General features: G+C 36.5%; 2 protein-coding genes across 6 annotated transcripts in view; both read right to left on the reverse strand.

The window, feature by feature from the left end:
- Nucleotides 1–2739, reverse strand: part of ZNF609 (zinc finger protein 609) — a 190910-nt gene extending 188171 nt beyond the window's left edge. Inside the window, exon 1 of one of the 2 annotated variants that reach the window (XM_074294836.1) lies at nt 2642–2739. The gene's annotated coding sequence lies outside the window, so the exon portion shown is untranslated. Of the gene's footprint in view, nt 1–1501; nt 1588–2641 lie in introns of those variants that run through there. The other variant, XM_074294835.1, reaches the window with a different exon arrangement.
- A 4086-nt stretch (nt 2740–6825) lies between these two features.
- Nucleotides 6826–58180, reverse strand: TRIP4 (thyroid hormone receptor interactor 4). Of its 4 annotated transcripts, XM_074294838.1 has the most exons (14): nt 57648–58180; nt 56983–57030; nt 54261–54430; nt 52767–52900; nt 48329–48541; nt 46257–46335; nt 45402–45531; nt 43053–43268; nt 41983–42109; nt 38214–38401; nt 31855–31979; nt 25511–25602; nt 12921–13023; nt 6826–7132 (listed from the first exon to the last, which is right to left on the reverse strand). In XM_074294838.1, exons 1-14 carry the CDS (start codon nt 58163–58165, stop codon nt 7065–7067), a joined length of 2211 nt encoding a protein of 736 aa, XP_074150939.1. In that variant the 5' UTR covers nt 58166–58180; the 3' UTR covers nt 6826–7064. The 4 variants fall into 4 exon arrangements, with proteins under 4 accessions (XP_074150939.1, XP_074150940.1, XP_074150941.1 ...); XM_074294839.1 differs by lacking the exon at nt 56983–57030; XM_074294840.1 differs by lacking the exon at nt 56983–57030 and having other exon boundaries at nt 57658–57929.
- Nucleotides 58181–72089: the final 13909 nt, after the last annotated feature.

The raw sequence follows: 72089 nt of genomic DNA on the forward strand, positions 1-72089 counted from the left end.
GTCAGAAGAGCTGGGCTCTATGATTGGAAGGAGAGTGTACATCTTTTGGGGGAGCCAGTTTCCTCCGGGAGCCTCCCAGACATTACTCCTCCACCTCGGGGCGCGCTAGCTGACAAGGGAAGCACAACACTGGCACCCCCTATTCTTCAGAAAAATGTGTGCCAAAGAGCTCCGCATTGTTCCTCACTCAAAAAGAAGAGCCTCTCTGTCTGGCTTCCTCCAATGGCTGAGTCCCAGTCTAGTAAAAGGAAGAAAATGGCACGGAGGAGCCTGGGAGATGGAGCATATCCAAAGCTCTCAGACAAGACTTGAACCTGTGACCTTCACTGTGTACACAATAGGCGGGTGAGAGGGACCGGTTTATCTCCGAAGCAGCAGTTCTCAGCCCTAGGGTTGCACTCCTGATAAAATGACACGACTATTGTGTGTGGCAGCACAGCAGTCACCCCCTCACAACTGCCCAAACCAAAGCTCCCTCCCTGCAGACAAAGCAGCGCTGGGGTGAAATTAACTCGGGCTCCCGAGCAGGGCCTGAGAGGAGGAAGGCAGGCCTGCGGGGCTCGGCCCGGGAGCTCTGGGCACATGGCTGCAAAGAGCCAAGCCTTTCCCCCATCTTGGCAGTTCTCATTTGGTTAGAAAGCTGTCTCTTAGAGAATTTAATCATCTGTGATTTGTTCAGAGATATTCCCCTGAAGGGCTCTGATCTCTCCGCCCTGTGTGAGCCTAATTCCTAGAAGCTGAAATGACTGTTTGCTGCTGCCTGTTTCACAAACACACATTAATTGGTCAGATGTGTCTCCTCCTCCTCCTCCTCCTCAGCCCCAGAGGGAGGAAGGAGAATCTGAGCAAAGCACAGAAATGATCCAACCATAATTACACATAAAGGAAGAGAAGGGTATCATGGGTCTACAAGCAGGCCGGGGTCACAAGCCCTACCAGGGGACGCGGAGAGCTGTTAAGGGCCAGGCCCGGGCAAGGGCTCCCTCGGCCCGGGGAATCCCTCCATTTTGAAGAAAAGGACAGAAGTGGATGGGACCTGGGAGCTGGAAGAGGCACACACCCACAACCTGATGCCCACTCCCTGCCACTCTGCTCCCTTCCCACCAGCAGGCAGACCGTTCGCCAAAACCACTCTCTCAGCCCCACGCAACCTATCATCACCTGGGGTCCCAGATCCAAGCGGGGCTCCTCGCCAACTCCCTCCGACCCCGAGTGCCCGCCACCCCCTCCAACCCTCGATCCCCCTCCACTCGTGGAATTTCGCTCTGGACCGCCCCCCCTTTCCGAAGGTCCCCCTCCCCACGCAACGACCTCCCCTCCCGGCGCCCTCCCCGCGCCCGAGCCGCCCCCCCTCAGCCTCTAACCCCCACTTCCTCCTCCACCAGGCCCCGGGCCCCTCAGCGCCGCCCCCTCCCCACCCCCCCCACCCGGGCCCGGGCTTCCGCCGCCCCGACAGCCCGCCCCCTCCCCCCGCCAGCTCCACACAAAGCTCCGGACTCACCGCGCGGCCGGTCCCGGGAGCCGCCACCTCCGCCCACCCGGGGCCCCCGGCCGTGGAGCCGCCGCCGCCGCCGCCGCCGCCGCCGCCTCCGCCGCTACGGGCCCCAGGCCGCCATCCGTGCCTGAAGCCCCTCCCCCCACCCCACCCCGGCTCCGGCTCTCCTCCTCTTCCCGGTTCCGCTCGCCCCGCCCGGCCTGGCCGGTGCCGCTGAGTCCCGGGGACCGCGGGTCCCTCCTGCCGCCGTCGTCGCCGCCGCCGCGATCCGGGACCCGGGACAACCAGGGCCACCCAGAACACCCGGACACTGGATCACCGAGCCCGCGGATCCGGATTCGTGGCCGGCGCGGAGAAACCCGGAGGAAAGAGATCCTGAGTACGGAGCGGGAGAGTGCTGGGGGGCGGGGAATGGGGGGGTGGGAGAGGGAGGGAAACCCGGAACCCGGATGGAAGAGACAAATCCTGGTCCCGGAACGCACCGCCACGCGGACCCCGGATTGGAGAGCAGATTTCCTACGCGAGGAATCCAGGAAAACCCGGAGAACAGAATAGACACGGAGCGAGGAGTTCTAGGAAACCTGAAGTGAGGAACTCATCAAAGCAAACTGCCTGATCTGGGAAGGGAGCCTGAGGTTAGACTTGAGGGCGACATGCACAGGCCCCAGAGTGGTCTCTGCTGGTCCTCCCGAGAAGCGGGGACGCTCCCTTCTCCCCGGCCGGGGCCAGCGAGGGTCTCAGGCTCGCACGGAGCGGGGCTCCGCCAGAGTGGAATGTGTGACTACCGAGTGATTGATCCGCAGCCGCCCAGGAAGAGAAAAAAGCCCTGGGAGGGACAAAGCCCGACGCTCCAAATGCAGGCCGGCTGGGGGAGAGTCCGGCTCCGGCCTCCGCTTTCTAGTCTTTAAAAATGGGTATAACCCTTCCGACTGCTCTCTGCTTATCTGGAGAAATTGCAAATGTTCTCCCGTCCCGAACTGGACCCAGCCCTTTTGCAAATCAGAATAAGCAGCCGATCTGCTTCCCGTTCTCGGGCTTCCATTCTGGGCCTGAAAGTGTGGCTTTTCCAGACCTCCCATCTCCGGGCCTCTTCGTGACCTTCACCTAAGATTCCGTCCCCACCCTCCATATCAAATGGAAATTCACCTTTATCTCGAGGCTCCCTCCCCTTCACTACTTTAGCGGGCCGGCGTCTCCGCCGGGATTGCGGCCGACTTTCCTCCGCTCTCCAGACTTCGGGACCTCCCTTTCTTCTTTTATCTCTAGCACGATTCTGCGGTCTCTCACAGTCAGGACGGCACAGGACTTGGAAATCCAATCCAGGGCCTGGAATGCCCCCAGAACCGAACCGGGCCGGGAACTTTCATGACTCCCCTGGGCGGTTTCTGGACCAACTTGAGCCTTGTGCTTCTCTGAATGCGCCGAAGTTAGAAAAGTCGTAATAGTTGATGTTTATGGAACCCCTGAGTGCACAGAAGCCTTTCTTTACACTACCCCATTTAAACTAACGAACCCTGGAAGGTAGATGCGGATAAGAAACTTAGGTCGGATAAGTTAAATAACTTGCCCGTGGTCACATATTTGAAGTTACCTACATAAACATGGGTTCTTGAAGCAAATTCAGTGTTTTATCCATTATTCCACACAAGAAAGGGAGAAAGGGCCGGAGATCCACAAAAGTGGGATTTAACTTGGCCCAATTAGATTGGAGGCCTCTTAGCATTAAGGAAAAAACCTCATAATCAAATTTAGAGCGGGAAAGGATCTTAGAGGTCATGCAATTCAACCCTCATTTTGTAGACTCTGAATAACTGGCAAAGCAGCTATTTTTCTTTAAATTGTTCTTAGATCGGAAAATGGCACTGACATTCACCATTTGCAAAAAGCTATACTGATCTCTGGCGCTGAGAATGATGTTAGCATGAGATTGGGGTATGCTGTTACTAAGCAATAGCCCTACTAGAAAAATATTATTCAGTAATTCCAAAAATTAAACATAGTTTGATCCTATAGAGGACAAAGGTAAAAGATATAAACTTAACTGAGGAAGGAAAGAAAAGCGATGATCCCTACAATGAAAACTTCCAGCCTAAATAGATGAGTCACTTGGGGGTAAAACTAGTTGCCCCCAATTTTAAGGCACCGAGGTGTCATATATTACTCAAAATATTTCTAGGTTTTCATTTGCTGCACCTCCTCTAACTCTTATTCCCTTCCCCCACATTCCATGACACCTTTTGTTCCTTTCTTAGCCCAGGTCCCTTTTTTCTCCTTGCAGGCCTCAGCTCTTATTTAAAGAGTTCTATTTGCTTAATAAACCAGCCTTTTAATTTCCCTTTTCCAGGGAGCATTTCCTGCTAGGTCCCATCTTTCCAACCCCCCCAGATTTTCCTTTTATTTGGCCACACCACTCAGGTTGGTTCTACCCTTTTTGCTAAACTAACACACCCTTGTTTCCCCTCATCCCCTCATTTTCCTCAAAATCTGGCCAACCAACCTTTCTCTGCTTTCTTACCCACATTGAGAAAGTGACTGGGTTTCATACACACTAAAGTTTGCCCATTGAGTAATGGGGCATGCAAACACATTAATGTACACATACCCATACAACATCCTTTGTGAAGGTGAATAGCCCTACTATTGTGTTGTCTCGGCATTCTGGCCTCTAGAGGCTAAAAAGCTTTCCCACATGCTGGTAGCTTTCTTAACTTCTGGAACCTGTGAGTGTTATGTATAGATTCCATCACCACCAGCCCCTCCCCCCAGCACCCTTCAGATTATCAGAGGCTGAGAGCAGCAAATGTGCACTGGCCATTGAAATCCCAGGAAATATAAAAATTCTTTGGACTCCATTTTCTCCCCTACTTCTAAGATGTGGAAGTTTACAGATCTCCTGTAGGCTTCCTTTTTGTTGGCAGAACAGCCCCAAGCTACCTGCTGTATTTCTGACTCAGGAACTGACAAGGGCATTTTTAAAAAGTTTTAAATTAAATATAATCTGCATAAACAGGCATTAATAAAAGAGGACATTAAAGGTAAAGGGATTTTTGAGTATAAGTCATTTATAATGGCCTGAAAATATCTATCTTGGAACTCATACGTTTATTCCTGTTCTCCCTATTGACTTCCTGAAGTTTTCAACTGTTTCTGAGTTAAGACTGGGAGAAGTCTACATCCATCTCTTCAACTGGTTTTCCTTCGAGCAAATTTTCTCCCCCTTTAAAAAAAAGCTGAACTCTCTTGGGGCTATAGAGGTAACCTCTATTATCATGCATAACCAACCTTGGAGCATGAGAATAATTGTGGTGTAGGAACTGGAAGGAGAAGAATAACAGAAAGAAAACTAGACTACCCCTCCAGGTGCTAAAAATTATTAAAACTGGGCCAGTTATAGCCAAAAGGAGGCGCAATCACTTTGGCTGCAATTGAAAACCAGCTTGGGGATGTCTAAATTCTAGTCCAAATTGTCCTGGAGTTAGGTCAGTGTAAAATGTTATAAAGGACTGAAAGATTGGTCCAGGGTGAGCCCAGTACGCCATGTTTTAAAATTCTTTTATCATGTTAAGAGCCAAGTCATTTCTGTACCAAGTTTCTCTTCCCCTTCTTCCTTCTCCTTCCTAGTTTACAATCTACCCCCATCCCAAATCCTAAATGGAATAAAACTCTTTTATATAGAAAGACTGCCTTTACATATCATTCCATTCTGCAATTAGCATGTGGAAAGGCAGGATAACCAGACTTTTTTTCTTGAGGCTTAAATTGACATTCTGAGTAGAGTCATCAACCTGGTCCTTTCTGTACTCAAATAAAAAGGCAGAAAACCTTTAACTTCTCTGTGCATGCATTTTACTTGAGTAAAAAACTAGACAAAATCCAACACAATGCAGACCCCTGTGTGATAGAACTGTTAACTGCCTAGTGAACTCAGTGTAGTATCATTTGCTGATAGCACTGCTGTCTGCATGAGGGCAATAAGTAATTTTTTTTTAGAAGTTTTATCCTTCCAACTTTTCCCAGGCAGGTTAAACAACAAGAAATCAAGAACTATTCCATGTTCCCGTCATGTGCTAATATGTGGTTCGCTTTGCCTGGGAATCAGTAACACTCAGGCCATGTAGAACTGGTGCCTAGAGCTATGCAGCAAGCAGAGTTCACAGTTGAGTGAACATCAATGCATAATGAGTGTAGGCATTTCAATGCAAATAAACGCTGAATATGAAGGATTAAAGAAAGGGGAAATTAATCTTATTCATAACACAGAGTACTTTTTTCCCTTTTTTTTAAGTCATGCACACAACTCCTGGAGGGAATCCAACTTCTCCAGTGATGCCATAGCTTTATAAAAAGCAGAATGTACATATTTTAAGGCTGTGAGTTTCCTCAAGAAGCTAAGGAACTGAGATTCTAACAGCTCCCTAGAACTGCTTCAGAAATAAAACATTCCTCTAAGTGGGGCCAGATCCACTAATCATATTTTAGTTGTATCCCCTGGTTTTTAAAGCACCTACTAAGTGGCAGGTTTTTTACAAATCTCACTTGATTTTTACAACCTGTGAGATAGATCCTAAATATTATTCTCATGTTACATATTGAGATAAACAGAAGTTAAATGACTTGACCAGCATCACACAGCTAATAAGTATCGGAAGCCAAATCTTATTTCAGGTCTTCCTAATTCCTGACTCAGGGCTTTAATCACTGGGGTACCTAGCAAGCAGAGAATGATCTGAGGATTTAGTCTTAGTATTTGGAGGCATTTGGATGCATTGTTGAAGACTTTTTTTCTTTATCAGAAATGGAGTAAGCATGGTTGGGTTGTCAGTTCTACATAGTAGTCCTGCAGTAGCAATCAGCTCCACAGGGCTTTGGCAAGGGGGAGGAGAGAAAGAGAGAGAGAGAAGAAAAAAACAGAGAGCACGACCATAAGAGCCAAAGTCATCAATTCAAGCCAACAAACAGCTGACTCATTTTTTGGATTGATGAGTTTAAAAAAAGGAGACAGAATTGGTGGTAATGACTTGTTTTTGAGAAATCTTGTCCTATCCCAAGCCTGTTTCAGCCAGAGGCTCACTTGATCATTTTGAGATTTGCAAATTGTCCTTTTACTTTATTTCTGTAAACTCACAGACTAACACAGTGCCTGGCTTAAGAAATGCTTAAGAAATACTTTTTGATTGATTTAGAAGAAAAAAAGAATCTTTCCTATCTAAGAGTAATTGCTTTCATGAGAAAGAAAATCTCCCAAATGGAATGCAACTTAAAGCTAAGGGAAAAGTTTCTCACTTATGCCCTTCCAGTCCTTTCCTGGAAAAACAAAAACTGTCAAAGACTTGAGATTTTAAAATTATTTTTATAAACAGTACACAAGGCTTAGTCCACTGGATGAAGAAAGCATCTTCCCTCCATTGACTCCTCACACATTTCCAAGAACTTAAGACAGTTTGTTAAGAGTTTATATTCTGAGAGAGTCAATGCTTAAGTCCAGCCTGGGGATTTTTACTGCCTTCACTTCAAAGGAAGCATACAACTCTGGATTCTTCACTAGCAAAGTGTGGATTCCTTTTCTCAGTCAGACAGTGGCTTTCTGCTTCATTAACCCTTTCTTTGCTCCTTGATGGATCTTGGAATCCAGTTTCCCTGTAAAAAAGAATAAAGAAATCTCATTATTTTTAACCTATATTTGCAATGCAAATCCAGTGGAGACCCACACGTCTCCTAGTTACCCTGTTCCTGTCACATTCAATTATTTTGCTTCAGGAGTTAGACACTTACTTCCAAACTCCAGAATTCCATTATATTGGAATAAAGGAGCTAGAAGCATTGCATAGGAAACATACCAAAAAACAAATAAATAAATGAATAATCCAGTAGGTATATGCCAAAGGAGATAAGAGGTGAATACTCTGATTTCATAGATACTAAAAAAGAGCCTATCACTTCTTGAGGGTATCTTATATGAGCACAACACAGATAAATAATATTAAGGAAAGGCCCTTCACACAGTGGAACGACCATGGCTGGATCTGCTAACTGGCTAGGCGTGATGCATGAATGTCCCCCACAGGGAGAGGAGCAGTTCTTCTCACCCCCAGAGTAGCCTCTGAGCTCAATAGGGGGAGTGACCTCAAACAGTAGAGCAGAAACCGCATGAATGCTCTACTGACAAAGGGCCCCTATCACTGGCTAAGAAGGGCAGAGTTCACAGGCTCTGAGACTCTTTCTAAGTTTAAAATTCATTAAACAAACCACCTTCTTGTCCCAGGTAACCCTAATGAAAAATGAGTCATTGATATAGCTAACCTCTGTCTTCCCAACAAGTAACTTCCATGGGCAACAACTCTTAGGAAAAAACACAGGCTTTAACTCAGCATACAAAGTCTTAGAGATAAAGTCACATCCAGTTAAATGTAAATTTTAATTTAATAAACAGGTTTAAAAAAAAAAAGACTCAGTAGTATTGACTAAAGGAGAAATCAAAGGAACTTCTTTCCAAAAGCAAAGAGGTGTATTAAAATCCCAGAGGCACACATATATGTTCATTACTCAGTAAAACAGCAATCTGTGTTAGGGGCTAAAAAGTGCACTGGATTAAAATCAGAGTTAACTTTAATCCATCTAGTTCTACATCTGCCACTTAGTTATATGACTTCATTTAACTTTTATACAGTTTCATCATCTATTAAATAAGGATAATAATAAAGGCTCCACATACTTGAAATATTTGTTATGAGATATGTGTGAATGTGAATTTGCAAAACATACAGTACAAACTTGAGATATTAAGTTTGATAGAAAAGTTGAGATACTAAGTTCCTACATATAATAAACTTCCTTATTTTAACATCATTCTTCTAGATTCATATTTTTTTTCCCCATCATCTTTTCTAGGACAAAACTAGGGACTAAGGAATTATTATACCCCAGGATATCCAGGCCAAAATCCAAAACATTAAAAACAAACAAAAACAAACAAACAAACAAACAAAAAAAAAAACCCCAGAAACTTAGTGTGGAGGAGAAAAAATACCAGGCACAAAATTTGTAATTTTTTTTTAAAATCATATAAACAAGTAAAGAATAAGCAATTATCTTGATTGCTAAGCATGTTGTTTTCCTTAAGAGTCTGTCAAAAATTAAGTTTTCCTCAATTTGTAGATGGGGGGAAGAAAAAGCAAAAGAAGGTAGTATGTATGACCCAGCCAAAATTTGGAATTCAGTGGAGAGCTCTTCTGACAAAAATAACCAAAAAACCTGGAATGCCTCTTTTAACCTGCTGAAGCCTGGGAATTTCACCCCTAAGATATGGTTTCAGCTTAACCTCTTTTTTTTTACCATATCAACATGATTATATCATTTAACTGCTTTATAATGGGACTCCATATCTTAGTAGAAGGACTGTCCTTAAAGCTTAGCTGCCTTTAAGCACTTAACCCAAAAGGCTATTACAAAGTTCCAAATACTAATTTCAGTAAATTTCATACAGTTTATAAAAACCTAAAGTTGTGGGCTAGTTCATTCACAGTAGAATTAAAGCACCAAAGAGGTGAAAAATTAGCAATTGTCCATAAAATCATTAGATTTGGTGTTGGGTCATGAAAATGAAGCAAAGTTCTTAAAAGAGAAATTCTGGGGGCAGCTAAGTGGCACAGTGGATAGAGCACCAGCCCTGAAGTCAGGAGGACCTGAGTCCAAATCTGGTCTCAGACACTGAACACTTCCTAGCTATGTGACCCTGGGCAAGTCACTTAACTCCAATTGCCTCAGGGGAAAAACATTTAAAAAAAAAAAGAAATTCTTGGAAAAATTTGAGGATTGGTAAATCGTGGGGGGAGTGAAGGATATAAAGATGAATGAGGTTCCTTATTAAAAAATAAAACTATTATGAGTTCTCCTTTGTATTTGAAGATGACCAGTAGAAGACAAACAGATGAGATTTTTTTTCTAATACCAGAAACCTTGATTTGTTGAAGCGTCAGATATTGATTTTATACCGGCTCAACTAACCCTAACCCTGGATATTTTATGACAGGGGTTCTCACACTACAGTCCTTGGGCCAGATGCGGCCACTGAGGACGTTATGCGGCCTGCCGGGTTATGGCAAATGGCTGAGGGGCGGAGACAGAGTGTGAGCTTTTGTTTTTACTATAGTCCGGCCCTCCCACAGTCTGAGGGACAGTGAACTGGCCCCCTATTTTAAAAGTTTGAGGACCACTGCTTTATGATATAGTATTTCAGTATTGGGCATAACTTTAATAGCTAAATGTAGGACACCAAATGGGGCAGATGTCTTTACTATCAATGAAAAGCAGTACCACGTGCTCCCAACATGTGAACCACTAAGTAAATTAAATGTTTATAACTCAAAACATTTTCCTAGAGAAATAATGCTATAAAGAGGAGCTGCCTCTCACACCTATTAGATTGGCTAAGATGGCAGAAAAAAAAAATGATGATATGGGAAAACTGTTAGTACAGTTGTGAACTGATACAATCACACTGAAGAGTAATTTGGAACTTTGCCCAAAGGACTCTGAAACTATGTACACCCTTTGATCCAGCAATACCATTACTGGGTCTATATCCCAAAGAGATGATAAAAAAGGGAAAAGGATCCACATGTACAAAAATATTTATAGCAGTTCTTTTTGTGGTGGCAAGGAATTGGAAACTGAGGGGATGACTATCAGTTGGGGAATGATTGAACAAATTGTAATATGCTAATGTAATGAAATAAAGAAATTATGAGCAGGCAGATATCAGAAAAGCCTGGAAAGATGTAAACGAACTGATACTGAGTGAAGTGAGCAGAACTAGAAGAATATTGTACCCAATCACAGCAACACTGTGTGATAATCAACTATGATAGACTTATCTATTCTTAGTAATACAATGATCCAGACTTGTGACAGAAAATGTCATTCACATCTAGAGAAAGAACTATGGACACTGAATGCAGATAAAAGCATATTATTTTCACTTTTTTTGGTGGTTTTTTACTTTCACATAGTTTTTCCCTTTTGTTCTGATTCTTCTTTCACATGACTAATATGAGAATATGTTTAACATGATTGTATATAAATAACCTACACCAGACTACTTTGTTGGGGTAGGGGGAAGGAAGGAAGAGAAATATTTGGAACTGAAAATCTTACAAAAATAAATGTTTATTCAGACCAGTTCCAATGATCTTGTAATGAAGAGAGCCATCTACACTTAGAAAGAGGACTGTGGAGACTGAGTGTGGTTCACAACATAGCATTTTCACTCTTTTTGTTGTTTGCTTACATTTTATTTTCTTTCTCATTGTTTTCCTTCTTTGATCTGGCTTTACTTGTACAGCAAGAAAATTTTATAAATATGTATTATTTATACATATATTGGATTTGACATATATTTTTTACTATGTTTAACATATATTGGATTAACAAGATTTCTGTTTTTCTGCCCTGAAAATAGTGTTTTGCTTTATCTTATATAAAGTCACATCCAGTTAAATGGTAAATTTTAATTTAATAAACAGGTTAAAAAAAGACTCAGTAGTATTTGACTAAAGGGGAGTAGGGGCCCTTTGGGAGTAGGGAAGGGAAGGGGGGAAATTGGAATACAAGGCTTTGCAAGGGTCAATGTTGAAAAATTATCCATGCATATGTTTTGAAAATAAGAAGCTTTAACAGAAAAATAATTTTAAAATGAATGTTGAAAACTATCTTTATATGTAAATAGGGGAAAAAAAACTGCTATTAAGTGGGGAAAAAAGAAAAGGTAGTAACCAAACTGTGCTCAAAGGATTAGTGGTACTCAATGTAATGTCTATAAAGTTTCCTTAAAAAAATGTAAACACTAATAATATTTTCTCTTCTAGGTCACAATTTCCTCTATTTCTCCCCCCACATTAACCTATATCCATCTGCTGGCCATCCCAAATGCTTCAACCTTAAGGGATCACAAACAGGGGGATACTAATAATATTTTCTCTTCTAATGTATTTATCACATACAACATTTTTGAATAGGTCACAATTTCCTCTATTTCTTCTCCCCATTAACCTATATCCACCTGCTGGCCATCCCAGATGCTTCAACCTTAAGGGATCAACAACAGGGGGAAACAAGGAAGAAGCTGGTGGATAAAGTTTCCTTAATTGGCATTCTCCTTCCCCACCTCTCACCATGACCAGTCCTGCTGCTACATATTCAGAGGCTCATAAAAGGGAATGGCATTGAGTTCAGTGAGGTTAAGAAGTGGAAATGTTCTGGAAATGGGAAGTCTCAAAAACAATGAAGCCTTAAGCAAGGAAGAGAAAGTACAGGAAACAGTGTGGAGAAAAGCAGCATTTTTAGCCATCTCCTCCTTAGGTAGCTGTTTGGAAGGATAGTTCCCTTGTAAAAGTATATGAGTAGGAACTGTTTTCCTAAAGATCTTTGAGATACATGCCCTTTGAATGATGGTCTTTTAACCTGAATTCTATGAATTCACTATTAATTAGTTATATGAATTAATTCATTCATATACTCCATACAGCTTAGTTAATAAACTGGTGTAGCAGGAACCCCTGATTCATCAGAACTATTTTCTAACCAACTGAAAGCAGTAACATGGCAATGTTACTTGATGGCAACAATACCTGGAATTTATATAATACTTTAAGTTTCATAAAGTATTTTACATGTATCATCTCAATTGATCAATAAATTAGTGGGAAACCATCTGTTGTTCAGTGGTTCAGTCATGTCCAATTCTATAACCCCACATAGGGTTTTCTTGGCAAAGACACTTGAGGAATTTGCCATTTCCTTCTCAAGCAGAGTAAGGCTAATAGAGGTGGAGGGATTGCCCAGAAATGTATAGCTAATGAGGCCAGATTTGAAGTCAGGTCTTCCTGACTCCAGGTCTGGCACTCTATTTGCTGACTGACTAGTAAGTTGAACTAAGAAGATTGTTGGAGAAAATATAGGCTTATTGGTGAAATTTATGATGAAATGCAGAGGATGCTGAAGTGCTGAATCAAGAAGAAAAGGTTGAGAGCTGAAGAAGTTGAAGAAGTCAGCTGACTCTAGAAAGACCTGGAAAAATGAACTAATGCTGAGCAAAACAAGCAGAACCAAGAATATATTGTATATATATAACAAACACCAAGAATATGAAATGATCGACTATGAAAAACTTGGTTCTTCTCAATTGTTCAGTGATCTAAAACAATCCCAATAGACTTTGGATGGAAAAGGGCTTCTGCATCCAGAAAAAGAATGTAAATCAACACATGTTATATTCACTTCTTTTTTTTCTCTCTCTCTATTCTTTTTTATCTGTCCATTCCATTTCCATGTTGCTCTGATTTTTCTTTCCCAACATGATTCATAAAGCAATATATATTACAAATAAATAAATAAGTTTAAAGGGAAAAAAAAAAGAAAATATACTTACAGATTTTGTGTTTTCCTTTGATAGGAAACTTCAAGATCATTTCTTGGGGATTTGTGCAGATGAAAACAAATGGAGAATCAGATTCTTGACTGAGCTCTGGGTACTGAAAAATATAAAACATAAAAATCCAAGGAGTTGGGCTAGATGGGACAATATTTAAAGTGTTCTAACATTCTATTTAAGAAACTTAAAATATTCCACAGATCTTACCACACCAAATTCTGCTAATATGCTACAAGATAAGCAGGTGACAGGTAATAAATCATCTTTCCATTTCACAGATAGGCAAGCAGAGAAAAAGAAGAACATAAGCAAGACAAAAATGGTAATGGATCCTGAATCTCTGCCAAAGTAATGCTATCCTTAGAGAGAATAAAGCCTTTCATACTTGAATTCCCATCTATCACAAGGAAATGTACAAAAAAATTTCAACAAAAAGATATTTGGCCTTTTCCCAGAAGACAAATCAGAATTTACTCTTGTGAAAAAATAAGCAATCTAGAGTTGGGAATCTTTGTTGTTATTCAGTCATTTCAGTCATATTCCCATTTTGAGATAATGGAGTGCTTTGCTATTTCCTTCTCCAGCTCATTTTACAGATGAGAAAATAGAGGCAAACAGAATTAAATGACTTGTCCAGGGTCACATAATTAGTAAGGGGCTGAAACTGGATTAGGTCTTCCTGATTCCAGGTCCATTGCTCAATACACTGCACTACCTACCTGCTCTTGGGAATGGTTTCCAACTATGTACCTCAGAAATCTGAATACCTCCTACATTCATTCAGTAAACACAAAGCACTGGAAAGATTTTTAAAAATGAAAACATTTTAAGGAAATTTTGCTGGAAAAAGTAAACTTAATAGAAAGAAGATGATTCATTCTAAAAGGTATGAACATGTAAAAATTTGTCACTTTGGATACAATCAAGCCTTGGTAAAGGTGAAAAGGTAAGCTGAAAAATAAACAGTGAAAACTGCTTTACATCACCAATCAGAACTAGATCTGTGTGCGCAACCATGGTTCTTATTGTTTCTACTCTAGGAGTCACCAACACTAGAATAAAACTACAAGGATCACTCAATCACATTTCAAGGCAACAGCTGGAGTCGATGAAACATTTCTCATTTCATGATTGCCCATCTATCCACACATTCCTCTTGACAAACTCAACCAATAAAACTCCTAAGTATTTAGCAAGACTCCATGAGTAAGAAAGCCAATCCCTTAGTTGCCACCATCAGGTTTTCTAGTTCTATAAATTAAAATTTGGTCATTTGAAATAAAATTCTATTTTTATTCACCTGCCAGAATGTTTCCACAGAAATGTCACTGATAATTCATAGATAACAATATCTCACATTCATTTGTACTGCCTCATATTACTTCATTTATGCCTCATAGCAGCTTTGTAAGGTAGATATTTCAGAATATATTATTTTCATTTTTAAAGATAAGAAAACTAAGACTTAGAGATCAATAATTATACACATAGTACTAAAGGGAAGATCTGAATCCAAGTTTTTCTTGACTCCAAATTGCACACTTTATGTACTATACCAGAAGAATCAAACTCAAAGCCTACAAAACTCCAGAAAGCAAACAAGATTAAAATGTAGTTCAGAAGACATATTTAACAAAATAAATAAAAATATGTGTCATAGATAATGCTAATCTGTGGTTTTAAGTTAACAAGCAGTCCATAAGAATCTGTTTCATCTCCGATACCACTACACTACCTCCCATGCTGTCTCTCTAAAAGCAGCATAAACGGTGAAAGTCAGAATTTTACATCTTCTTTAGTTACTCTACTGTGTGTTATAGATAAGCAATGTGCTGTAGAAGGCAGGAGGTGCTTTTGGTTACAGTGGGTTCTGCCCACATATTATAGCTCTCAGCTCAGAATGCTGCAGATCTTGTTCTGATAAGACCACAGTTTTCATTTAGCACAGACATATTACTGGATGGATCAGATGTTAAGCCATGTGCAACTTGTTTATGTGCATGAAGCCCCTTTACCCTTACAGAGCTCAGGATGAAGTTCTACTATGAACTAAGAAAAAGTAAACTCTGCATGAGGCCTGCTCTGAGAACCACTCTCAGCTGATTTGGCAAAACCGTGAACAGAGGTTCTCACTGACATCTTTAGACTTAACACACCAGAAACTGAAGTCCCAGTGGCTTGCAGCTTCTCTCCTTCAATTATCCTGCCCCTTTCTCCTCTGTGGCTTGGAGAGTGTCAAGGCCAGGAACAGGACAGCCAGCATTTCACAGTTCTGCTGTTCCAAAACTCAGAGCCAGGCAGGACAAGAACTCAGGCTGAGTTAATAGGAAGCTATGTAAATTATGTTCAGTGTTTGCCAAGGGAAATGGCTAGCCGCAAGGCCATTTCCTTCAGCAGCTTATGAGAGCTGTGAATCCTCTTACCTACTGGGAAGGGTAAAACTGTCCTTCTAAATCCTTCGGATATGCAAAGGCACTTTTAATATTCTGAGTACTTCCAAACATGGCGGTGGCTTTACAATTACCTACATTAAAGCCTGCTCAATCAAACCTAACAACAGAATTCAACATGGCAAGCTGAAGCCCAAAGAGTACATACTGAGAATCAGAATCTTTTGAGGCAACATCCATGTATGAAAGAAGAGTCCATTCTACAGTATACTGCTTTCTTCAAAATAGATGTAAACCTTTGTCTCTTGAAAAGGTCAATATGAACCTATATTGGATGAGCTTAGAATATTGTCCCATTGTATACTAATAAGAAAGAGAATGACAAAATTTTAAAATTGAGACTCTGGTATGAGATAAGAAAAATGGCATGGTAAGAGATTTCCTAGGCACTTTTATGCCTTAAAGTGAAAATAAATATAGAACTCAACTTTCCCATTGCCCCTCTAAAGACAGACGTGTGTGTGTGTGTGTGTATGTGTGTGTGTGTGTGTGTGTATTTTTTGTTGGCCTGGCTCTACTGCATACCTCTATGGGGATTTAGAAGAGAAGAAATTAGGATGCAAAGTAATATTAGGGATAAAAAAAAATAGGATATATATGCTGACAAGGTTACATGGATTATTCTTCACCATGAAATGCATTGAAGGAAAGTTACCTGGTCAGAATTTTATTAGTCTTTCTAAAAGAATACATTTTGTCTAACTGGGATCTATAGACAGGAAAAAAAAAAAATCAACCATAACACCAGGGAATAGAAGCGCCAAACTTCATGTTAACCTGTCAAGAGGCGCATAAGAAGCTGCTCTTTGCTAGTGGAGTCATTAGATAAAAAAAAAGAAAGATGTTTAGAGAATAGACAGCAGCACCTGGTAGGAGGAATACAGAACACTAACCAGAACAGGTCCAGGAGCAACAGACTAAAGAAAGCAACGGGCTGCTTAAGTGAGAGAGGTTCAGGAATTAAGCAACAAAAAACAACAAATAAATTAAAGACACCCTAAAAAGTTGCTCTTGCTCTCGATGTGTTGTGACTCCTGTCACCTGGTTCCCAACCTGATAAGTGAGGAAAGGGGACCTCTTCTTCCTTCATGCCTCATAAGTTTCATAGATGTCTAACATAACAGGTAATTAAGTGCTAAACAGGCATTTTCTCCTCTTCTCCAGAGGAAGATTACTCACCAGTCAGCTAGAAAATATTTCTTTTGCTGTGTCCATAAGAAAGAAGAAATTCAGCAGTTTTGGCAACTGGTGCTGACTCATAGCCAAATTATTATTTATACCAATTCTGGAAGCCTTGGAATTAGGTTAAGCCTCCTTGTACCATAATAATCAATAATGCCAAGATACTACGTTGTGACCCATCAGAACTAATTCCCAAATGCTCTAGAAGTATTTTCATTTATCAATGGGATAAGAACATCTTAAAAAATTACTCAGAAGAAATGCCATACAAAGGAAATGCATTTACTGGGAGTTTTTTTGGCTTGAACTATGTGATTAATAATCATACTATGAAATCTAGTTCACTAAAAGCCAACTCCAATAAGACTAAGATGGTAAAAGTCAAAAAGAGAATGAAGTTATTTTAATAACCACAAGCACAACAAAACTAAAAAAGAATAGTCTCATCATGACTCTTTTGTATTTAATAATTCTCATTTACATTATTCTTCAAAGAGCTCAGGGCATTTGTGGCATACATAGTACAATCAGGATTCAATATCCTCCCTGGAGGGCAAAATTGTCTTTTCTCTACTTCAGAGTAGGACCCTTTTCTTTAGGACAAAATGACTGCCATGTTATGACTAAACTATCAAGAGACTTGGATGGATAAAGATAAACTAAAGATAAGCTGGAGCAGAGCCCAGCAGCAACCTGGGTAAATCTCTTGCCCAAGATTATTCATAAAAGCTGCCAGTTCAATGTGGCAACAAATATGTCACAAAGGAAAGCAATTTAGGAGCAAATAACCAATAGATATCTGCTGTTCATGGGCACAGTGGCCATTTTTGGAAGGAACAAAGGACTAAAGCAAACCATTCTGCTATATCTTCCCTTCCTCCCCACCTAACTAATCTCTGAGTCCTTAACCTGTCAAAAGAAGTCACATATTATAGGAAGCATCAAGTACAGAAAATACATCTTGGTAACTTCCACAGAGCAGAGTTTTATCCTATTTATCCTAGACAGTTATGGTGGGAACCTGGACAAGTCACTTACTCCTGCTGCCTTAGTTTCCTCAACTGTAAAATGGGAATAATCATAGCACCCAGCATCCAAAGTTGCTGAGATATTTGTAAAGTATTTACTTAGTACAGTGTATAATACAAAGCCGGAAGGAAATTGTTCTAATCAAGGACTCTATACTAAAATGTCCTTAATAATGGACATATGACCTCTCTGAAAATAAAAGTCCAAGGATTTTCCCATTTCTAGATTAAGAAACTTAAGACGGACAAGGCTCTTTTCAACAATAAGATAATCAGGCCAATTCTAGGTCTTGTGATAGAGTTATCTGCACCCAAAGAGAAGACTATGGGAAATGAGTGTAGATCACAACATAGTTATTTTCACTCTCTTTGCTGTTGTTTGCATTTTGTTTAATTTCTCATTTTTTTTATTTTTTGATCTGATTTTTCTTGTGCAGTATTATAATTGTGGAAATACAGAAGAATTGCACATGTTTATGATATATTGGATTACTTGCCATCTAGGAAAGGAGGTAGGGAGAAGGAAGGTAAAAAATTTGGAACACAAGGTTTTGCAAGGGTGAATTTTGAAAATTATCTATCCATATGTTTTGAAAATAAAAAGCTTTAATAAAAAGAATTAAAGACTATAACAACAACAAAAAAATATCAGAACCTAGTTCTTCTACCTCATGTAGCTGCAGATATAGAGCAGAGTTCAGAGAATTCATTAATCTCATTTTGTGTTTAAGTACAAGCAAATCTACACCACTGGTTCTTTATCATCAAGTAACATTTGTTAAGCACACTGGGGAGGCAAGGCACTGTGCAATTATCTACTTTCTTAGGAATCTTACAAAAATCTTGTGGACAGAACTGTTCATATAAAAACTACTAAAAGTCCTATCAATGGTAAGCAATAAATAAACACCACAGAAGATTTCTTTTCTGAACCTATTTCACATTCATATTGTGAAACCAAATCATGGCAGCAATTATGTATTATACCATTGGTTCTCCTATATCAAATAGTTCAATCCCTGGCTTAGTCTCTTCCTCTCCACTTCAACTCTTGCTCTCATAGTAGGCAATATGAACCCGAACTAAGGAAGCCTCCCAAACCAGTACCTTCAGCAAAACCTTACAACAAAGGATTTTGTGTCATCCTTTACAAAAAAATAGAGACTGTTCTCTATGAGTTCCTTCTTTCTACATCTCAAAACCTCTTGAAATCATCTACATTCTCCCCTCTATTACTCCAGTTTATGAAGAAGAGGTGGTCTTTCTCACTGAAAAGACTAATCCTTCTATGTGTATCCTTGATCCCATGCTTTCATATCCTCTGGCAAAATACCCTATAATCTTTCACTATCCTCTGATATTCAATTTCCCTTCCAGGGACTCCTTCCCTGCTGCCTACAAACATGGCTAGGTCTCCCCCATTCTTAAAATCTTTTACTTGACCATGACATGCCTTCAAGCTATCATCCTTTTTTTTTTTTTTTTTTTTTTAAACAGCTAAATTCTGAGAAAAAGCTAACTACTCTCATAGGCTCTGTTTCCTCTTTTCTTACTTACTCCTCAATCCTTTGCGATCAGACTTCTGACATCACTTTACTGAAACTTTTCCCTCCAGAGTTTCCAATTAAAACTAATTGTCAAATGCAATAGACTTCTTTCAATGCTCATCCTTCTGTAACCTCTCTGCATCTTTTGACACTAATGGCTACTTTCTCCTGCATATTCTTTTCCTCCTCCTTTCTTCTTAGTTTCTTTTGCTGGATCTCTTACATATTGACTGGTTAGTTAGTAGTTAACACCTAGAGTTAGTAGGTGTATCCCAAGGATTGTCCAGAGCTTTCTTTTCTCTTTCCACGGACTCTCTTGATGATCCTCATCAGCTCCATGGGTTCAATGATCATACCTATGAAGATGACTCCCACATCTATATATCCAGTCTGGTCTTTCTCCTGAACTCCAGTTCCATGTCACTGACAGCCAATTGGGATATCCTGAATTGTATGTATCCTAGCCATTTCAAATTTATATATCTAAAAGTAAATAATTATCTTCCTTCCTTCCCTCACCAACTCCTCTTTCTAATTTCAATTTTTTCTCCATCTTCAGTCATCTAGGCTCACAATCTTAGAATTATTCTCTTCGTTCTCCCTTTTCCCTACTGCAAATTATTTGCTACTATTCTACCTCCCCAATATTTGTCCTGCCTATACCGTGATTTCTATTCACTCAGCGATTCCCATAGTTCAGATCCTCAGCTCCTTTTACCTTGATCTTGTAATAGCCTCATAACTGCTCCCTCCCTGTCTCAAGTCTCTCCCCTTTTTGATCTATCCTCTGTACAGTGTCAAAGTTATATTCCTAAGGCAGTAGTCTGACCATGCTCACTAAACTCTAGTGGCTCCCTATTTCATCTAGAATCAAATGCAAATTTCTGTTTAGAATGTAAAGCCCCTATAAGCAGGCTCCACCCTACCATTTCACCCCATTAAATATAACTCCCTTTTATACCCTTTGTGGCTCAAGCCAATTAGTTTTCATTACACATAGCACTTTGTCTCTGCAGTATGCATCCTCTCTGTTGTAACTCTTAAAATTTCTAAGTTCCTTCAAAGCCTAGCTCAAACCTAGCCTATTGTACAAGGCCTGTCCTCTTACCCACAAACTTACGGAACTGCCCTCACCCACTTACTTACCCATTACCTTGTACTATTTTGTATAAATAGAAAAGTCATTTTTCCCTAACATAATGTGAACTCCTTGAAGGTAGGGACTTTTATTTTTATCTTTCTTGTTTCAGCACCCAGTAGTGCCTGGCACATAGCAGGTACTTAATAAATGCTTATTGTCTAATTAATGAAAATCACAGAAGCAAAACCAAAAAACTTCTCTTGTATAGTCCTGAAAAGTTTCAAGACAATGAAACTAATAAAGGCTCTTGAATCACTCAAATCACAAATTAGAAAATATAAAACTCCAAGTTTTATATTTGCAATGCAGGTTCCTATAAACTAAACTACATAGTATAGAGGACACTAGTAACCCCAAGCAAATCAAATCTTAGTGGCCTTGGCTTATTTATTTATTTAAATTAAAAATTAATTTAAAATTTTATTTTAAGTTCAAAGAGTAATGGGGAAACTACAATTAATGTAATCCACATTCGAATGAACTTCTGATAAAAAGATTAAAGATAATTCTAAAGATAGACAGATACTCTGATAAATGCTCATGCCTTCATGGGAATCCTGAAAATTCACTTAATCCCAAAGAAATATGCTGGGATTTTAAGAAAACTGCCCAGAGTACCAATGGTTTTCTGTTACATTTAGGTTCTCAAAGAATTGTGAAAGATCCTCATTAGGTGAAGACTTTGCTGACATACACTGACTTTACCTCCTTTGGATTTCTAGGTCTAAATCCTAAGAAGTTTTTTCACAGTAGAAGACTAGGAGAAACATTTGCACATTTTTAGACAAATAGAAATCTAGCACCTAATTTTGTTAGGCTAAAATATTGTTTCCTTTATCTTTTAATTTCTTTTTCAGTTTCACACTGGTATCCTGATTTTTATAAAACTCTTTTTTTTTTAATTATAGTTTTTTATTTACAAGATATATGCATGGATAATTTTTCAGCATTGACCCTTGCAAAACCTTCTGTTCCAACTTTTCCCCTTCTTCCACCAACCCCCTCCCCCAAATGGCAGGTAGAACAATACATGTAAAACTCACTTGCATAGAAACCTTTTACTCTAATTTTAGAAAGTTAAATTCTTTCAGCTTGAACACCATCACAGAAAGGAATACAATTAAAAATCTTTTTCCTCACTGGACAACTGCCCTTCTCCTATTGATATCACAGCAACAGCACAAAAGTATTTAGTAGCAGAATCGCCTTAGCATGGATTTGAAGTCTTGATTATTATGCTAGTCAGAAGAAAGAATGAACTAAGGTCAGCAGCAAACAATAGGATGATGGCTTCAGTTCAGAAAAATAAATAATCATTGATACTTGAAATTTCAGATAGATCAGATTGGTCACTGAATATAGCAATAAAAATAGCACATATAAATTTACACATAGAAACAAAAGTCACCAACCCAACATTTTTGTTTGAAAGCCTGTTAGGTCTAGACTACACCGTGTGAGGAGAAAGCTCTGCTCACAACCACAGCTGCTAATGGTTATGGATTTGGCAATCAAAATGTCTTTTGTTAAAAAAAAAAAAAAAAAAAAAAAAAAAAAAAAAAAAAAAAAAAAGTTAACTGCCTTACTCTTGAGGTTACAAACCAAAGCCTTGATGCATTGTTACAGTCAACATCCTCCCTGCTGTTTTTGAGAGCTTACATCTGCTGTTGGCAGATAAAATGCTGGCAAACAGCATGGGTTTCTTCCAGGGGAATGCAAGAAAAGCTTTACTAGATAGCCATCCTTTCCCTTTCTCTCCACAGTTGAGCCCTTAAGGTCTCTTAGTTTCACTCCTACTCTTGTGAGGGCTGAGCACTTGCCACTGTTGAGAAGCCCAGAGGGATTCCTTTTGGCATGGAATAACCATGCCAGCCACACTACCCAGGGGGGATGAAAGGCAGATATGTTCTCAGTCTGGGGAAAAACATTTTATACACACATTTTAACAGCCACTTACCGAGTATAGCCACACTTGACTTTAAAACTTCCACTAATAAAACCTCTCCTTGGATTTCAGACACTCAGACGATCACATTATACCAAAGAACAGTTAATGTGTACAATATTTTAACTTATCTAGGAAAGGCCAAGGCCACAAGACAGGGAAATAAATAACAGTGCTGGGCTGAGGAAAGGGAAACTAGGCAATAAAACAGAGAAGAGAACTGACCAAAGTCATATAAAATTTTAAGTTTAAAACCCCTGCCTTGGTATTCATATTCTAATAATAAGAGAAAATGTTTACATAGTACTCTAAGGTTTGCAAATCACTTTACATAAATTATTTCATTTGATCCTTACAATAACTCAATGAGGTAGATTTTATAAGGATAATTAAATCCAGATAATAATGAGGAAATGATAACAAATGAAAGAACCAAGGCACAGAGAGGGTAAGCGCTTTGCTCAAATTCACAGAGCTATGTGAGATAGAATTTGAATCCAGATATGTACCTAATATTAATCTGTACCATGCTGCTTCCCAAAAATGTCTAAGACAACATACAATATGTGGTGAAAAATGGACCTTTTAAGGCTGTAGGGAACAGCAGGTTTATGAACTAAATTAGGAAGTGTTGCTTTCACAGTTATAAAAATAAAAGGGGTAGCATAACAGGCCTGGATTTAGTCTTCTTTCCTACCTGACACCTCTACTTTCTCAGAAGAGAGAAATGATACTATTCCCATACCTTAAGAAATATTACTCCAAACAGACCCAGGTAGGCCATCTGGATAATCTTAGCAGTTCACAAGTCAGATCTTTTAAAAATAGTTAAGATGAGGAAACCCAGAATAAGACTGTAAGTTTCAGGATTCCCATGAAGGCATGAGCATTTATCAGAGTATCTGCCTATCTTTAGAATTATCTTTAGTCTTTTTATCAGAAGTCCAATCGAATGTAGCTTAAGGAATAACCCATCTCCATTTTTTAAGTATCAGAAGAGCTTGATTTTTCAAGTATTGTGCTCAATTACAAAGGAAAAAAAGTGAAAAGGTTGACACTAGGGGAATTGGGTACTTGTTTCTGATGATGAAAAAAACTATAAGCTTCAGGCAATTTGATATAATGCTAAAAATCAAGGGAATTCATTAAGTGAGTTGCCAGTTTCTACAGCTGGGAACAGATGGGTGAATTGCTGCAGATCCAGAGGTGACTCACACCCTTAGAAAAGAAAATATTATAAAACCTAAAGATGATAAAAAGTGCTGACCTCATTGGACACTTCTAAAGAGCCAAGTGGTCTGTTATTGACTATTTCTATTATTCCAAAAGTACTTTATACTACTGAATGCAAGTCTTCCACCCCTTTCTTGCTAATTTAGAGAGGCTGGAAAAGAAAAAAGACAAAACAAAACTGGTAGATATGATCCTATGCCTGTTGCCTATAATTGGAGGGGAAGAAAGCATCAACACCAAAAGTCTAAATCTACTAATTCTCTCTCACAGACAAATAAGGTAGCATCAGAAATCTGATGAGATTCTCTTGAAATGTAAATTAATTGGGATTGTATAATATTAAAATAATTCACACAAATCTGCTAGTGATTTTTCTCTAAAATTGAAAAAAATCATAAAAAGAAAATTGAAACAGGCATGATGGATAGGGGAAGATATGAAGACAAGATTGTTTTTACTTCATAATTTTGCCTAGATCTAAGTCCCAGTGTTTAATGGAAAGAGTACAGAAAAGACAGAGAATAAATAATTGGGTGTGTATATGTATAAAACATGAATATAACACTGTTTACACACAAAACAGGATTAAAGAGACATTATCATCAAACAAAAATAAGAGCAAGTAGACCTTAGGAGAAATGTTATTTGGGGGACATAAAGAAAATAGCTTTTATCTTCTAAAACTCTCTATAGATTTTGTCCACCTGCATTTTCGATTTCCTTCACAAGTTAATTGTATACTATTTCAAAGACCGATTCTTTTTGAACAGCAAAATAACTGTATGGACATGTATACATATATTGTATTTAACTTATACTTTAACATATTTTACATATATTGGTCAACCTGCCATCTGGGGAAAGGGGTGGAGAGAAGGAGAGGAAAAACTGGAACAAAAGGTTTTGCAATTATCAATGCTGGAAAATTACCCATGCATATATCTTGTAAATAAAAAGCTATTTAAAAAAAAATTCTCTATAGACACGAGAAGCAGGGAAGAAATACAAAAAGGAAGGTAATAAGATAAAAACAAAAAAAAGACAAAAAAGCTGGAAAGGAAAAAAGTTCCACTGAAAATTATTCAGCTAAAGAACATTTCCTTTCTAGTAACAAAACAAGCTATACAGCTATACAGAAAGCTAGACCGTTAAGAAAGCAATTAAAGCATGATCCAGGGGATGAACTTCCTCACTTTGGATTTCTTCCAGAATGTCAATTTATAAACCCTGAGACACTAGATATTAAGACTTTATCCCAAAGGCCTTCAGCTCCCTCTGCTGTTCAAAACATTCTAATTTAATTAGGTCAAACTTAATAAAGACAAAAGACAAAATTAAAGTCAAGGCTGATCCTTAAAATATATTAGCCATAAGCATAAGTCTGTAGCTTGGACTGTTTGCCCCAAGAACATCATCAATTACATTCTATTATCCAATAAATTAATCAGTTTGATAATCAGATCCTTCTTTTCACAAAAAGAAAAATAATTGGTGGGGAAGGAAAGAAAGTCTTGTCACATTTGTTGCTAAGATTTTGATAACAATGTTTTAGTTTCTTTTTTTATTATAGGAAAGTGCCAGGAACAGATTGATAATTTTCTTTTTTCCCAACAATGTAGAACTGATACATAATAAGAATTATTTAAGTTTTTTCATTTGTTGCTTTGTTTTTTCATTCCCCAGCACTAACTTTGCATAAGCTTCTTCACATCTGTCTAAATCCACTTGATGTTATCTAGGATATAAGACTATGAGCAAGAAAAGAATTTAGATTTCCTGTGTCAATTCACAATCATCCCTTCTATTTTCCTCTTCTCATTTTTCAGATGAAATAAAAATAAGCAGTGAAATATAAATGATTTGTCAAGGAACCAGGTAAGTAAAAGATTCCGGATTTAAACTAGGTTAATCTGACCTCATATTTAGGGTCTTTCATTTTTCACTACAACAAATTGTGTTTTTACATTTCAATAATGAAGCATTTATTTGCAGGTTAATTCCATTAGTACATTTTAAAGGAAACAAACCAAAGATCTTCCTACATAAGTATCATCCACTCACCTGTTCTTTAAATTGCTCTTGAGGCAAGCAGTCATTCAAATCCACACAACCAAGAAGACATCCTGATGGATAATCACTGGGAAATTCCAAATCTGAATCAAGAATATAAAAAAAAACAATTATATAAATGTTTTCTCTGATAGTGCACTTCAGAAACCTGTTTTAAATTATAGAGGGATAACTTTTCCTTGGGCAGCAAAGTGGCACTGTGGATAGAATGCAAATTCTAGAGTGAGAAAGACCTGAATACAAATCTGGCATCAGGCATTTATTGGCTACATGATCTTAGACAAGCCACTTCACTGTTTTCCTCAGTTTCCTCATCTGTAAAATAAGATGGAGAAGGAAAATGACTAACCACTGTAGTATCTCTTTACCAAGAAAATTCAAAATCTGGTCATGAAGAGTCAGATAGAACTAAAATGACCGAACAACAAATTTTTCCATTGGTATAACCATGGAGAGTCAAGGAATTTGATGAGGTGTTTATTTGACACAATTCTTTTTTTTTTTTTTTATTTTAAGAAAAATCTGATGAGTTCCTGATTTTATCTACCAAAAGATATATAGAACTGACAATATTTTTCCTTTAAAAAAGTTTTTATTTATATCTTGTGATTTCATTTTACTTAAGTTTTCTAATATTTCTTCCCCCTTCCTTCCCCCAAAAAGCGATCCCTTATGTCATAAAACAAAAAAAGAGAAAAAAAGTTTCAGTAAAACCAACCAACATATAGAAAAAACCTAATATTATATCACACCCTATAGTCTCCCACATCTCTACAAAGATGCAGGGGAAGTGGTTTCTCACAAATCTTTGGGAGAGCCTTGGTCATTATAATTTCATAGCATATATTTCTTAATTGTTTCATTGTTGTGGTCATTGTGTACACTGTTTTGCTGAATCTTCTTATGTTACTTTGTATTAGTTCAGTTTCAAATCCTTGGTTTCCTCTTCTACAAAATGATGGAAGGTTGAATTTGATGGCTTCTAAGGTTACTTTCAGCTCCAAATGGATGAATCTGTTATTCTAATATAAATGTCTCAATATTTCTTTGTATTTCTTATATTCACTGCTCTCCTCTACCTGTAGGTACTAATACTATTCCATTACATACACACATACCACAAATTCCTTAGCCATGCTTCATTGACCTTTCTGGAGTATATGACTAAGGCAGCAGAACACTGGGTCAAAGAATATAATCAATTAAGTCACTTTCTTAGCATAATCCCAAACTGTTATTCAGAATAATTGGATCAACCAACTCACTTCCAGTTGATCAATGATGGACAGAGGTAGCTACACCCAGAGAAGAAACACTGGGAAGTGAATGTAAATTGTTAGCACTAATATCTGTCTGCCCAGGTTGCATGTACCTTCGGAATCTAATGTTTATTGTGCATACAAGAAAATGATATTCACACACATGTATTGTACCTAGACTATATTGTAACACATGTAAAATGTATGGGATTGCCTGTCATTGGGGGGAGGGAATAGAAGAAGGGGGGGTAATTTGGAAAAATGAATACAAAAATAAAAAAATTAAAAAATTAAAAAAAAAAAAAAAAGAATAATTGGATCAATTTACAACTCCACAAAAAGTACTTTAGTGTGTTTGTCTTTCCACATGAATATTTTTCCTTATAATTCTTATAATTTTCACATACCATTCGTTTCACATTCCAGTAGTTCTAGACACTGTTGACTCTCCATTGACAAAAAAAAATTTAATAATTAACTTATTATAAAGATGACAGAATCCTCAGCCTCGAGCAATTTACATTTCATTGTCCCTCAGTGTCATCTTTTGCATTTCAAATTTGCTGAATTTCAAAGATCAGAGGTACCCAAATTTTTTTAGTAAGAGCTACATGATTAAAAATCCATTTGTGCAGCTCATGGTGACTTTTTTTATTGATATCAATAGTAAAATACATGGTTGGTGAGCAAAGCAAAAAAATGAATGTTTTAGCAATAACATAAAAGCAGTCCAAACATTTTTCAACTTTATTCATATAAAAGTTTATAGCTAAAAAACAAAAAAAAAGAAAAGTCCTGGGAGCAGCTAGTTGGCACACCAGTCCTGAAGTCAGGAGGACCTGAATTTAAAATCCCTACTCACACACTTAACACTAGAAGCATGACCTTAGACAAGTCACTTGATCCCAAGTGCCTCACCAAAAAATAAATGAATGAATGAACAAAAGGTTGCAGCTAATGCTAGTTATTGACCAGTCTTAATCAACTCAATGAAAATAATTAAATTTAATAGCTTAAACTACTTTTGAGCACTGCCAGGTGTACTGAGTCAAAAAGTATATGTAAATTTTGACTCTAGGCTTATTGATGATTCTTTATAATATTGATTTTAACAATTCTGTGAAAGAAAATGTGCTTTCTGAGAGAAAGAAACTCAAATATTAGGCACAGAATTTGGGCACAGATTCAGACATTCCAGGTAGTTAAGAACTACTAATCTACTGATGCGTTCATGCTAGCTAAGTAGACACCTTTTTTTTTTGCTGAAATTCTCAAGCAGGCTGTATCTGGCCTGTGAATAACATTATGTATATGATCCTTAAGACAAGTGCAGATTTGGCAATAAAGAAAGGCAGCTGCCAGAGATATCGAGAAAAAAATTATTTTCCTGGCAAAAAGAAATTATAAAAAGCCAAAATACTACCATTTAAAGGAAATATATGTTTATTATTGATTTTTGATGAGGCCTGAAGTATAGAAATAATGTTACACCATAATTTTAACTTTGCCTCAACTTAATCCTGGATCTCTTTCTACTTCTTGGACAATAAGGGTGGAATGGGAGCAGAGTGGGCAGAGAATACTAACATTCCCATCAGACCCTCTACAAACAATAGCTACTGATAATCTAAATAAGAAAGCTTTTTCAAATACTCAATGAGTAGATACATTACTAAAAGTATGGAATCATATCAATCATGACATTTTCACTAGAAATAAAACCAGAAGACAAAAGAAAGTTGCAATTATATGGAAAGATAGGTCAGAGATTCAACTTGGGAAAATCAAGTAGTGAGTTGCCTTTGTTGTGTATCCTATAGCAACAAGAAGTATCATTTCCTGGATTACTTAAGTGTGTTTTGATCTCGTCACTTTAGTAACTTTCTATGGTCAGAAACTTTTTCCCCTGCCTGCTCATTTCCCTAGCTTATTACTTGACATTTTACTCTTTGTTAAAGTAGGGTTCTGTTTCCAGGGTGGAGGGTGCACTGTCCCAAGCTTCAGGGGGTTTGTGCTGTCCTCCAAGATGCTTCTAGGGACCAAACCACAAGCCCTCTTTTTTGCCCTGGAGCTGTTAGCAGTATCCCCACCCCACTGTAGCTGTAAGATCTAGTGTGCTGAAACAGCAGGGTCATGCTCTGCTGATGCTGGGGCTGGCACTGAGGCTGGGGCTTGTCCTGTGCTGGCTCCCACTGTGGCTCCACAGACCTTTTCTGCTGACCTTTCAAGTTTGGTGTCTCTGGGCTGTAAGGTCTAGAAACCACCAATACTGAAGCTGATTTAGAAGTCCCTAGAACTGCTCTGGTGGTGTGGGGTGGGGATAGGGGGTCAAGGCTGAGGTGGGGGCTGGGACCAGGGATGCACTCTGGACTCCCACTCTGGAGTCACAGACCTTTGCTGCTTACTTTCTAAAGTTGCCTTCAGCCAGAAAATGTTCTACTCTGTCTTTCTGGGTATTCTAGTGCTCTAGAATTTATTTGGAGTCATTTTTAAAAGAATTTGAAGTGGTTTGGGGGAGAGGTTGAGCCTTTACTCCACCACGTTGGATCTACCTTCTATCCTGAATTACTCAATGAAATCATATGGCAGTGCTCATGAGAAGAATGAACAAAGGGATTACCGTGAAAATAAGTGCAATTATCTGCATCAATGTCTATTGTAAAAGATGCAGAATAATTCTAAAATTATCAGTAAGACCTTTCAAATTAAGTCAGCATATATCTTAAACTCCATGACTTTAAAGCAAAGATGCCTATAATAATAGAGGGTGAAAAACATAGCACAGGAACAAAAAATAAGGGCAAAAGTTGACCTATGACTATGCTTTATAGTACAAAAGTCTCATATGTTCTTTCAGAGGAAATGGGGCATAAGATGTAGTGAACATCAATTAATATCATTAAAAATGAAGTTAATTACATTTTAATGGAGAGGAAATGACTGGTTAGTATTTACAAGAAATTTTCAAATCAGCTCTCTTGTGTATAAAAAGGCCATTGACTTATGAGAATAAAGGTCAAAATCAATACCAGTAGAATAATACAAATAAGAAACTATGGCATGCAACTGACTTGTTTAAATAAGCTGCTGCTGCCAAAAAAAGGGAACTAGATGAAAGAACAAATATCGACATAGGCTAGTACCCTTCCCTAAGGACATTTAATTGATTTAAATCAATCATCATAAGGCCAAAAAAGAACAGAAATGGCCTCAGCTAGCAAACCCTACTATCTCCCAGCAACCAGGGGGAAAGATCAATGTAGAATGTGAACTCATGTGAAAACTCTTACAGAAAAAAATGGAAGATTAAAAACTCATAAAACAGCATTATAGGGAAAAATAAGTTTTCAGAAAGCTTGGTGAGAGACTTGATTAATTATGTCCATCAAAATGGCATTTAAGGTTGAAATTTGAAGGATAGGAGCAAGAAAAATAAAGATTCTTATGGGCAAACATCAGAGTACCTGATATGTTAAATGAGGAAACAGAAATATCACTAAAGAAATAAAAAAAAGAGGTGGGTAGAATGATTGAAGATTTGCCTATGAGGGGATGCAATTGTTAAAGGATAAAGGGACAGATTCTCAAGACGTCAGAAAGACTCCTGAAAAAAATTGTGGATCTGTAAAACAAAAAAAGATATTTGAGAAAAAATAAAAATCAACTCAAATGCTCACTTACTCATTATCTACAAAATTTTAATAAAAATAAGTCATATATGCATCAAGGGTATCATTGATAAAGGTAAGAAAAAGGAAAATGTTGTTATATTGTCAATTATATCTTTACAGTCACACTACTGGATATAAAGGAAGAAGATTCCACAATGGTTATTTTTTAGTGATAATATAGCTGCATTTGATTAAGCATAGCAACCTACTATTTAAAGGCTCCCATCTAAAAAGAGAGAAGAGATCCAAAATATGTTAATAATGATAGGTAACTTTTATATAGTGCTTAGAATGACAAGTGCTTTACAATTATGTCATTTGATCATCACAAGAATTCAGGAAAGGTATTATTATTCTCATCTTACAGTTAAGGAAATAAGGCAAATTGAAGTGAAATAATTTGCTCACATAGCCAGTGCCTAAGGCCAAATTTTAAGTAAGGTCTTCCTAATTTCAGGTCCAACATTCTATCCACCATAACACCTAGCTTCCCTTATGTTAATTTTTGATATTTGTTTTTTGTTAGGGTTCAGTGATTTGCTCAGGGTCCCCTAGCTAGTGTCTGAAGCTACATTTGAACTCAGGTCTTCTTGATTCTAGAACTGATGCTCTATCCACTGTGCAACTCAGCTGCCCTTATGTTAAAATGAAACAAAATGTAAAAAATGTCAATCAGACATGAATTCCATCAGAATGGACAGTTCTTATTCTTAATTATCAAGAGAACTTAAAAGCTCCCAGCATACTGTGTGGATCGCTTTTGAAGAATGATATAATCAAAATTTATGCAGGATGAGAGGGTATGAATAGATTAGATTGTTCCATATCTCACTTCAGAAAGTATGCACATTGATGAGATCACAGAAATATGAAAATACTATAGTTCTTACCTCAATTTTCCCCTTATGACCACCATATGAAGTAAGAAGTATGAAGAAAAAAAGTTCAAAAGAACTGAAGGGCATACATGTTTGGAAATCTTCACTTGCTTTCTACTACATATGCCAACCAACTCTATCTACTTGACGAAGATCTTCCCAATCCAAGGATTATAGAGTTCCCAACAAACATTTTACTTTTACATTCAAATGTCAGAATTACCAGCTTTCTCACACACCAAAAAGATACTCACAGATAACCAAGACTAACATTTCTTTTTTTTTTTTTTTAAACATTTATTTCAGGTTCACAAAAGAAATACTTAAAGTATGTTATTTGATAATCTAAGTTATAAAACAGTTGATCCTGACATGCTGTAAAGAAAAGATTGTGTACAGATAAATTTTCCTTCCATCCAGAAAAAAACTAGAAACAAATAAGAGTAAAGTGAAAATAAAATGAAACAGCTAATTCAATTTTAGCTAATAATATCCATCTTTATGACATTCACACAAAAGGAAGTTACCTTTTCCAAGAAGAAGGCGATATGTATTTTGTAGTTCTGAGATTTCTTGAGAAGAAGGTCTTTTGGCAGCTGCAGCTATCCATAGTCTTCCTCTGTGAGATGTGTACCAGGTTCTGCCCTCCACTCTAAAAGGGATAAAATTTGAGCAGAAAGAAACTAATTAGCAGTTTGGGGAGGATTCCATAAGTCTTGAATAAAGCTTATCTAATTTGAGTAAGATTTGTTCAACTGGAAACTTTTACAGTCTTGAATTAAGACAAAAATCTTGGCATACAAATCTTATCCCAAGAAATAACTTGTGAATACATTCTTATTCCACAATTCACTTTTGTTCTCATGGTTTCTCCTATTACCCATAAAAAAGACCTTGTTCCCAAGTAATCTTATTTCTCCATCCAGTCACAAATTAGAGTCTTACTTCTACTGTGAACAAAGACAGATCTTCTTCTTGCTTATTGCATCCTTCCTCTCTTTTGTGTTTTTCTGTCCTTTAAGGTTTTTTTCATATAGCCATATTTCCTAAAGTATCTTTCTTCCTCCTCCCTCTCCCAGAGGGCCATTCCACATAACAATTCATATTTTTGAAGATTAAAAAAAATTAAAAACAGAGGGAAAAACATAACCATAACTAATCAATACATCAAAAATGTATGAAAATATGTGCATTTTGCCATACTATCGACTCTTGAACCTCTGCAATGGAGTATGATGGTGAGAGTTGAGGTTCATCTCTCTTCTTTTGAGACAGATTTGTTCTTTTTTGCTAATGATTTTTTTGTTGGCATTCTTTCCATAAAATAATTTACATTGTTATAGTCATGGTGTATAATGTTTCCTTGGCTCAGCTTACTTTGCTTTGCATCAGTTCATATAGATCTTTCCATGCTTATTTGTATTCATCACACACATTTCAGTCCAAAAATATTTCATTACATTCAAGTACCAATTTGTTTAGCCATTTTCCAACTGATGAGCAGCTACCTTGTTTTTAATTTTTTACTATCACAAAAAGTGCTGCTATAAATATTTTGTTGTATATAGTGATTTACTTTTTACTAGGGGCTTCTTGGGGAAGAAGCCTAATACCAAAATCTCTAAATAAGGGTGGATGTCTTATTTACATTGGTCCAAACTGCTTCCCAAAATGATTGTAGTGATTCATAGTTCTACTGATAATATACTAGAATGCATATCTTCTTACAACATCTTCCAACAATGACCATTTTCATCTCTCATCAAATTTGCCAATTTTCAGATTGTGAAATATAATCTCAGGGATTTTAATTTGTATTTCTCTTATTATGAGAGATTTGAAACATTCTTTTATGTGATTGTTAACAATTTGCATTTCTTTTGAAAGCTGTTTCTTCAAATCCTTTGACCACTTACTCTTTGGGGAATGGCTTTTGCCCTTATATACTTACACATATTTGTGTGTGTGTGTGTGTGTGTGTATGTGTGTATTTTAGATCTGAGCTCTTAAACTATGGTTTATGACTCCATATAGGGTATTGTAAATGAACATGGGGGTCATGAAATTTATGCTTTATTATCAGTAAATGTTTGATTTCTATACTATATGGATATACTAAGAGTTGCATAAAAATTTCTTGGTTGAAAAGGAGTAGAAAAAGTTTAAGAAGCTCTGTTTTAGACAAACAAAAACAAAGACAAAACTTTACAAGAAAAATTTTTATCATTGTATTTAGATTTTTTTTTCTCATTTGCTCTTTTAAAATGTAACCATAAATATGTCGATTTTAATGCTACAATTTTTGTAGACATTCAAAAAATGTTGATTAATATGAACATATTTTCCTTTTGGCAGAGAAAAAAGAATGTATTAATTTCCTATTCCATTCATATTAAAACATTTTAGTAGTATGAAGGAATCACAAGAATATGTTTCTCCTTCACTTTAATCAAATGGGATAAATATTTCTGAAAGTACTGCCCAAACTATTATTTGATACTGTCATTTGAGATTAGGGTATGTATAATGTTTTTGGTTTTCTGTTATTAATAAAGTTTCTGTGTCTCTGCTGTGAATACCAAATAAGATCAAAGGTGGTCTTCTCCAGGCTTGAAAGTTCTCAAGAACTATACTCTTCTCCACAAACAAGACCAGAGTCATCTATTTTATTTTTGTGGTATTAGTAATTGTGCCATTGGGTTCTGCTTGTTCTGTTCTTTTCAGTTGTAAAAACTGGCTGAATTAGATCCAAAATAGAATGAAATGTAAACATTCTGCCTTCCTCAGCAAAGAACAAGCTGTTCTGTTATTTACACTGGGAAAGGAAGACACCCACGTTCCAGAGAAAGAAATGTGTAAAACAGACTTCTGAGGGCCTAGTCAGTCTGGAAAACAGATGTAGACCCGCTAGTCCCTAGTACAATGCAAAGGAAAGATGAAATTTTTAGTCAAAGGCATCTCCAGATACCAGAAATCTACAGGACTGAGGGTAATCATGACAGGCATTAACTTGGGAAGGAAATCATAACTATTATGTTTTATTCTTGTCTTATGACCAATCAAACAAAAACTGATCACTCACTTTCTGGGAGCGTGCATTCTGCTGCAGCAGAATGGAAAAAGAAATACAATGAATTATGAATTAAGAACTAAGCTCTAGTACCAGTTCTTTCACTTATTAGCAGTGTCATCTGGTCTGTGTAATTCCTTTTCTGCATCTCTGCTTTTTCAACTGTCAAATGAGGGTAATAAAAACCTGCCTAAAACAATTCCCAAGGACTCTTGCAAGAATGGAATCCAGGGCATCATTAATAAAATACGACCAAAAGATAATTCCAATATTAGGGTAAAGAAAGTTATAACAAATATCAATTTTTCACAAGGTCTACTAGAAATCAGATAAAACAACAATATCAAGGAAAGTCTGTAGGCAAGTCACCTAATCCAAGCCCCGTAAAATTAAGGCATTAAAGTAAATGACCTTTTACAATCATTCCAGTTCTGAATTCTATGATCATAATGGTCTTATCCTATAATATCTCCCCCAAATCACAGGGTTTTGTTTTTTTCAAAGAAAAGATATTCCAGAGCTGAACATTTTTTCCTTTTCATTAAAGCAAAAAATAGAAAAATGCACAAAATTGGGTCAATTTCCCAAGGGGAAAAAAAAAACAACCTGAAAGCTGAAATGAAAAGAGCAAGTACATAGGGTACTGCATTATGTGCTACAAAAGTAAAATCAATAAAAAATAATCGTTGATCAGTAGAAGAGGTTAAGTTCACAAGACACAATAGTCAATGACTATAGTAATCTAATGTTTGACAAACCCAAACACTCCAGCTTTTAAAATAAGAACTGGCTATTTGACAAAAATTGCTGGGAAAACTAGAAATTATTGGAAAAAATTGGGCCCACATTGACCCACACCTAACACCCTATACCAATTTGGACATATAGAGTGATATTATAAGCAAATTAGAAGAACAAAGGATATAGTCTACCTCTCAGATCTGTGGAGAAGGAAGGAATTTGTGACCAAAGAAGAACTAGAGTACATTATTGAATATAACATGGATAATTTTGATTATATTAAATTAAAAAGATTTTGTACAAACAAAACCAACAAAGATGAGATTAGAAGGGAAGCATCAAAATGGGAAAATTTTTTATATTCAAGGGTTTCGATAAAGGCTTCATTTCTAAAATATATACAGAACTGACATAAATTTATAAGAATTCAAGCCATTCTCCAATTGACAAATGGTCAAAGGATATGAACAGATAATTTTCAGATGAAGAAATTAAAACCATTTCTAGTCATTTGAAAAGGTATTCTAAATCATCATTGATCTGAGAAACACAAAGTAAGACAACTCTGAAGTACCACCTCAGATTGGCTAAATGACAGAAAAAAATAATGACAAATGTTGGAGGGGATGTGGGAAAACTGGGACACTAATACATTGTTGGTAGAGTTGTGAACTGATCCAATCATTCTGAACAGCAATTTAGAACTATGCCCCAAGGGCTATCAAATTGTGCATACCCTTTGACCCAGCAGTGTTTCTACTGAGCTTATATCCCAAAGAGATCTTAAAGGAGGGAAAGGGACCCATATGTGCAAAAATGTTTGTGGCAACCCTTTTCGTACTGGCTTGAAACTGGAAATTGAATGGATGCCCATCAACTGGAGAATGGCTGGATAAACTATGGTATATGAATGTTATGGAATACTATTGTTCTATAAGAAATTATCAGCAGGATAATTTCAGAGAGGCCTAGAGAGAGTTACATGAACTGATGCTAAATGAAATGAGCAGAACCAGAAGATTATTATGCATGGCAGCAAGATTATGCAATAATTAATTCTATGGACGTGGCTCTCTTCAACAATGAGATGATTCAAACTAGTTCCAATTGTTCATTGATGAAGAAAGCCATCCAGAGAGGACTATGGGAACTGAGTGTGGATCACAGCATAGCATTTTCACTCTTTTTTGTGGTTGTTTGCCTGCATTTTGTTTTCTTATTTTTTTCCCTTTTTAATCTGATTTTTCTTGTACAGAATGATAATTGTGGAAATATCTATAGAAGAACTGCACATGTTTATAATATATTGGATTATTTGCTGTCTAGGGGAGGACATAAGGGTAAAGGAGAGATAAAATTTGGAACATAAAGCTTTGCAAGGGTGAATGTTAAAAACTATGCACATGTTTTGAAAATAAAAAGCTTTTTTTTTTAAAGAGATGCCTTTTATTCATTCATTTATTATTTTTATTAAAGCTTTTTATATTCAAAACATATGCAAGGATAATTTTACACCACTGATCCCTGCAAAACCTTGTGTTCCAATATCCCAATCCCTCCCCTAGGTAGCAAGTAATTTAACACTATATGTTAAATATGATGAAAATATATGTAAATCCAACATAGGCATACATATTTATATAATTATCTTTCTGAATAAGAAAAATCAGATCATATGCCAAAATGTTTATGGCAGCTCTTTTTGTAGTGGCTAGAAACTAGAAGCTGAATGGATGTCCATCAATTGGAGAATGGTTGGATAAATTATGGTATATGAAGGTTATGGAATATTATTGCTCTGTAAGAAATGATCAGCAGGAGGAATACAGAGAGGCTTGGAGAGAATTACATGAACTGATGCTGAGTGAAATGAACAGAACCAGAAGATCGCTGTACACTTCAATGCTGTATGAAGATGTATTCTGATGGAAGTAGATATCTTCAACATAAAGAAGATCCAATTCACTTCCAGTTGATCAATGATGGACAGAAACAACTACACCCAGAGAAGGAACACTGGGAAGTGAATGTAAATTGTTAGCACTACTGTCTATCTACCCTTTGGAATCTAATACTTAACTGCAACAAGAAAATTGGATTTACACACATATATTGTATCTAGGTTATACTGTAACACATGTAAAATGTATGGAACTGCCTGTCATCTAGGGGAGGGAGTAGAGGGAGGGAGGGGAAAATTTGGAAAAATGAATAAAAGGGATAATGTTATAAAAAAAATTATTCATGCATATATACTGTCAAAAAATTATAATTATAAAAATTTTTTTAAATAAACTTAAAAAAAAAAGAAAAGAAAAATCAGATCAAAAAAGAAAAAAAATGAGAAAAAAAAATTTAAACAACAACAAAAGTAGTGAAAATGCTATATTGTAATCCACACTCAGTTCCCACAGTCCTCTCTTGTGTAGATGGCTCTCTTCATCACAAGATTATCAGAACTGGCCTGGATCATCTCATTGTTGAAAAGAACCACAACTATCAGAATTGATCATCGTATAATCTTGTTGTTGTGTACAATGATCTCCTGGTTCTTCTCATTTCACTCAGCATTAGTTCATGTAAGTCTCTCCAGGCCTCTCTGAAATCATCCTCCTGATCGTTTCTTATAGAAAAATTATATTCTATAACATTCATATACCATAACATGTTTACCCGTTCTCCAATTGATGGGCATCCACTCAGTTTCTAGTTTCTTGCCACTACAAAAAGGGCTGCCACACATAGAAAATAAAAAGCTTTAATAAATTTTAAAATAAAATAAAAAAGCAAAGCCAAGAAAATAAGATTTTTATGCCAGGATGGAAAGCAGTTGTATTCCACATCCTTTCCTTGACAGAATTTGCCTCTGTGTGTCTCAATATTTCTGCCTGAAAAATGCCAAGAGTGGCGCCTAGAAATCATCCATTGTATTTAATATAATCATGACAGGAATTGCAGCACCTTCAAAAAATTATGTGGCAAACACTACCAGGATTCATGAATGGTCTAACAGTAGAAAGTTAGCTCTCAACCAAGCTCAGCACTATAACTACTTTCTTCTGGATATCACCTTACCTTTTAATGCCCCTGATAAGCAGAGAGGCCCAGGGCTGGTGCATGCTAAGGCACCAGCCATCATCAGAAATTTCCTGAAATTCTCGATCCTGAATTCGAAGACGACTCCTCTCTGAGCTGAGTTCCAAATTAGAACCTGCTGAGAGAAGAGACTTCCTCTGTGGGGCTGAGTTTGTCTGGTCTACCCACTATTTAAAAAAAAAAAAAAAAAAAAAAGTGAAAGTGTAAGGTTTAATATAGTAATCAGAGGTATAGCAGCTTTTAATGATTTTTACAAAGGACAAAAAGTTAATAAAAAACTAGATACATACCATGGAAATTCCCAACAAAGTCTCAACTTTAGTAAAAAAAAGGGATCATACTGGGAACAGTTATCTAGAAATTTCTATCTATTTTTGCCTAATGAGGATAGATGGAAATGGATACATCCAATGAAAGGGTAAGAGTCTGATATAAAAGCTCATCATTCCCTTTTCATTTTTAAGAGCAGCATATTTTATGCAAGTGTCTGTATCAGTAGCTATTATATGAGTTAATGCAATCCTCTCAGAAAGTAATATGGCAATGCAAATCTGATTACACCTTTTGATCCAATGATGGCACAAGTAGAAGAATGGATGAATAAACAGTGGTATAATTAAGATGATATAATATTATATAATTAGAAATGACAAATATTAAGAAAACAGTCAAAATTCAAGGAAAAATACAAAGAATTCAGAAAGACAAATTTTAAAAAAATAATTTTATAAAATTGTTAATAGTTTTGAGTTTATAGCTTTATGTATAATTTAAAATTTTTGGTTGTCTGAATGCTTACATTTGTTAATGGTTATTAAGTTCAGAATTTTTAAAGTATTTCTCAAAAAATTCCTGCCCTGCCTTTAAAGAATAATTGTACATCTGTATGAGGATCAGGATTGCTAGAACCATTTCCATTTCCTATGTATCAAAACAATGAGACTGTTGGATTCTGAGCAATTTCCCCAAAAAGCTAAACCATCTAAATAAAGATTCAATATTCTGGTCCACATGTCTCTCTTCCCATACAAAATAGTAGAGCCAAACACTTACATTACATATACATGCTAAAAACAGAAAAAAACACAGCAGTTTAACTATCTTGTCTCATAGGTAACAAGTTACTTTAAAATTATCTCCCCTTGCACTGCCAGACATGTGCTGAGGCCAACAGTAAGTCTAAATAGAAAATACATCTTGAATTCACTGATAGAGCAAAGTAAGGGGATTCATTCTACCAGTGTAAGTTAGTGCCTTTCTTCTCTACATCTTAAGATCTGAGACACTGAGAAGTTACATGATTAGCCCAAAGTGATGCAATCAATATCTGTCAGTGGTAATATAGTATTTTTGATTTCCAAGTCAGCTCTCTATTGATCAAGCAATCAATAAGCATTTAATATGCCCTTCCTATGTGCCAGGAATTGTGCTAGTCACAGAGGATACGAGCACAAAAAATAAAATAATCGCTGCACTCAAGGAGTTAACATTCTAATGAAGGAGACATCAAGTACATATAAAAGTACATATAAAAATATATAACTCATATATATAAAGTGAATAAATACAAATATATATAAAGATTTTAAAGTAAGCCAAGCTAACATAATAAAAATGACAATTCTATCTAAATTAATCTACTTATTCAGTGCCATTTAACAGTCAAACTGCCAAGAAATTACTTTATACAGCTAGAAAAAACAATAAAAAATTCAAGAATTTCAAGAGAATTAATGAAAAAAAGGCAAAGGAAGATGACCTAGCTATATTACCTAAAACTACATTATAAAGCAGTAATCATCAAAAACATTTGATGATACTGATTAAGAAATAGAATAATGGATCAGTAGAATAGGTTAGATTGACAAGACACAATAGTCAATAACTATAGTCATGTACTTTCTGATAAACCCAAAGACTCCATCTAGCTTCTAGTTTAAGAACTATCTGACAAAAATTACTGGGAAAACTGAAAAATAGTATGGCAGAAATAAGGCATTGACCAACATCTAACATCCTACACCAAGATAAGGTCGAAATGGCTTTATGATTAAAACATAAAGGGTGATACTATAAACAAATTAGGAAAATGAGGAATAGTCTAACTTTTAGATGTAGGAGAAGAGAAGAATTTATGGCCAAAGAAGAATTAGAAAACGTTATGAAATGCAAAATGTATCGGTTTTACTACATTAAATTAAAAAGGTTTTGTATAAACAAAACCAATAGAGTCAAAATTAGAAGAGAAGCAGAAAGCTAAGAAAAAAATTTTATAGTCACTGTTTCTGATAAAGGCCTCATTTCTAAAATATATGGAGAATTGATTTAAATTTATAAGAAAACAAGCCATTCCCCAAATGATAAATGGCCCAAGAATATGTACAAACAATTTTCAATGAAGAAATTAACATCATTTCTAGTCATATGAAAAAGTACTCTAAGTCACTTATTAATTAGAAAAATACAAATTAAGACAACTTTGAGGTACCACTTCACAACTCTCAGATTGGATAAGATGGCAGGAAATGACAATGATGAATGTTAGAGGGGATATAGGAAAACTGAGACACTAACATATTGTTGCTGGAGTTGTGAAATAATCTAATCATTCTGTGTGAAATGATCTAGCCATTCTAGAGAGCCATTTGGAATTATGCCCATACAGCTATCAAACTGTGCAAACCCTTTTATCCATTTCTACTGGGCCTCATAATTAAAGGGAAAAAGGACCCCCATGTGCAAAAATGTTTATAGCAACCCTATTTATAGTGACAAGGAAATGAAAATTGAGTGAGATGCCCATCAACTGAGGAATAATTGAATAAGTTATGGTATATTAATATAATGGAATATTATTGTTCTATGAGAAATGATGAGCAGGCTGATTTCAGAAAAGCCTGAAAGACTATGAATTGATACTAAATGAAGTGAGCAGAACCAAGAAAACAAAGTACGCAGTAATAAGAATATGTGATAATGAACAACTATGATGGATTTGGCTCTTTTCAACAATGAGGTGATTCGAGGCAGTTCCAACAACCTTGTGATGGAAAGTGCCATTCACTTCCACAGAGAGAAATACAGAGACTGCAGGTAGAACAAAGCATAATATTTTCACCTTTTTGTTGTTTGTTTGCTTGTTTTTTTTTTTTCTTTCTCATGTTTTTTTCCCCTTTTGATCTATATTTTTTTTTCCACAGCATGCTGAATATGGAAATATGTATAGAAGAACTGCACATGTTTAATCTATAATGAATCGCTTGCTGTTTCAAGGAGGGAGGAAAAGGGAGAAGAGAGAAAAATTTGGAAAACAAGATTTTAGAAAGTAGAATATTGAAAACTACCTTTGCATGTATTTGGAAAAATAAAATGCTATTAAATTTTTTAAAAATAAAAGAAAATATTTATGCTGATAACTTTAAAAAAATATTTAGACAAAAGATGATTTAGGAAAAAGGGTAGCGTAGCAGTTGGAGGAATTCAGGAAGAATTTCATACAGAAATATCAAAGATATACAAAATGCAGTAATTCATATTTCTACTGAGAGAAATATATTCCACCTCTTCTCAGAGAAACTGAGATGAGGATATAATAGAGATAAAGAACCACAAGACAAGCCCAGAGGAGATGGACAAGAGAAGAAAGTCATATACAAACAATGACAGTAACACACATGATATCAAAAGTATAAAGAGACATTTGAGCCCAACCCTTGCTCATTAGCAACCAAATGAAACATGTACTCACCAAGGGTGCAGGCTGGAATAGACGTGGATTCACTAGAACTCCCAAAGGCTCTTCAGATGATCCTTCTAGTTTTGTTAGGGATTTACTCAAGGCTCCTGAATTGATAGCCTGTATTGTCTCATCTAATCTGTAATAACAAACCAAAAGAGTGAAGTCATTACAAACTGTAGCTGATAGCCATAGTTCTTCAATTCTACTCTCAGACTCTCCCACTAATTTAGTCATGAACTATCATTTATAACCTTTCAACAGTGAAATCTAGAACCTTTTATCTTCTTTTCTTCCAGTTTTCAACTAATATCTCCACAGTCCCTAGTTAACATCAGTTATGTAAAAATCTAGGGAGTTTTGTTTTTTTTTAAAGGGCATTCCACAAATATTCATTTGAATGGGTAGAAGGGTAATTATTTTCAAAAGTAAAATGAGTATCTGGATTCCAAAGAATATGCCATTCTAAGCAAATTGGTTTATTTGTGCCAAAAATGCCTCATGCTTTTTCACTCAACTCCCCCTTCTGAGAAAAATCATCCCACTACTTCAGATATTTGCATCCAAAACTCAATGACCTTAAATCCCATTTTCTCTATGAAGCCTTTCCAGATATTCTCAGCCCGCAACTATTTTTAACATGATATTTACACTTTGTATTATTAAATTCTATATTTATATCTATATCTACATATAGATGTATGTAGCCATACATACATTTGTAGTCATCTATATAAATCTTTTATATATATGAAAATATGATTGAAAAGTAATGACCAAATATTATATGTATATGTGCACTAATACACACATATGTATATATGTATATACATATAAAGATGTGATTATAAAATAATGCAAATGCAGAAGAGTATGGCTTGTACAACTATTCTTATTGTTTTATCATCAAGTAATTTAGACTCTTATCTTTCCAAATAGTCTAGGAAAAAAAACCACAATCTTCTTTGTATTCCAGTAAGTGTTTAAAAGCATGTCCTAACTATCAAAAAGCTTTCGGCTATAAGACATGACTCATCAAGTTGCTCATCTCTCTCAAACCTTTCTTTGAGCTGTCCACTCACTTATTGTGGTACTCTGTTAAGGGGTTTTGCTCTTCTAGAATCTGCCTTCCTGCAAAGTCAATGGTAATCTTCTTAGAGAGACGGGAGGCATGGCGCAGCTCTCGGAGTTCTTGCTCCTTCTTCTGCAGAGCTTCCCGCTCTACCTTAGATAACCATTGGTTGGAATCTGTGGCAAAGTAGTCGGATTCATCATCAATGACTTGGGTCCTTCGAACACTAAGGCAAGAGAGAGAGAACACATGGCATCAGGAGCATCTGTTATTAAAAATGAAATGATTTTCTGGGAACTGTGCAAAATAACTCATTTATTACTATTACTCATGATACATTATGTGTGGTTGCCTAAAATTCTAAAACAAAAACAAAAGTCAGACCCTGCTATAAAGTATTGGTATCAGAAATTTTTGAAGTTAGAAAGGATTTCATGGAACATTTACTCTAACCCTTACATTTTATGGATGAAGAAACTTGAGATCTAAAGAGGTAAAGTGACTTGGCTGATGTCATAGAATTAGCTACAGTAGAATTATGACTTAATTATATATACATGAACTTACCAGAAATAACATCACTATAAAACTGGAAGCCTGAAAAATTTAAATCTTTAAAGCAGTACTACCCAAACTGAGTGTGTTATTTTATAGAGGAAGGCCCATATTATATTTTCCACTCTCCTCAGATTTAAAATCTATAATTCTAGAAAATCTTTGACACTTAGTTCCTTTGATTTTAACTCATTAGCAATTTCTTAATTTCCCTTTAAAAGTAAAAATTAAAGTCAGCCAGGGCACTTTTCAAGTAAAGTTGCAAAGTACCTTTGTACAGGAGAGTAGGACAGCAATATCAATAGGAAGAAATTTTTCTTGGCCTTTACTTCTCAGAAAATCCATACCTCATACAGTCCTGAGTTATACTGTCAATATATAGGGAATAGTGTTCACTCATTTTATAGTAAAGATGTTTTTCTCAGGAATTTTTAATAAGATTTTTATTTTCAAAATATAGGCAAAGATAGTTTTCAACATTCACCCTTGCAAAACCTTGTGTTCCAAAATTTTTCTCCCTCCCTTCCCTCCACTCCTTCTCCTAGATAGCAAGTAAAATGTTAAACATATATAATTCTTCTATACATATTTCCATAATTATCATGTTGCACAAGAAAAATCAAATCAAAAAGGGGAAAAAAAATGAGAAAAAATAAAAACCAAGCAAACAACAACAAAAAAAGGTGAAAATACTATGTCATGATCCACATTAAGTCCCCATAATTCTCTTTCTTGATGCAGATGGTTCTTTCTATCACAGGTCTATTGGAACTGTCCTGAATCACCTCATTGTTGAAAAGAGCCACATTCAGGTTTTTGTTCTGTTTTGGGTTTTTTTTTTTTTTTTTTTTTTTTTTTTTGAGACAACTGGGATTAAATAACTTGCCCAGGATCAGAAGTGCTAAGTATTAAGTGCGTAGGCTGGATTTGAACTCACATCCTCCTGACTTTAGAGCCAGTGCTCTATCCATTACACCATAATGCTGCCCCTCTTTCACAAATATTTCCAACAGATGACTTTGAATCTTCAGAAGGTCAATGCTGCATTACAAAAAAGATGGCAAGAGACAACTAGGGCAGTTAGGACCAGGAAGAGACCCAAGGAAGAATTTGTTCAGGGAATGGTTCAAGTGGTTCAAGAACAGCTCAATGGACTAAATTAGGAACTTAAATGACGGTAATTTTTTATTCCTTTGTTTAATTTACATATTTTCCCCACTTACATTCAAAACTAGAGAATTCAAAAATCTGTCTCTAAGGAGAATTAATAAGAATTTTCAGTGGGCTAAATAACAGCATAGGAATCAAGAAGCCAATCTTTATACAATTTGATCTTTTTCACTTTGAATAGAGAACAAGATTCCACCAAGGCTTCACAGGGCACTGCTTTTATTCAATATCCCACTTAAGGTCTCACAAAATTTAGCTATTCAGGGCTTCTGTGGAAGTTTAGATGTGAAACAATTTGGGAACTTCTGTTTATTTCACTAGGATGAAATGTAATAAACTCAAAATATCAATATAATCTGCTTCCTTTCTAGAACTGTTATTTGTGAATAATAAAAGACAAAAGTGCAGAAGAGTCTCCTTTACCTAGTTGAAAGCCTATGCTACACAATGAGTCAGAAACAAAACATCAACCATCTATGCCACATATCAAACTCCTCTCTCCATGAAAACTGTTTCATGATTTATAGCCAATCATTTGCCAAGCAATGTTCCATGAGATGTCTTTATCAAAGATAACTAGCATCAGTTTGCTTCTGTTTATTCACCACTATCAGCAGTTGCACCAAAATCATACCTGGTTCTGTCAAACTCCAGCAACTTGTCTTTATGCTTTACAGCCTTCTCCAGACCACCCTTAATCCGAGATTCCTGATGAGGAAGCAAATCCTTGTTGAACAAATCGACCTTACCAGAATTCTCTGTTCCTGTAAGGTTAACAAGGAAGGCAATGGTGTCAATCATCAACACAAACTTAATGACAATCATTCCAGTTCTCCCCACAGTAGGACACCAAGAGATCCTGATCTCCTCTTAATACCCAAATCAGGTTTTATGTATCTTTCTCTTAAAGGCATGAAGATCAAGAAGATATTAAACAGTTTAACAACATGAAAATGCAATGTTTTACTGAGTAACCATTGAATATCATATAATTATGTTAAAATTTTGTTAAATATTTTACTTTTGTTTTTTGAATAAAAAAATAATAACAGAAAGAAGTACTGGTCAGTGTCATAAGAAAATACCATAAATAGTCACTTCCCCAAAGAAGAGCATATGTCTCAATAAGACTAAGATCCAAAAAAGGTATTTGCTCCAATGTAAACCAACATCTTTTTCTTCTCTTTATACTTTAAGCTTGTACAAAGTCTGACCAGCTGTCTCCTCTAAAAGGATTTTTCATCTTTGAGAATGCCGTTGTAATTTGGGTAGAAGCAAACAGGCTAGAAAAGTATAAAGACAATATAGTGTGCTCATAGTGCTGGCCTTGCAAGGTAGCTGTTCAATAAAGTATGTTGAATGAATGAGTAAATGAACAACTTGTGAATCACAAAAATAGCTTAGTTCCATCCTGCACACCTGGATGCATCAAATGGACAATGATATAAGATTCATCCTTCACCAGAGCTATCATAAGATCACTGCAAACCTGCCATGAGCTTCTTCAGAAGCTTCTGGCTCTTGTTTGAATCACGTTGCAGAATGTCCTGTTCTTCTCGAGTACACACCTACAGCATAAGAACAGGGTAACAAAGATTAACAATTTAATTAGCTTTTGATATTTTCCTGATATAACAAGCAACTAGCCTTTAACTACACAGAAGATGGTAATTTAAAAATATATATTCCACAATGTATACCTTCAAATGACTTTTGCCCCTTTAATAACTTGGGAGACTAAATGCTTATATGATATATATGATAATTAATATGATGTGATATATATGATAATTAATGTTTACATTGCTCAAAGCAACTTCCAAACTCCATTTTGAGAACTGTTTTCACAGTATATGAACTATGAAAGAAAATAAATCTCATAGCCACACAGTCACATCTCATTTGAGATAAAAACAGTACTACCCAACTTGATCATCAAACTTACTCAACAGATTTAAGGCTGACTTTTAATTTTAAAGAAATGCTCTGAGCAAAGGCAATAATTCTACAAGTAGGTTCTATCAAGATGGCTTATTTTAAGGAAATCTAACATCAATTTGTTTATATAAGCTTTGTTTTTTTTCTTTAAAAAATTACTTTACCTTATTTAGCACATCCATACTAACTTTGAAAGCTTTTAAAATTGGCTTTTAAATCAATCCTTCAAAGAAACTGGAGAAAGTACTGAAATTTTGCCAGACGAAACCAACAGAATAAACTAACAGGGACTAGTAATAAAAATTTTATAAGTAAAAAATTTATACAGTACTCTAAAATTTAGAAGATATTTTATGTGTTACCTCATTTGAACCTTTCAACAGCTCTGTGATGCTACAGAGTAGCATTCTCATTTTATATAGTTCCTTTTATATATTCAGAGAGTTTAATAATTTGACCATGGTCACATAGGAAGTACCAGAGGCAAGAGTCAGAGCATGATACCTCCTAATTCTAAGTTCAGTTCTTTCTCTATTATACTGTTTGGAGAAAAAAAAAAAAAAAATCATGCTAGATTCTACCAATGAGGGGGAAAAAAAACTACTTTTAAAAAAATCTGAATTGATCAAGCCAAATGAAAAGCTGTGATTATTACAAAAATACTATAATTGTAATAAGGCTGAGAAAAGTTTAGTTAAAAAACAAAATTCTATGTTGAGCTTTTAAAAAGTACAAGGAATCAGGCAAATCTGCTTTATATTAGTTTGCTTCCTGAGCTAGGAGATCCATAGGACTTATCAGTAAACAATACACTTCCCAACAGCTACCTTCTCTGAACACAAAACTCCTGCCAGAAGCCACAGGGTGTTCCTCTACAAAGAGAAATCCATATAAGAAGAGCCTTAATAACATTTCACAAAGAATTTTATTGGTAAACACTACGTTTTTCCAATGAATGACTGAATATAGGTTCATTCTTCAGGAAATAGGGGAAAATAGGAAGAAAGGAAAAGAAAGCTAACTTAACACATGTCCTCCTCAATGATGTCATATGCCACAGCTGCCACCAACCAGCAGGAATGGTAGATCAATAGGCATTGCCCTTTAGTTCCTTGTTAGAGTCTTTGAAGAAAGCCATTAGTTCCACGTTCCTGAGGTCATTCTCACAGAAACAGCTGACAAACATTTCAAATGTGTACTAGTGAACTTCCCAAGAAGACAGTGGCTGTAGTGCTCTTAAGACTACATCATTATGACACCAGTATAACTGCTTCTTTAGAAAGAAAAATGGTTAATATCTTGAGAACTGCAATAAACAATGCTCCACTTCTATTGCTGTAAAGTTCTCCAACTGTAAAAAGAATCTGATGCAGCCTCTGATCATGAATAAGCTCCTGCTTGAAAAATTTACAACTAACCAGCATCAGCATTAGGATAAAAAGCGAGGGGAACTGGGCCAATCAAATCTTTCCTATATTCTAAAACATTTTAGAATTGAATGGACAGAGAAGCAAAGAAGTGCACATAGAAAGAAGGGAGGAGAGACAGATATTCTCTAGGTCAAATTAGCTATAAAAACATACATGTTGCTTAAAGAAACTATAGTTGAAAGGAAATATTTACCAGAGACCCACAGAATAAACAGGGTCCAGAACCTTCTTGTTCACAGACAATTCGTCCACAGATCAGACAGTTGTTGATGAGTTTATGCTTCTGAGCCAGACAATCACAAGGATGTCGTCCTGGAAGGAGGACAGCAAGCCTGTCCTGTCCCTCTGTGGTGTACAAGTTAACAAACTTTGTCTTCTTCTTTGAGGAATTGGTGGCTTCCTGTGCCTGATTTTCAAATAGTAAAAAACAGCTTTTAATATCTAGCCAAAGGCTATTATAGAAGTCAGGCTAAAAAAGAAACCTCTGTCCAGTACACTATTTTGATCCCCACCTCCCATACATTTCTCAGAAATTGAAAATTACTTTCTACCAAAATCAAGAAGAAATAATTATCAAGTAGGTAAGAAAGCTTTTAAAAACCACAGGTTTGGGGAGGGATTAAATCATACAGAAATTAATTAATAAGTGCCCTTCATTGACAATGACATGGACAATAGATTTGTTGATGGATGGTAACCTGAGTCAAAGTTCTAAGCATTACCTCTTCATGCACAGAAGACTTAGATTCTCTTTAACTAACTAAAGAGGTGATCATTGAAAATGAGTTCCTTTAAAAGCAGATGATAATCATGGATATGACAAGCATACAAATTTAAGATAATGATGAACTCTGAAACATCTCTTTCAAATCTGTTGCACAGAGCTCTGTGCAAGGCTCCACTATCATTATGCTGTTATCCTTTTCATTTCTTTTTCTTTTAAGCCAGTTTTGAAATCAAAATCTCAACTTTTAAGGGCCCTTAATGATAAAATCTAAATTCCTTCTGGAATTTGGGAATGTCATTATATCAAAGAAACTCTTTGGGGACTATAATGAGATGTGACACTTCCCACTTTCCAAAGTAGAAAGACAGATTTGGGAAGGTGATTTCCTTCCTATTAAAACATTAGGTGTAAGAATCCTCCAGAAGACAATTGTATTTTCAAGTAGATAAGACTGAAAATAGTGTTTTAAACAAATTAATAGTTACCCATATTCATAATATAAGGAACAATATTTTACAAAGAAGGACAGCAATATACATTAATGATATCTTTACTTCTCAGGGATTTGCAACTTTCCTCCAAACACACTGAAAAGTAAGCTTATATTTTCACATCTATAGGCAAAAATCTATGTTTTTGCCTTCATAAAAAGGTCAAGAAATTCAAGAAATATTTATAAGTAACTACTACATGCTGATCATTGCATTATTACTAGGAACACAAAAACAAAACAAACAAACAAAAAAAAAAACAAAAATAAAAACAAAAACAAAAAAAGGAAAAGAAAATCTCTGTCTGTAAGGAATTTACATTTCATTTCCATATAATCAAATTCTGCTTTGGAGTGGGAGAAAACAGTTTTCTGTGACCTTCTGAATGGAGCAAGTACTCAATTATTTGTTAAACCAGTGAACAAAAGTGAAGCAAGTTGTTTTCATAGCTTGTCTCTATGGATTTTCATATTCCTTTATATGCACTTTATAGACATGATAAGAATCAAGCAAGCATAAATTCCCAGCAAAAAATAGTTTTGTTACCATTAGCATTTCTAAAAGCTATCAAATTATCTATATTCAAACACATTCTTGACCAAGAATCTTCACTACTACCTCCTAATAAACTCTATCTAATTTCTTGTTTATTTTTGGCCTAATTTCTCTTCACATAAATTTAACCCAGGTTTGTTTGTTTTTTTCTACACTTATGTTAAGTACCATGTAATTGTGAATTCTAAAACTAACAAATATAACTATCTCTCATTAACATCCTTTCATATTTCCAAAAAAGGTAACAAAGGTATATTTTTATTAATAAATAAAAAAAAAAACCCTATTCGCTACTATTTGTATTTTAAAAGTCAATTTGAAGGTACAAATATCTTTAACAACTTATTATGGCATCATAGATTTGGAGATGGTAGGGATCTTAGAGGCTATTTTGTCCAACCCTCTCATTTGACAGATGAAGAAATGGAGATCCAGTTAAAGTAAAGTGACTTGCCCAAGATCTCATTGGTGGTTATCAGAGGAAGTACTTTAACCCAAGTTTTTTCATTTCCCTTATTTTCTTTATGCATTTACTCTGTATATATATTTACCCTTTTATACAATTATAGTTAATATAAACAAACACACACAGAGTTTTACTGTTTCTATTTCCTACATTATTTAATACATGTTATTTCCCTATAGTACATTTTGAAAATGCAACTTGAAGATACAAAAGCTTTAAAGAATTTTAAATTTAGTCCAGGAGGAATGATTTCTTAGAGGTTTCTAAAATCATGTGTTATCTCCAAGGCAATTCACTGTCCTTTTTTTCTTTCTTACATTGCTTTTAGACAAATTTGTCTACAGATTACAAAAATACAGACAAAGACAGAAATGTAGTGCTTTTTTAAAAACACTATATGAAATCTATATTCTCTAGCCATCCAACTTCAAGAGCTCAAGCTGATTTGTTCCCTAGGCAGTTCAAAGACTACTTCTGTTAAGAAGGTTTTTTTTGTTTTTTTTTTAATATCAAGTCAAAATTTACCTGTTTGAAACTTTTATGAATTGCTACTAGTTCTGCACTCTAGGACTAATGCAGTATATATCTAAGTATTTTCGTCAGGACAACCCTTTAAATTATGAAGGCAGATATCATGTGTCCTACTGTGTTCTCTTCTGCAGAATAAACATGTCTTATTCCTTTAAACTTATAGCATAGGAGTAACCCATTACCTCACCATATAAGTTGGTTACCCTCTTCAAGATAATAACTAGATTGTCAATGTTCTTCCTAAAATGTGGCAACCAAAAATTAATACATACTCCAACTATGGTGTGAAGACCATCAACTCTGTCCTTTTATATGAACAACATGCCCCTTTAAAAAAAAAGCCCAGACTACATTAGTTTTTTTGATTATCATATCACATTGTTTATTTATACTCAATAATCCATGAAAACTTCCTATTTTTTTTTTAGACAAACTGTTATTTAGCCATACCATCCCCACCTTGTTCTTATGAAGTTGATATTTTTAAAACTCATTTGTAAGACTTCATATTTTTTGCTACTAAATTTCATCTTATTTATATTCAGATCAGCAATTCTATATCTTTTTGGATACCTATTTTGTATTCTACAAATTTATTATAGTGTAACTGCCTATTTATTAAGTATATGAGATCATCTTTGCTTTCATCCAGATAAGTGACAAAAACATTGAACAGCACATCGTAAGGTCAGATACCTGAAATTCTCAACTGGAGAGCTCATGTTAAAGTGACATCAAGCTATTAATTCTTGTGGGTCAATCATTTAACAAATACCAAATTCCTTTATTTGATCATTTAACTCATATTTTCTTATCTTGTTGAGTGGCTTCACAAATGCTTTATTGAAATCTAAATAAACTATATCTAGAACATTCTCCTGATAGCCTAATGATCTTGTCAAAAAAAAAGGAAATGAGATTAGTTTGGAATGACCAAGTATCAATAAAACCATGGTGAACCATAATAATTATTACTTTTTCTAGAGGTTCACAAGAAATGAAGAGATGTCTCTTCAGTGTGTACTGTAAATGAATTTATTAGTAAATGGTAAATAAGTGATATCACTCAGCAGGTGAAGGCAAAATAGGAGAAAGTCAAACAAAAGTTTAAGGAATTACAATAAACTGAAAGATATGAATAGAGTGACATATATGGACCTTAGTTTTCATGGCTCATCTCTAATTAAGTACCCATACCTTAATATCATGGTTGAGTCAGTGCTAATTTGGGGAGAAACAATAAATCATCATTTCAAAATAAAAAGAGACCCCAACTCATTAGTCTAATACCTCTTACTTTATAAATAAAAAACCTGGGCCCAAAAAAAGTTAAATGATTTTCTCAAGGTCATACAGCTAGCAACCTCTTAAAGTCAATTAATAACTAAATATATATTAAACATGTTTTCATAAATATTAATACTACTTTCTTGAAAGCATTTAAAGTTCCTTTCCTACAAGTCTCTCATCCATATAATGATCTTCTCTCAAATCTCTAAATTTGTGCTTCTACATGATGCTCCTTTTAAACATTTATTAAGTGCCCATTTTGTGTCAGATATTCTGCAAGGTGTTGGGGATATAAAAATAAAAGTAAAAACATCTGTCCTAGAGCTAATAATCTAGCAATCATTTTAGTCAGTACAATCAAGTAGCTTTCCCATAGAAAGTTATATATAATTATTGGCAGTTTTCTGTCTTCCCACCCCCCCACCCCCATTAATATATATGGATCTTTTTCATTGAAAAAGTAACATTTTAGAATAGGGCTTCTTTTTTTCTATTTCAAATTTTACTAGCCATTGCCTCTACTTCTCTACACTGTGGAGCTCAGTGTAGATTTCTTACAATTAGCACTCACCTTGGCTAAATCAAGTGGTGTTTTGACTTCCTCTATGGTTGACTCAGGTTCAGCAAATGCGGGAACCTCCTGCTTGTTTCTCCCCTTGCGCCTACCCTTCTTCAATTGGTCAAGTCTCTGGCCATCTGAAATATCTATACAGACAATAGCAAAAATTATTTAGCAACTTTTTATGGACAATGAAGAAGGGGGATAATGGGGGCATAGTATAAAGAGCACTGAATTTGGGAACACTGCAATTGAAGATTAAGGTACTTAAATCCAAATTCTAGCACTTCCCCTTATTACTCATGCAAGTCACCTAACTCCTTCCTCATCTGCAAAAAGACAGGGTTGAACTAGATAGACTTTAAGGTCCCTTCCAGCTCTAAATCTATTATCCTATTATCCTAGAGTATAAGAGAAAATAATGCTCATCTATTTGGGTAAGGAAGTCAAAGCAAACAAAAACCACTTTCTTTTTTGTTTCTTTCAAGACCTTCAAGTCAGTACTAGACTTAAACAATTCATTTTACAATGTATATTTACTGGGGCAGGTAGGTGGTGCAGTGGATAGAGTACCATTCTAGTCCCTGAATCAGGAGAACCCAAGTTCAAATCCAACCTCAGACACTTAGTAGTTTACTAGCTGAGCAAATTATTTAACTTCAATTGTTTCCATTCCATCCCTCTAAAAAAGATATATAAATATATAACAATACCAACTTACAAAATACTCAAAGAAAATACTTCTAGTTATAGATTTATAATTAAAGAGTTTAGTAAAAATTTAATAGATACTATATAATAACAGCTTACACTATTAATCATCATTCACATTTTTTATATTGTAACTAAATGTTTGCTTCTACATCCCATTCACATTTCAAAGGATTAATCATTTACCCTTTACAAGGTGTACATGCTAGTTTTATCCTATGTTTCATATATAATGTAATGTAAGGATAGTCATTTTAAAAGTGTTCTTAAGGGGCAGCTAGGTGGTGCAGTGGATAAAGCACCAGCCTTGAATTCAGGAGGACCAGAGTTCAAATCTGCTCTCAGACACTTAATGCTTCTTAGCTGTGTGACCCTGGGCAAGTCACTTAAGCCCAGCCTCAGAAAAATAAATAAATAAATAAAATAAAGTGTTCTTAAATAAGGGTTCAGGGTTGATTTTTGTTTTGGGTTTTTTTTTTTTTTTAACATATTTCAAATGTGTCATTTATCATAAGTCACTCTAAATATCAAGAGTACATGAAACATATAGCTGTGTGACCTTGGACAAGTCATTTAACCCCAATTGCCCCAGCCAAAAAAAAAATACAAGTACATGTAACAGAATTAGACTAAAATGTAGTTTTGATGCTATTCTTTAGATAAGGAAATGAATCTTTTAAAGACTTGGTGGATGGAAATACAGAGGTGACAAGAATATTCTATCTATACTTAAGAAACCTGTTTCGTAATTATGTTATTTAATCTGTTTCCTGCTCTACCATGCTTTTAACTCACCATCTCTTTTTCTGTATATCTGTAGAGGATCAGAAACTGAGTCTTGATAGTTCTTCTGCCACTTGGTTATAAGATCTTCTATGAACTGGCCTTTCTTGCCCTCATTTCCCTGGAGAAGGTCTGTAACATATTCTCGTATCTCTTCAGGGTCTTCAATTGACATAACATACCTTAAAAATCAAAGAGAACAATCAACAAAACAAGAGTTTGATTTCTAATATGTTGTAATTCTTTTTTTTTTTTTTCCTGAGGCTGGGGTTAAGTGACTTGCCCAGGGTCACACAGTTAGAAAATGTTAAGTGTCTGAGATCAGATTTGAACTCAGGTTCTCTTGACTTCAGGGCTGGTGCTCTACCCACTACACTACCCAGCTGCTCCTGGTTTCTGATATATTAAATACCATATTAATATTTATTTTAATCTATATGCATACCAATTTTTTTTCTTTGGAATCACTGAAAAAAGAAAAACTGGTGGTATTTGTTTTGCTATACTAAAGAAAAATTTCCTATAATTAGAAAGCTGAGATTAGATTTTTCCCTGAGACCAATAAAAACTATATCATCTCTGAATTCACAATTTCCATACTTCATAAAAAAGATAAACAAGTTGGATTGAATGAGTCGCTCACTTTACACTCTTTTAAATCAAGGGTAACAATTTATTAGGCACAAGTAGAACTATCATTAGCATTTTTATCATTTACATGTAGTTATTTTATATAGAATTCCATATTATTTACAAAGTGCTTTCAAGTACATGATCTCATTTGGTCCTCACAACAATCTTGTAAAGTAGTTTATACTTCAATGAATCTCTGATCTCATCAATTTGTAGAATTTAAAATCCTGTGTTACTCTTTTAAGAAAATCTTTAATAAACTTTCTACAGAAGGTCTACCAATATGCTAGAGTATATCTTTTGGGTCTCTTGGCATTAAACAAACACTAGTAGAATACACAGACTATCCATTTTGTTATTTCTCACCCTTAGTTCATGCTTATCCAGTCTCCTTTTCCATAAGCATAAATATAAAGTTTTTTGTTAAAATCTCTTAAACTGGTTTTTGCACAAAATTTATCAGTGGTCATATTCAGCATATACTTCTTTATTGCCAGATGCACAATCTGCAATTTTTATTCTTTGGAGATTTTGGTTAAGTTGTCCATGAATCATATAGCATTGAAAGGAGTAAAATGATGTTAAAAATATGGATTTTTATTTTAAGGAAAAGCTTGAGTCCATTGAAAACATCGTGGAATTTCCCAAAAGCATTTCTTCCTCCAATCCAATTGTGGACCTATCTATCTGCACTATCTGTCTAGGACATATATTCTAATATACCATGTACCCAATTGCATCGCCTGTCAGAATCTGGAAATTTGGTATTCTTTATCTACTCATATTTTTTCCTCAATAACTTTTTTAGGCCAAATTCTTTTAAGTAACTCCATTCAGGAGGTCTTGCAACTAATATATCTTCAAATGAAGACATTTAGCAGATGCTACCACCTATACCACCTCTTTCACTTGGGCTATGAACTACCTCTACTATATCAGCAAATACTTTTGTTGAGCCAAAAACTCCCTGTTTTATGCCATGCTTAATACTAATAAGCAGAAAAATGAACAAAAATACCTGTTGTCATGTCTATCAAGGAGTCTTGTATAATTTTAACACAGATCTATGAGGTAGTGCTAATATTATTATCACCATTTTACAGATAAGGAAACTGAAGTTCACAGAGATTAAACAATTTGTTCAAGGTCACAAAGCTAATGAGTGGCAGATCTTCTGACTTCAAGTCTGGAATACTCCGTGTTTGTTCACTCAACATATATGTATGTGTATGTAAATGTATATATCTCCTTATATATATTTTTAAAATTAAAATCCAGGTTAGCATCTCATCAGGAAGCAGAAAGAAAACGATTTTGAGCAATCTTAAGAATGACGTGGAATATCACAAAAATCAGACAGGAATCCCCTGATAACAAGTGCTCCGTCCCCATCCTTCTGGCTTGTAATGGGCAAGAAGTACAGTGCTCCCTTAGAAGTCTGATCTGCCGCTTTTTAAAATAAGAAACCATTCCTTGATATCAGCATGGATGGTAGTGAGATAGTGGAAGAAGACTGGATTTGGGGAAGTCTGTAGAAGTCTAATCTGCTCCTTTCATACCATCTTCCCAGTACCACAATGGCATGGCAGTCTAGAGACTGATCGCCCCTTTTTAAAATAAAGACACCATTGTAGAAATACGTGTAGAAGAACTGCGCACGCGGAATATGATGGATTACTTGCTCTCTAGGAGAGGGGGTGGAAGGAAGAGAGGGAGAAAAATTGGGAACCGAGGTTTTTCAAGAGTGAATGTTGAATGTATTGGTCAACCTGCCATGGGGGGGGAGGGGAAAAATTGGAACAGAACGTTTGGCAATTGTCAATGTTGTAAAATGACTCGTGCATATATCTTGTAAATAAAAACTATTAAAATATATATTAAAAAGAGTGAATGTTGAACACTATCTTTGCATATATTTTGAAAATAAAAAGCTATTGTTAAAAAAAATTAAATATAAAATAAAATAAGACACACCGGAGTGGCGGTGACCGGTGGAAAGGAGGCTGCTCTGATCTGCCACCTTCTAGCAGGGTGACCTCCAACAAATCCCTTCGGTTTACCTCAGTTATAAAACGGTGACAATACAGTGGGCACCACCTACCTCAGGATGGTTGGGAAGATCCCACAAAGGATGCAAAGCGCTTTGTAACTGTAAGATGACACAAATGCGCGCAGTGTTACAGAGCGCCGAAGACAGCTGTCTACCCTGCTTCTAGGTGTCTCCTCCGGTATTTCAGACCAACTAGCTGTCCTTTAGTCTTTCCTGCTCCTCCCCTAACTTTCTTTTCTAGCGCTTCTAGTCCGTTTGCAGAGAGGACCTGACCTTCCCAACACTCCAAGTGGTCTCCCCTCCACCAAGTTACGTAATTGGGTTTCAAACGCCAAGCCCACCTCCCATCGCACCCCTCGCAAACCGGGGAAAGTCTAAGGGAAGAACGAAGGGGCTTCAAGAAGGGTCCCTGGCTCCATCCCCGCCCTCCCGGATCCTAAAGGACTGAGAAGACAGCGCTCGCCAGGCTCCCATGAGGACCAGCTGTCAGTAACAGCCACGGGGCAAGAGGGGGCTCTGGAGCCCGCGACCACGCCGCCCGGGGCTGAAAGCTTGGGGAGCGGGGGTGGGGGAAGGGCCGAGCGTGACACCCAGGGCCCAGCCCGCCCCAGTCACCCCACGTCTCCCCATAGCCTCCCCTTCCCCCTCCGGGGCCACGTTCTCTCCTTCCCTGCCCGCCCACCACCCGGAGCCTCCTCCCCTCCTGCGCTCAGGACCCGCTCTCACTGCACGACATCTTCGTTGACATCCAGCCGGAAGGTGTCCCGCAGCTGGCGAATGCACCAGTCCACCAGCTGGGCCCCAGACGCCGGGCCGGCCGCCGCCGCCGCCGCCATCTTCCCCGCCCCACCGCCAGCGCAGTGCCAGGTCGAGCCGCGTCCGTGGTCTGCTCCTCAGCGTCCTCCGGCAACAGGAACGCCACCCACCAAAGTTCCGCGGGCCACAAAGGTTCCGCCGCTGGAAAGGCGCCGTCCCGCCGTGCGGCCCAACGGGGGCCCGAGAGAAAGGAGCGGGACAAGGGAGAGGAACCGGGCCGGGCCAAGAAGTCGGATGTCGCGGGAACGCTGGGCTCGGTCCCATGTCGGCTCTGTACCGCGGCCACGAGGCCAGAAATCTGGAGGGGCTTGTACTCCGTCCCCAGTGTCTGGGCCCAAGCGAGGCACTGTGGGCGACGTCTGAGACGCCCCTGTGAACGCGGTCTAGTGAGGAGCCCGGCCGCGTCGGGCTCCGACATTACATACTTCTGTTCCGCCTCCTGGAAAAGAGCGGGGAGAGGAAAAGCCAAGAAACTTTTTCAGTAAAATAACTCAATCCTAGAGAGATGTTATATCACAAACCTTCCTAATGATCTTTTTTCTTCCCCCAATAAAGCAGCATGTGTAAACTCCCGAGAGCAGGGGCTTTTACTACCGTAGTTATGCATAGTGCAGTGCCTGCTCGTGGTGGACCCTCCATCCGTCCTTTTTATTCTTTTATTTATTTTTGTACTGACCTGTGATACTCCTGTGTAGGAACTTCTATGGAAGCATATCAACAATCCTTAAGTGTCCGCTTGTACCAGGTTAGAATTTGTGGATACAGACAAAAGTGAAGTCACTTGTATTTCAAGGAGTTTACATTGTTAATTCAGATAGCGTTATTTATATAAAGGCGTATGCAAAATATGCAAGGGCTTGTGAAGCTCGGTGAGATAATGGACAGAAACGAATTTGTAAACCTCAAAATTTCATAAACCGATTATAACATCCCTAGGCCTTGAGCTTAGTGATGATTTTATTCCCTCAGCTTTCTACAAGATTCCTTTTTTTTTTTTTTTTTTGGCTGAGCCTGGGATTAAGTGACTTGCCCAGGGTCACACAGCTAGGAAGTGTTAAGTGTCTGAGAACAGATTTGAACTCAGGTCCTCCTGAATTCAGGGCTGGTGCTCTATCCACTGCGCCACCTAGCTGCTCCTACAAGATTCCTGCTGAGTTCAAGGAATGCTTAAAAAATTATTCAGGAGTAAATGTTTAATCAATGGATAGCAAAGTAATGCTTTTAAATTTAATCAAGAAATGAGTAAAACCCAGGGGAACACTGTACACAGCAACAAGATTATACAATGATCAGTTCTGATGGACGTGGTTTTTTTCAACAAGTAGTTGATCTGGGCAATTCCAATAGGCTTGTGATAGAAAGAGTCAACTACGCTCAGAGACAGGAATGTGGTTCACAACATAGCATTCTCACTCTTTTTGTGGTTTGCTTGCATTTTGTTTTCTTTCTCATTTTTTTCCTTTCTGATCCAATTTTTCTTGTGCAGCAAGATAATTAAGGAAATGTGTAGAGAAGAATTGCATATATTTAATATATATTGGATTATTTTCCATCTAGGGGAGGGGATGGGGGAAGGGGGAGAAATTTGGAGCACAAAGTTTTGCAAGGGTCAATGTTGAAAAATTATCCATATATTTTGTAAATAAAAAGCTTTCATTAAAAAAGAAAAAAGAAAAGAAACAAGCCATTCTCCAATTGATAAACTATCAAAGGATATGAACAGGCAATTTTCAGAGAAACTAATTAAAGTTATATCTAGTCCTATGAAAAACTGCTCTAAATCACTTATTAGAGAAATGCAAATTAAGACAACTTTGGGGCACCACTTCACACCTCTCAGGTTGACTAAGATAACAGGAAAAAATAATGATAAATGCTGAGGGGATGTGGAAAGCCTGGGGCACTAATACATTGTTGATGGAATTGTAAAATGATCCAAACATTCTGGAGAGCAATTTGGAACTATGCCCAAAAGGCTATCAAACTGCATGCATCTTTAATCCAGCAGTGTCTCTATTAGATCTGTATATCAAAGAGATCATTAAAAAAGAAGAATCCATATGTGCAACATATTTGTAGGCAAGAAACTGGAGATTGACTGGATGTCCATCAATTGGAGAATGATTGAATAAGTTATGGTATGTGAATGTTATGGAATATTATTGTTCTGTGAGAAATGACCAAGAGGATGGTTGCAGAAAGGCCTGAAGAGACACACAGGAACTGATACTAAGTGAAGAGAGCAGAACCAAGAGATCATTGTACACAGCAATAACAAAATTATGTGATTATCAACTGTGATGAACTTGGCTCTTTTTCACAATGAACGAGATGAAGTGAGATCTTTCAAGACAGTTGTGAAAATCGAGTAAGGCTTCATCTACTTCAGAAATTTGAGTAGGCCTGAAGGACTTTGAAGATTGAGTCAAGGGCATACTTAAATGCCCTTCCTGGATCCTCCCATGACATCATTTTCTCCCTATTTCAGTCAAATATGGGCAACTATGTACTTATTGGTCAAGTTCAATTTCTTGAGTAGATCTCAGTTTAGAATGTAAGATCCTCAGCCAATAAGGATGAGGGTCAGTGGTGGGAGGGGGTATTTGTGTTAGGGATTAAAAGTGTTAACCCTGCCCCAGAAGGGGCTTCTTTGATGGGTGGGACTCCGGATTCTCTGGAGAATGTAAAATAAACTTTTCTTTGCTTCTAGAGATCTCTCCAGCTTTATTATTATTATTATTATTATTAAATGTAGACCCCTCACCATTTCTGTACCACACAGTTTTGCGGGCTAGTCACAATCACATTACTCGGTGAGTAAGTGAACTCCTGGGTGCTAGCAGGGTGGTACCCTGCCCTGATTTAGGCAGCCCGCCAGCATCCAGTGGTTTCTTCTTGCTCCCCAAAGTAAATAGGCCCAAAGTGGAGAAACTCAGAGCAGTAAAATTCCAACTGGTTCGGTGGAGGACAGATCAGTCAAGCAATTTGCTGCACAGCAACCAAGAGGTAAGCCTTCTGTGAGCCCCTTGAGTCTAGTTACAGATTCTGGAGGGGGCTTTGGACAGGATAGGATAGGATAGTCCTTCTTGGCTGACTAGGGTCAGTTGGTGACAATTGGCATGTTTGGGCATTTTGGAATTTAGATTCCATCCAAATTCAATGGGTGTGGCCCACTCCCAGCCAGCCCTTGCAGAGATGAGAAAAATGATCATAAAATGCTGGTAGATAGTCCCTTGGGAGATAAGTAATGGGAACAAACTGACAAAATATGAAGAAAAAGCAAGAAAAAGATGATAAGGTGTTGTTTTATCTGAGGTGACAAAGATATTGATGGAGGCACTATTTTGCCTAAGTATGGCTCCCTTGCAAACAGGGTGTGCCAAAAAACTAAATTTGTACCTGAAAGGGAAGGGAGAGGATTTAATTGCATCAACCCCTCCAGGAGCCCTTGGAGTAGGGGAGGAGAATTTATATCTATTTTGAATTCTCTCTTCTCACAAGAGGAGAGGGGACTAATCCGAGGTGTAGCTATGGAGGAGTGGGACAGGAGAAATCCTCCATGTGCAGGGGTAATCTCAATCTCATTTGGGATCACAATAACCCTGTACATCAGGGAAGTAGGTGGGATTGAGAGAGTGAAGATGGTGGCTTCTTTCCTTTCTCTCCCACATGTCTTTACTGCAGCAGGGCCAAGTAGGGCCAGGGGAAAAAAAACTGCTATTTAATGAAATTCATTATTTTAAATATGATGGCAAAAGTAGTTTTATATTATTGGGAATTTAAAGCTGTGTTTGGGATTTTAAGTTAAAATATAGGTTATTAAAACAAAATACTGGTAGCTTACCTTAGGGGAGGTTGTGGTTGTATCTCCCTACTTAGATGGTATGTTGTTTTCTAGAAGTATCGGGTAATTTGTAACTGAGTTATACCTTAAAAATTTGTCAGCTCTGTTGGGCATGTATAAGTTTGATGAAATTTGGTTCAGTTATTTGTGAACCTTGAAGTTTAAAGTTTTTTTTTTTTTTAACTTAAAGACAAGGGACAAGAAAGATTGATTGATTTGCAAAAGCAATTAATAGTTTAAATGGAGCATCTAGTATTGGTTTGGGAGTGTTTAACATCGGAAAAGGTTTGAACAAGTAAGCTTTGGGAGGAGAAAGAGAGATGGGATAGGAAGAGATGGTGTGAGAGAAGGAAAAAGAGAGGAAAATAGCTTTCCAGAAATGGGGAAGAAAAAATTCCCTAGTGACTTTGTCATTTACCATGGGAAAAGGACTCCTCTGAGGTTGGGTCCTGTCTTGAACTGGCAGATTGGATCCTGGGGGAAATAAATGGTACCCTAAAAAGGTTAGCTGTGATAAGTTAAAGTCTGGAAGCATGATGGCATGTGGAGAAGGACCTTGTCAGGTGGTCTAATCCCCCTCTCCCCCATTAAGTATGGTGGCTTTTTAACAACAGCAGCTCCTTGCTGGTTCAGATATTAATTGTTTCTACTGTTTAAAGTAACAGCCTACATTTATATGGTGTTAATAACTGAATGTTTTATTTTAAGGAATTTGTTGGAATTTTAAGTATTCTGAAAGTAATTCATTTCTACTAAGATCCCATCTGTCTAAAGCAAATTATTTAATGTTTATTTACGTACATAATAGTCTCCTTGTTTAAGGAATATGATTAAAAAGAAAAAAACCTAGAGCAGGATTTTAATCTGCTCTGATAATTTGATAGGGTTATTTGCAAAAATTTAATTATTTTTTTAGAATGAAGAGAGTATTAATGTTAAATCTGAAAGATCTGAAATTTTCTTTTATGTGGAAACAGGATGGACAACATACAATTTAGAATTTTTCTTTGTATTGAGTATTTTAAAGGCAAAATGATCTGTGTAATGTTAAACTTAGAACCATCTACTTAGATATGAAAGATAAGCTGTATAATCTGTGAACTTTCTAGGATGAATCTTTTACTGTGATTCTTAAGAATTAGATTCATCTGAAGCCTTGATTAATGATAATTGCTGTAGGAGATAAAATCTTTTTGGATTGCAGCTAATATTTACTTGGAGTTTTGAATTCAGGTATGACTGTCTGCATAGGTCATCAAACTCCACCATATGAAGGTGGAATGGTTAAAAATTAGGACAGTTATCTGAAGAAAAAAAATGCCTTAAATAAATCATGTCCCTGATTTTTCTTCTTATAGCAAATGTCTGTAATCAGAGCAAGTGGTCAGTGAGATATACAAGTATGTAGATATTTTAATTTACAGCCCAGACTTTGGTTGCTGCTATTAATAATATCTTTTAACCCTTTTATTTCCTGGAGCTAGAGTTTCTCTATCTACAGGCTTACTTCACCCCAGTACTTGGGGCCATTCCCACTTTGCCTTTTGTTCTTTGAGAGAAAGCTGGGAATCTGATCAAGCCCTGAGTAGGCTAAGGTTTTTTTTTTTTTTTTTGTTTTGTTTTTAGGACCCTACTAATCTGCATAGAGCCTTTTACACTGTATGTTGATGGAAGGCAGGGCTATCTCTGAAACCCCAATCCTAGACACCTGACTTACTTATCAAAGATCTATATTGTCTTCAGATGCGTTTTTTCCATGTTTTGCACAATCATGGGGGGGAGGCGCTATATGGAAAGAGAACTTTTGACACCCAAACAAATTCCCCATTAAATATGCAGAGAAAATGAAATGAAGGGGAATTCACTCCAGGTGAAGGGAAGGAGACTTATAGATCATCTGCCCATGTTGCATTGCTGATCCTTTGCCCCTGACCAGTGGCTTTCCTTTCTAAAGTATTAGATCCGGTAGCCAAAGGATGGCTGACCTGTGTACAAGGAGTAGCTGCTACCATTCTCTTAGTAGAAGAGAGTAGGAAGCTCACCTTTGAAAGCAGTTTTATAGTGTCCCACCCCAAGTAAGAACAATATTAAATCAGAGGGCTGGGAGATGGCTCACAGATTCCAGAATGTTGAAATATGAGGCAATACTATTAGAAAAGGATGATCTGGTAATCAACCAATATCATAATTTTAATCCTACTTTCTTTTTGTCCCCTAGAACAGAACCATCCCCCAGAGAGGAACATTATTGTTTAGAGTTAATTGATTTTCAAACAAAAGACAGGATTTATAAGAATCTCCAATACCTGGGGGAGTAAATTGGTTTATAGATGGCTCTTCTAGGATGGTAGAGGGGAAAAGGAAAAATGGATTTGCTATTGTGGATGGAGATAAAACTTCCTCTGTTACCAAGGGCAGTCTACCTGCCCATTGGTCAGCTCAAACTTGTGAATTGTATGCCTTAAATCAAGCGTTGAAAGTTGAAATTTTTGAGGGATCAAGATGGGAATGTATACACTGATTCGAAATATGCCTGGGGTATAGTGCATGTATTTGGAAGGATTTGGGAGAAAAGAGTGTTTCTAAATAGTAAGGGTAAAGAATTGGTCCAGAGTCAGAGAGGTAGTGGAAAATATTCTGGCTCCTAGGAATGTAGCAGTAATACAAGTAAAGGGACATGAGATGGGAAGTTCTTTTGAGATAAGGGGAAATAGATTAGCAGATGAGGAGGCCAAGGGAGCTGGAGACCAGATTTCTCATATAATGGCCTTGATACCTATACTTCCCCTAGTCTAGACTCTCCCACTTTTACCCAGAAGGAAAAGAGAACTCGGAAGGACGATGGCTCTTACCTGATGGCAGAGAGGTACTGACCAAAGCAAGTATGAGGCAGGTCCTTCAGCAACTGCACCGGGGCAGTCATTGGGATGTCCAAAACCTGTGTGATGCTGTGCTGACAAGGTATGTTTCCACCAGCCTATATACTATGGCCTGACAACTGGTGGACAGCTGTCTTGTTGGTCAAAGGAATAACAAGGCTGCTCAACACTAGATCCCAAAGGGGGCAAGGTCCAGGAATCAGACCATTCCAAAGCATCCAGGTGGACTTTGCTGAGCTGCCACCAGGGTCGCCTCAAAAACTTGCTATTCATAGTGGACCATCTGATCTCATGGGTAGAGGCATTCCCCTCAGGCCAAACAACTGCCTCGAGAATAGACTTGGATCAGGGGACACATTTTTCTGCCCAGGTGTTGCAGAATCTACGTGGGGCCTTAGAAATCCCTTGGGATCTCCATACCCTTTGGCATCCTCCCTCTTCTGGGAAAGTAGAAAGGATGAATCAAGAAATAAAATGGCACCTGACTAAATTATCTTTAGAGACCCAACTACCTTAGACTAAATGCCTTCCTCTTGCTCTGGTCAGAATCAGAACCAAGCCACATAGAGATATTGGGCTTTCACTTTAAGAGATATGTTAAATCGTTGCTAAGACATCAACAAGACAAGAACTTCAACAAAAAAGGGTTAATAGCTAAGACTTCTCTAGGTTTCCCTGTAAATAGAATTCAGGTTGGAGATTGGGTGTTGATCCGTTCCTGGAAGGACAGAAGCTGACTCCGTGCTGGGATGGACCCTACCAGGTGACACTGACTTCAGACACTGCGATTCGTACCTAGGAGCAAGGCTGGACACACCACACCAGAACAAAAGGACCTGTGGCGCACCTTTATCGGAGTAGACAGTTGAAGATAAGGGAGACCTCAAATTACATTTGAAGAGGGGACCTCCACTGGGAACACAAATTTTGAATCCAGTGCATTGTAACTTTAGGACTTTTCTTTTCTTACATTAATTACTTTGGGAATTTCATCTTAACTTCGCAGTGTAATAATAGTTGAACCTCATGGGGCTTTCCCTGAGCTTTGGGTTTCAACTTTGTGGAGGGAGGTCCCCTAGGGACAAGAGACCAACAATATTACCCTTTTAAAAGGAATAGTTCAGACATTTTAAAAATTAATTTTATAATTAGAACATTTTTTTTTTGACAGTACATATGCATAGGTAATTTTCTTTTTTTTTACAACATTATCCCTTGTACTCCCTTCTGTTCTGAATTTTTCCCCTCCTTCTCTCCGCCCCCTCCCCTAGAGGGCAGGCATTCCCATACATATTAAATATCTTATAGTATATCCTAGGTACAATATATATGTGCAGAACCGAATTTTGTTGTTGCTGTTGTTGCTGTTGTTGCAAAGGAAGAATTGTATTCGGAAGGTAAAAATAATCTGGGAAGAAAAACAAAAAAAATGCTCACAGTTTACACTCATTTCCCAGTGTTCCTTCTCAGGGTGTAGCTGTTTCTGTCCATCACTGATCATTTGGAATTGGATTAGCTCTTCTCTATGTTGAAGATATCCACTTCCATCAGAATACATCCTCATACAGTATCATTAGTTCAGACATATTTTCAAGGGAACAACCTGATCTAAAGGATCATTATTGGATCTGTGGTTTAACTGCCTATACTCACCTACCTCTTAATTGGACAGGGATTTATTATATTGGACTAACAAGGCCAAAATTTTTCTTTCTTCCTGAATAGGCAAACCAGTATTTACAGATTCAGTTGTACAATGATTTGGGAAGAGGGAAATAGTGTTTAGATACTAACATTACTCAGACTGGAGATGCAAATGGTTGGGGTGATGCCTGTCCTCCAGAAAGAATAGTTAAAGAGTATGAGCCAGCCACCTGGGCTCAAGATGGAAGTTGGGGATATAGAACTCAATATATATGTTGTACAGGATAATTAGGCTTCAACAATTGTAGAGATTATCACCAATCAGACTACTAAGGCACTAGATCTTTTGGCTGACCAAGCTACTTAAACCAGAGGCTGTTTTATAACATAGAAATCACTAAGAACATTAGGAAACTTGCTCATGTTCCTGTACAGGCTTGGACCTCACTGTTCAATATTTCCTGGTGGTCCTGGTTTGGGGAAAGCTGGTGGAAGCAGTTCCTTTGATTTGGCCTTATAGTTTTTAGTGCTGTTATATTACTCCCTATCTGCATACCTTATTTGATCCGATTGATAACCAATTGTCCAAAACTCATTATCTAGAATGATTAGGTTGGAAAAGAAAGCTGAAGGGTCCGTTAGATTGATGGTGTTAAAAGGACAAGGGTGGGAGCCAGTGGCCCAAGAAGACCAACAGGAAGCAGAAGGGGATGAGGAATTCCATAGGGAATGTGAAGTTGTTACAAAAATTTGAAGAGATATCAGTGTACAAATAAGAGGAGGGACTGAACGAGATGAGTTGAGATCTTTCAAGACAGTTGTGAAAATGGTTTTATCTACTTCAGAATTTTGAGTGGGCCTGAAGGACTTTGAAGATTGAGTCAAGGGCATACTTAAGTGCCCTTCCTGGATCCTCCCATCATTTTCTCCCTATTTCAGTCAAATATGAGCAACTATGACATCATTTTCTCCCTATTTCAGTCAAATATGGGCAACTATGTATTTATTGGTCAAGTTCAATTTCTTGAGTAGATCTCAGTTTAGAATGCAAGACTCTCAGCCAATAAGGATGAGGGTCAGTGGTGGGAGGGGGTATTTGTGTTAGGGATTAAAAGTGTTAGCCCTGCCCCAGAAGGGGCTTCCTTTGATGGGTGGGACTCCCGATTCTCAGGAGAACATATAATAAACTTTGCTTTGCTTTTAGAGATTTCTCCAGCTTTTTTTTTTTTTTTTTTTTTTTTTATTAAATGATGACCCCTCACAATTTCTGTACTAAAAAACAATTAGACTAATTCAATAGACTTGTGGTGTAGACAACCATATGCATTCAGAGAAAGGATTTATGGGGGGATTAAATATGGATCACAACATAGTATTTTCACCTTTTTTGTTAGTGTTATTTGCTAGCATTTTGTTTTCTTTCTCATTTTTTCCTTTTTGATATGATTTTCCTTATGCAGCTTGATAAATGTGGAAATATGTTTAGAAGACATACACATGTTTAACCTATATTTTGGGTTACTTGCTCTCTAGAGAAGGGGGAAAGATGGGAGGGAGGGAGAACAATTTGGAACACAATATTTGTTAAACTATTGTTGGATGTGTTTTGAAAAAACAAAAAGTTATTATTTTTAAAAATTTAAAGAATTCATTTTTCCTAATTTTAATAGATTCAAAGAGAGAGGAATATACTGGGAGAAAGGGAAAGGGAGAAGTAGAATAGTACAAATTGTCTGCCATTTTAAAAAAAGGCAAAAAAAAGCTTTTACAGTGGAGGGGAAGAGGGGGGAAAGAGTGAGGGAATGAACTTTATTCTCTCTCTTTCTCTTTTTTTATTAAAATATTTTATTTTCAAAACATATTCATGGATAATGTTCTTTTTTTTTTCTTTTTTATTTTAATAGTTTTTATTTACCAGATATATGCATGGGTAATTTTACAGCATTGACAATTGTGAAACCTTTTGTTCTAATTTTTCCCCTCCTTTTCCCCCTCTCCCTCCTCTACCCCCCCACCCCCAATGGCAGGTTGGCCAATACATGTTCAATATGTTAAAGTATAAATTAAATACAATATATGTATACATGTCCAAACAGTTTTTTTTTCTGTACAAAAAGAATCGGACTTTGAAATAGTGTACAATTGGCCTGTGAAGGAAATCCAAAATGCAGGCAGAAAAAATTAGAAGGATTGGGAATTCTATGTAGTAGTTCATAGTCATCCCCTAGAGTTCTTTCGCTGGGTGTAGCTGGTTCAGTTCTTTACTACTCTATCGGAACTGATTTGGTTCATCTCATTGTTGAAAATGGCCACATCCATCTAGGTGGCGCAGTGGATAGAGCCCCAGCCTTGAATTCAGGAGAACCGCAGTTCAAATCTGGTCTCAGATACTTAACACTTCCTAGCTGTGTGACCCTGGGCAAGTCACTTAACCCCAGCCTCAGGAAAAAAAAAAAAAAAAAAAAAAAAAAGAAAATGTCCACATCCATCAGAATTGACCATCATAAAGTATTGTTGTTGAAGTATATAGTGATCTCCTGGTCCTGCTCATTTCACTCAACATCAGTTCATGTAAGTCTCTCCAGGCATTTCTGAAATCATTCTGTTGGTCATTTCTTACAGAACAATAATATTCCATAATATTCATATATGCATGGATAATTTTCAACATTACCCTTGCAAAACCTTTTGTTCCAATTTTTCCCCTTCCCTTGCCCTCCTCTTCCTCCCCACAGTAAGTAATCTATGTTAAATATGTGCAAATATTCTATACATATTTCCACAATTATCATGCTGCATAAGAAAAATCAGATCAAAAGGAAAAAAAATAAGAAAGAAAATAACAACAAAAAGGTGAAAATACTATGCTGTGATCCGTCCTCAGTTACAACAATCCTTTTTCTGGATGCAGATGACTCTCTCAATCAGAAGACCATTGGAATTGGCCTGAATTACCTCTCTACTGAAAAAAGTGACCTCCATCAGAATTGATCATTGTATAATCTTTTTGCCATGTACATGATCTCCTAATTCTACTCATTTCACTCAGGATCAGTTCATGTAAGTCTCTCCAGGCCTCTCTGAAATCATCCTACTGATCATTTCTCACAGAACAATAATATTCCATAACATTCATATATCACAATTTATTCAGCCATTCTCCAATTGATGGGCATCCATTCAGTTTCCAGTTTCTAGCCACTACAAAAAGGGCTGCTACTTTTTTTTTTTTTTTTTTTTTTTTTTTTTTAAACACCCACGGGTCCCTTTCCTGCTTTATGATCTCTTTGGGACACAAACCCAATTGAAACACTGCTGGATCAAAGAGCATAGCCCTGGGGGCATAGTTTCAAGTTGCTCTCCAGAATGGTTGGATCAGCGTGAACCTTATTTTCATCAGAATTGGCTCAAAGAGGAAATAGCATTCATACTCAATATGGGTATAAGAAATCTATCTTACCCTGCAGGAAAATAGGAGGGGAAGGGGGGAAGATGATAAAAAGAATTTTGAAGCAAGTTTCTCTGGTAAGACCTCATTTCTCAAACATAGAGGGAACTGAGTCAAATTTATTTAAAAAAAAAAAAAAAAAAGGCATGCCCCAATTGATAAATGATCAAAATATGATATGTGCTCAAAGAGCCATAAATTCTTTTCATATTCATTGATCTAACAACAACACTACTAGGCGTGAATTCCAAAAGAGATTTAAAAAAAAAAAAAAAAGAAAGAAAGAAAGAAAGAAAGAAAGAAAAAGGAAAGTCAACTAGTGTACAAAATATGACAGCTCTCTTCTCAGGTAAAAAAAAAAAAAAAAAGATTGGAAATTGAGGGGATGCCCCATTAATTAAGGAATGACTCAATAAACTTTGGTATATGTTTGTGATGAAATATTATTCTTCTATAGGAAATGATGAGCATGATGCATTCAGGAAAAAAACAACAACTTGGAAAGTTCTCCATGAACTCAAAGTGAAATGTACTGTAGTACTGTATACAAAGTAATAGAAATGTTCTGAAATGTTATTCTCATTAGTACAATCATCCATCCACGACTACTCTGAAGAACTTTTGATGAAAAATCCTATCCATAGGATAGGAAGGAATTGATTGTATATGAAAATAGATTGAAGCATTCTCTCTTTCTCTATTCTTTTTTTTTTTTTTTAAACTTAATTTGTCTTGAGGGTTTTTATTTTCTTTAGGATGGAAGATCTATGTTTTCTTTCAGAACTTGATTTTTATAGAAAGGTTTTGCATAACTTCACATGTGGTTTCTTAATTGTAGAGGGGAATACCTAGAACTCAAAAATTTAAAAAAGAAATGTAAAAAAAAAAACAAAAGCCTGTACTGGGGAAAATATTAATTAAATTAAATTTAAAAAAATTTAAATTTAATAGATTCAAGAAAGTTATAAAACGCTATTTAAAAGGTATTATCTTTCATGGTAGGTATACAAATACACTGTAATTTAATGCAACATTTATTGATTGTAACCAATGATGCGAAAAATACTCTTGCTAAAATCTGAAGAAATAATGTCTACAAAATTTTTTCTGATTAAGTAATTGTCAAACAGACAATTCTGGTATCACCTGTTCTTTTAATGATGCCTTGCTGGCATATAGAAAGACTTATATATTTACTAACTATGCCTTTAATAGTAATTCTAGAATTTTACCCGGAATCCAAATCAAGCTTTCTGACTTATAGTTAATCTATAATGAACTTAAACATATTCAGAAGAAACAGCTTATTAAACTTCTTAGGAAACATTCCTGGACTGTCAATTACAGTACATTTAAATTATGGGTTTTTAAATATCCCTTCCTCTTTTCTCCATTTTTCTTCAACCAAAATCGGTATTTTCTCTTTCATCATTATTGTTAAAAAAAAAAAAAAAAAAAAAAGCAACTCTTTAGGCCCTCTATTCATCCCATAACCCTTAACACTTTCCCTTCCTTCTCAGACTACCTTATTTAAAAGATCTTTGGATAATTCTTCCGAGATATGGTTGCCTTTTAACATTTCTGTTAGACTTATAAACAAGGAGAAAAGCACATAGTGACAGGGATCCTCCCTAACTTAATATTTACCCCAAACTTAGTACTCACTTGTAAGCCCTCTTAAAGAGTAACTAAAGTCTCAAGGGCTACAATAATTGAAGGTATGAATGATGAATAATAAAATAGAATTCATGAATGATGAAATTATATTCTTTAATGTGTGATTAATTTTATATTTGCCAGAGGCTTGGAACTAGAAGAAGCTATAAAGAAATACTTTAAGCTTTAGTTTTTTTCAGATTCTAGAGATAGCCTTCCTAATTTTGTATCACAAAGAATTGTTAATTCCTTGATTGTGTTCAGTAGTCTAACTTTTACTATCCTAAACACAATCTGTTAAAGATCCTCTGAATCCACATATCTTAAGATCTTGGAAGAGCTTTTTAACTACTATTTGCTTTTTAACTAGAATAGTCTTTCATATAAGAAGGAAGGATTCACTTCTGCCCAAAGCCTTTAAACCTGCCAGAGTTTATGTTCTAAGACGTTAACCTAGAGAATCAAGGGTCACTTTCACACCAAAATGAGATATCAAATGCTGAGTGAAGCAAGCAGAACCAGGAAAACATTGTACACAACTAACTACAAGATTGTGTGATGATCAACTATGCTAGATTTAGCTCTTCTCAGCAATTCCAATACATGCAGAGAGAGAACTATGGAAATTGAATGCAGATCGAAGCAAACTATCTTTGTCTGTCTTCTTTTTTTTCTTATGGTTTTTCCCCTTTTCTGATTTTTCTCTTGCAACATGACTCATATGGAAATATGTAAGAAGAAAAAGTACATGTATAACCTAAAAAATAATTCAAATAATTTTTAAAGTGAAATATCTCTTAGGTAGTATTTAAACTGAAAAATTCATAAAAATTATTCCAAGTAGGCAAAGGTGAGTGGTAGAAATTCTTGA

The sequence above is a fragment of the Sminthopsis crassicaudata genome, chromosome 2 (assembly GCF_048593235.1).
Source record: "Sminthopsis crassicaudata isolate SCR6 chromosome 2, ASM4859323v1, whole genome shotgun sequence".
NCBI lineage: Eukaryota > Metazoa > Chordata > Mammalia > Dasyuromorphia > Dasyuridae > Sminthopsis > Sminthopsis crassicaudata.

Bases quoted from the DNA above. Each gene is read 5' to 3' on its own strand.
- TRIP4 (XM_074294838.1), bottom strand. From the start codon at position 58,165: ATGTCGGAGCCCGACGCGGCCGGGCTCCTCACTAGACCGCGTTCACAG. The intron at 48,542-52,766 runs GTGAGTGCTAAT...TTTGAAAATCAG, and splicing joins CACCACTTGATTTAGCCAAG to GCACAGGAAGCCACCAATTC. The intron at 42,110-43,052 runs GTGAGTGGACAG...TTGTTATTACAG, and splicing joins TTAACAGAGTACCACAATAA to ATTAGATGAGACAATACAGG.